The 72,089-nt window shown below is 45.4% G+C and overlaps 3 protein-coding genes and 2 pseudogenes across 3 annotated transcripts; 2 read left to right on the top strand and 3 right to left on the bottom strand.

Moving 5' to 3' along the window:
* The first annotated feature begins 12,573 nt into the window (after window positions 1–12,573).
* LOC125531609 (protein ACCELERATED CELL DEATH 6) lies at window positions 12,574–17,621 on the top strand. Its single transcript, XM_048695947.2, is given in 4 exon segments — window positions 12,574–13,703; window positions 15,971–16,321; window positions 16,324–16,550; window positions 16,648–17,621. Coding segments are annotated over 4 exon segments (1,575 nt in total). The 5' UTR covers window positions 12,574–13,375; the 3' UTR covers window positions 17,317–17,621.
* A 1,366-nt stretch (window positions 17,622–18,987) lies between these two features.
* LOC125531608 (uncharacterized) lies at window positions 18,988–21,066 on the top strand (annotated as a pseudogene).
* Window positions 21,067–30,208: 9,142 nt separating this feature from the next.
* LOC147963227 (uncharacterized) lies at window positions 30,209–31,416 on the bottom strand (annotated as a pseudogene).
* Window positions 31,417–55,658: 24,242 nt separating this feature from the next.
* Window positions 55,659–59,181, bottom strand: LOC125528155 (uncharacterized). The gene has a single exon (XM_048692663.2). The coding sequence runs from the start codon at window positions 59,099–59,101 to the stop codon at window positions 57,944–57,946; it is 1,158 nt and encodes a 385-aa protein (XP_048548620.1). The 5' UTR covers window positions 59,102–59,181; the 3' UTR covers window positions 55,659–57,943.
* Window positions 59,182–60,387: 1,206 nt separating this feature from the next.
* LOC147963226 (uncharacterized) lies at window positions 60,388–63,671 on the bottom strand. The gene has a single exon (XM_087527736.1). It carries the CDS (start codon window positions 63,591–63,593, stop codon window positions 62,430–62,432), a length of 1,164 nt encoding a protein of 387 aa, XP_087383862.1. The 5' UTR covers window positions 63,594–63,671; the 3' UTR covers window positions 60,388–62,429.
* Window positions 63,672–72,089: the final 8,418 nt, after the last annotated feature.

Genomic DNA, 72,089 nt, shown 5'->3' with positions numbered 1-72,089 from the left:
TGTTGGAAATATGCCCTAGAGGCAATAATAAATTGGTTATTATTATATTTCCTTGTTCATGATAATCGTTTATTATCCATGCTAGAATTGTATTGATAGGAAACTCAGATACATGTGTGGATACATAGACAACACCATGTCCCTAGTAAGCCTCTAGTTGACTAGCTCGTTGATCAATAGATGGTTACGGTTTCCTGACCATGGACATTGGATGTCGTTGATAACGGGATCACATCATTAGGAGAATGATGTGATGGACAAGACCCAATTCTAAGCCTAGCACAAGATCGTATAGTCCGTATGCTAAAGCTTTTCTAATGTCAAGTATCATTTCCTTAGACCATGAGATTGTGCAACTCCCGGATACCGTAGGAATACTTTGGGTATGCCAAACGTCACAACGTAACTGGGTGACTATAAAGGTGCACTACGGGTATCTCCGAAAGTGTCTGTTGGGTTGGCACGAATCGAGACTGGGATTTGTCACTCCGTGTGACGGAGAGGTATCTCTGGGCCCACTCGGTAGGACATCATCATAATGTGCACAATGTGATCAAGGAGTTGATCACGGGATGATGTGTTACGGAACGAGTAAAGAGACTTGCCGGTAACGAGATTGAACAAGGTATCGGGATACCGACGATCGAATCTCGGGCAAGTATCATACCGCTAGACAAAGGGAATTGTATACGGGATTGATCGAATCCTCGACATCGTGGTTCATCCGATGAGATCATCGTGGAACATGTGGGAACCAACATGGGTATCTAGATCCCGCTGTTGGTTATTGACCGGAGAACGTCTTGGTCATGTCTGCATGCTTCCCGAACCCGTAGGGTCTACACACTTAAGGTTCGGTGACGCTAGGGTTATAGAGATATTAGTATGCGGTAACCCGAAAGTTGTTCGGAGTCCCGGATGAGATCCCGGACGTCACGGGGAGTTCCGGAATGGTCCGGAGGTAAAGATTTATATATGAGAAGTCTTGTTTTGGTCGCCGGAAAAGTTTCGCGCATTATCGGTATTGTACCGGGAGTGCCGAAAGGGGTCCGGGGGTCCACCAAGGGGGTCCACCTGCCCCGGGGGGCCACATGGGCTGTAGGGGTGTGCGCCTTGGCCTATATGGGCCAAGGGCACCAGCCCCAAGAGGCCCATGCGCCAAGAGATAAGGGAAAGGAAGAGTCCTAAAGGGGGAAGGCACCTCCTAGGTGCCTTGGGGAGGATGGACTCCTCCCTGGCCGCACCCTTCCTTGGAGGAAGGGCCAAGGCTGCGCCACCCCCCTCTCCCTTGGCCCTATATATAGTGGGGGGAAGGGAGGGCAGCCGCACCTAAGCCCTGGCGCCTCCCTCTCCCTCCCGTGACACATCTCCCTCCTCCCGCAGCGCTTGGCGAAGCCCTGTTGGAATCCCGCTACTTCCACCACCACGCCGTCGTGCTGCTGGATCTCCATCAACCTCTTCTCCCCCCTTGCTGGATCAAGAAGGAGGAGACGTCGCTGCTCCGTACGTGTGTTGAACGCGGAGGTGCCATCCGTTCGGCGCTAGGATCATCGGTGATTTGGATCATGACGAGTACTACTCCATCAACCCCGTTCTCTTGAACGCTTCTGCGCGCGATCTACAAGGGTATGTAGATCCACTCCTCCCTCGTTGCTATATGACTCCATAGATTGATCTTGGTGACACGTAGGAAAATTTTGAATTTCTTCTACGTTACCCAACAGATTATTCCAACGTTGAATTGGTGTATCACCCCGTGTTGGGCGTTGCCACACCTTTTTAACCAATTCAGGGAAATCCTCTCTAGTGAGCCACCCCAGTTCAAATTTAAACTGATGGCGGTTCGAAGTGGGTGCTGCTTAACCAAAATCAGTAAGCAATGGAGCATGATCCGATAAGGCCTCAATTCTCTCCAAAGCCCGCACTGATGCTAATGGATATTTAAATTCCCAGTCTGTGGTGACTAGCACTCGATCAAGTTTTTCGAATTTCGGGATAGATCTATTATTGGCCCAGGTAAATTGGCGCCCCGAGAGAGAGAGAGTTCCCGCAAATCAAGACTGCCAATGACAGCATTAAAAAGAAACGGCCATCGAGTGTCGAACCTATCATTGTTTTTATCCTGCTGGTATCGCAAAATATTGAAGTCCCCCCCAAGTAGCATGGGGTGAGGATTTTCTCTGCAGGTATTGACAAGTTCTTTGAGGAAGGCCGCTTTAAATTCATCTTGAGCAGCACCATATACGGCAACCAAGCTCCAAATGAAATTATCGGACTTGTTTTTAAGGTGGAATTTAATATGATACCCCCCCTTTGAAGTTGAAAGAAGTCCCAAGTAAGTGGAGTGTATTCCTAAAAGAATACCTCCGGACCTCCCTGAAGGCGGCAGGATATGCCATTCGTAATCTTTGCCACATGAGAAATGGTCCAAATCACGCGTTGGAAAGTCACGCTTACTACACTCAGAGATTGCCACGAAGTCGAGGGCATGATCCCTAACACAATCGGAAATATGTTTGTACTTAGCCAAGTCACCAAGACCTCTGCTATTCCAAAACATTCCTTTCATGGAGAAACTTTATTACGTTTGGATACTTTGGTCTTCTTCTTAGGGCGACCCTTTTTACTACCAGAGTTAGACTTGTTCTTACGTACCGATGCAACGAGCTCACAAAGCATCGTATCACGCATGGTATCTTCAAAGTCTACCTCTGTAGTATCATTGACCAGATGAGAGAGGAGTCTGCCTTCATGGTTGGCATCGGACTCCTCATCCTCCTCATCTGATACTAGTGGATCCGCCGTCAGAAGCGTTCTAGGAGCGACCGTAAGCCGGTCGAACTCCATTTGCTTAAGAGCTTTAACTGAGAAATCAACTACTGCATCATTTCTACCAAATGAAATACCAAGGCTAGCAATATTTGAAGACATTTTGGCTTTATCAAAAGATAGAAAAGATTTGCAAGGAGACGTACCATCAAAGTCGAGGTTCCGCAATGCCGTTCTACGCATGGCCCTCTGCATGGAATCCTCATCAGTGGCAGAGGCCCCATCAGCCCCCACAACATGGCAGCCGCTACGTCTAGGCGGTGAAGTAGTAAACTCCGAAGCAACCCGCATCCCAGAGGGCCGGAAAGGTGGTGTAGACGGCTCCGGCGTAGCAGCGGGAGACCTAGAACGCTGCAGCTCATCCTCCATAACAGCGATACAAGGAGCAGCCTCCACGTCCCACGGCGGCGACACAGGGGACAGCGCCGGCCCCGGCGACGCGGCGGGAGACCGTGAAAGCTGCAGCTGATCCTCCATGACAGCGTTCGTAGGAGCAACCTCCTCGTACTGCGACGGCGGCGCAGGAGGCAGCGCCCGAAGCGTCGCCAAGGCCATGTCATGATCTGCATGCACCGCCGGGGAGAAAATCACACCCCGACGACCAGAAGACCGAGAAGAAGCCGATGTCGGTGTCGTCAGATGCTCCAAAGCAGCCTCCGACGGTGATCCCATCGCCAAGGGCGCCGCAGGCCCATCAACCCATGTCCGAATAGCTGACATGGGCGAAGCATCCGGTTGAGGTGGTGGAGGCGGTGCAGAGCTGGCAAGCGAGGGAGGGTTCTGGGGAGGCACGAGCTCCGTTGCTGCTGGCGGGTCCCCCGACAAAGGCCGCGATGCCAAGCATGGATGTGTACTGGCAGGAACGATCGTGAAAGAGGTGATTTGCATCGGAACCACTCCTCCCGAGGAAGATGATGCCGCCGTGTTAGCTGACGACGAAGACGCTTTCGGCCTCTTGCTCTTGTCATCAGCCCTTGAAGTGTCCTCTCGATCATGCTCCTTGTCCCCTTCCGTATCATCGCCATGCTCCCAAACGCGAGGCACAAAATCAGCGTCCACACGAAAATCATCATCTTCCAGAGTGTACCGGAATTCATAGCCCTTCTTCTGAACAACCACATCCGACGAGAGGGAGTTGACAGGGCTCATCTTAAAAGCATCAAGATTAAGCACGCCAACCTGAATCCTCACAATACCACGGCGGCGCAAGCAAAGGAGGTCGACGTCAAGAGTGGCGCCAATAACAGAGCCAACTGCCCAGAGACCCAAGAAATGCCGGAGAGCGTGAGGAACTCCGTGCACATGCACCCAAACTGGAATAAGCTCAAAACGATTCGGAATCTCCTCGGAATGACAAGCCTTGAACTCCAAAGTGACATTATGCGATTTGATGAAGACCGTGAAACCAGTAACTCTCAGGAGCACCTCGTCACTGGGAAAAGACATGATAAAAGCATTCTGGCCATGAGGGATAGCCTCCCACGTCCACTGTTGCTGATATTGAGCGATCTTAGCAACCTCCGCCTCCATAATGCTCGAAGAGATAGAGCCTCCCGAGATCGTAACAAGAGCCGTTGGGGAGGATTGTGGTGCGAGGTCTGCCCTGCAAACATTGTCAGGCATCTGAAAGAAGGCCATGCTCTCAGTCCCATAGCCACAAAGCATCGCCGCCGGCTTCGGCATCTTGAGAGCTGGACACCGCCGAGTAGTCATCGGATGGTTCGCCTTGTTACAGATGAAACAATACTGCTGTGTTTCACAATCTGAAGCCACATGTCCGGCCGACTGACACTTGGTACACCATAACTTGGTCATTACCGTGTTCACCCCGGGAGCAGGTGCCGCCTGAGCCACATCATGTTGTTGTTGAGCCGGTGCCATAAGAGGAGCAGCAATCACAAGAGGCCTCGAGACAAAAGCCGGAGCACCTTGTACGCCATGATAAGGCAAGGTGGGTGGAGCAGCGATGATCGGGGCGTTTCCCACACGGTTCTTAGGCCGATTTCCTTTTCCTCCTTTCGGTTTCCTAGGACGGATATTCCCTGTCTGAACTCCGGCCACCGAGTTTGCCAGACCAGCGTTAAAGGCCATTGGCTGGACAGCAGTGGGGTGGCCATGGCTCTGTTGCAAGAAAGGGCCGGCTGGTTGATATGAGTACACCGGCGCCATTTGCTGCATGTACCCCGGCGGCGCATGATACATCGGTTGCTGCTGAAAGAACTGCTGCGGCATTTGATACATCTATTGTTGCTGCTGCCCCGGTGCTGGAGTCTGTTGGGGAAGGTTCGGCATGACACTTTGAGCGGAGGAAGAAGGGATCACCGGGGGGAACACCCCAGGTGCGAAGCCAGGGGCACCACCAGACGAGGCTTGGCTCAGGGATCACCGGCCTGGATACTAGATTGTTCTATATGTACCTATTCTGAATTGATACTGGTCAAGTGTAGTCCAGGTCCATTCATTGGTCGAAGCTGCTGCTACTAGGCTAATAATATCCTCTTCACAAACAAACTTGCTGAAGCTTTAGAGATGTCCTTTACTTAACTATAGTACTCCATCGAAATCATTCTGCTCTTAAATTAGTCATGGAAGTTATTAATCTGCAGTTTGGGTCATAAAAGTGTTTATTTTCCTAGGAAGCGGCTCACAATAGATCTGTTCATTCACTGAATAAATAGCTCTGTAAGAGCCAGCCTTGTATCGGTCGCTGGATTATCCGCAAGTGCCTACCTCCAACGTGCCAGCGACCTCTGGTTTTGTTGAACAAGATGGCATTCCATTCTTGGTTCATTATGCGGATCAAAATCCAGCCGGTGAAATTAGAAACAGAGTACCATGGTGTATCATTATTTTTTGGAGACGAATCATTTCTTGTTTTCTGTTGTTTTTTCCTTATCTGTCTTGGTTGATGCGATTTTTATCACTATCTTTGTTATCTGACAATACATGGGAAAACAATGCTATAGAGTGGGACCACTTGGGTAGCACGGTTGAACCAGGCAGGCCAGACCAGGCAACTGACGATGACTCTCCTTTCCCCTTGATGTTGCCCTGGCTGTGATGTCACTTGTGTGCCATGCTCCCCCTTTGGATGTGCAACTTCACTCGTCTCCTCTATTTGCCTCCCCCAGCTCCCTCCCTCCACCGCCTTCTCTGTTGATCAGCCATTATACCTAGTTGAGGTCAAGGGCAACTTTAGGTGATAGTACGTAGGATTTTTGTTGTCCTTAGGAATTTATGTAAAAAAATATCAGATTGATTCGCACACTGTAATGCCAATAATGTTCCCCATAGTCTCATATATTAGCTATATAAGGGCATCTCCAGCCGTTGGCCCCCCCAGGACGCATAAAAATCACCCCCTGGGGGCGAGCCGGTGATGCACTCGACGCTGGGGGCGGGTTTGCGCCCAGTCGTCGCCCCCAGGCGCCGAAATTGGCCCACTTTGCAGCCCAATTTCGGCGAATAAACGGCCCATATGGGTAAGAATAGGCCCATATTCGGCATGGTTTCACCGTGTCTCGGCGTTCAATTATCAACACAATTATTTCTTATCACATATTTCATCACAGAAAAATCAAATACTTCAACAAAATACTACAACAACAAATAATTCAATACAAATTATATTGTTCAACAAATAAAAACTCGTATTTCATCACGAGGCGTCCCCCTTGAGCCTCCATAGGTGCTCAATCAGATCTTTCTGCAGTTGATGATGCACCTGTGGGTCTCGGATCTCCTGACGCATACTGAGATAGGCAGTCCAAGTTGCCGGAAGCTGGTGATCAACTTCGGCTAGAGGACCCTGCCTGTAGTATGGTTCAGTGTCAATCACTGGGTCTTCTTGCTCGCTCTCGATGATCATGTTGTGCAAGATGACACAGCAAGTCATGATCTCCCACATTTGATCTTTCGACCAGGTCTGAGCGGGGTACCGAACAACAGCGAATCGAGATTGGAGCACACCAAATGCCCGCTCGACATCCTTCCGGCAAGCCTCCTGAACTTTCGCAAATCAGGCGTTCTTGCCTCCTGGCACAGGGTTTGAGATCGTCTTCACAAATGTCGACCATCTCGGATAGATGCCGTCAGCTAGATAGTACCCCTTGTTGTATTGGTGCCCATTGATCTCGAAGTTCACCGGAGGAGAATGGCCCTCAACGAGCTTGGCAAAAACAGGAGAGCACTGCAGCACGTTGATGTCATTGTGAGTTCCTGGCATACCAAAGAAGGAGTGCCAAATACAGAGGTCCTGTGTGGCTACCGCCTCAAGCACCACACTGCAACCGCCTTTGGCGCCTTTGTACATCCCCTGCCAACCAAATGGGCAGTTCTTCCATTTCCAATGCATGCAGTCGATGCTTCCAAGCATCCCAGGAAATCCTCTTGCTGCATTCTGGGCTAGGATCCGAGCAGTGTCTTCCGCATTGGGTGTTCTCAAGTATTGTGGCCCAAACACTGCCACCACTGCCCGACAGAACTTGTAGAAACACTCTATGCTGGTGGACTCGGCCATGCGCCCATAGTCGTCGAGTGAATCACTTGGAGCTCCATATGCAAGCATCCTCATCGCTGTCGTGCACTTCTGGATGGAGGTGAATCCAAGAGCGCCAGTGCAATCCATCTTGCACTTGAAGTAGTTGTCGAACTCCCGGATGGAATTCACAATCCTGAGGAAGAGCTTTCGGCTCATCCGATAACGGCGCCGAAATGTTCTCTCGCCATGAAGTGGAGTATCGGCGAAGTAGTCGGAGTAGAGCATGCAGTAGCCTTGCAGACGATGCCGGTTCTTTGCTTTCACCCGCCCCGGTGCCGAGCCACCTCGCCGCGGCTTTTCACTGCTCGCCAGCAGCTGGGCGAGGGCAGCGAGCACCATGAGATGCTCTTCTTCCTGGACGTCGGCCGCAGCTTCCTCCTCCAGCAGCGCGGCGAGCTCTTCCTCCTCATCCGAGTCCATCGCCGAGGCAAGCAAAACGCCGAACACCTTGCGCTCGGTGGGCGTGTATCCGCCGTTAAACCGCGCCTCCGCGGCCGGAAACGTCCAGCTGCTGTGGGAGGGGCTGCTGCGGCGAAGTGCTGCTATTTTCCGGCGGGGAATGGCTATCTAGCAGAGTAGGGCGGCGGCCGTCGCCGGGATATAGCTAGTGGTGGCCGAGGGCGCGGGGGGTGCGAGGCGAGTCGGGGGAAGAAAACCTTGACTTTTCCCCTGTCGGTGTGGGCCAGGCGTGCTTTTCCCTAGCGCCGGAGCCCTCAACGGCTCCCCAGCGCGCCGGGTTCGGCCTGTGACCGCCGGGCGGAAAAAAGGTCCGAACCGGCGATTTTCGGCGTCCTGGGGGCGCGACTGGACCGTTTTTTCGGCGCCGGCGCCGAAAAAGTGGCCTGGGGGGGCCTGTTGGGGATGCGGCTGGAGATGCCCTAAGGCCGCGGATGTCTTTGTGTTCCATATCCTCGTCAGATACTTGACCATATATCTACTTATTGCACAACTTGAGAAATTGAGTAAGCAATTAACGAACCACGACTTCAATATCTCCCCTATTGGCTCTCACAAGACAAGCTGCATTGCTATGCAGACAGCACACGAGGTCTCTTCCATTGCACCGGTGCTTAGATGAGGTGCTAAGCGCATTAAAGATTTTAACAACTAAAGTCCTCGATGCATAGGTGATTAACTTGTTGTAGCTAAGCTCCCTTCATTTAGTGATTTAGCCACTAAACTCTTTCATGCATTGGTGAACTTTCTTCATTTAAGTGTTTTTCCTAGGTTAACACGTTTGGCATTGTTTCTTCCTTGGGTCATCGAAGTGCTCTCTCCTCCTTAATTGTGTTGCCACGTCATTTTTATTGCTTATGTGACATGCTTACCACCTGTACATGGTGGAGCACTCTGAGCATCCTGCAATCACCATGGTCCACATCATGTCCAACATCAAGGCAAGCATCCTGCACGTCCGCAAGCAAGGGACGTCACCCCTTGCTTGCGGACGTGCCATGCCAAACACATATTCGAGCTACACAGCAAGGTGGTGATAGCAGTGGAGTTCTATTAGTGGCCCGACATCCGCTCATACTTCAGGGTGTATGACCTTGCCAGACACGACGAGAGGATGCCATACCGATGGACGCAAGTGACGAGCTTGGGCCACCATCCCTTGTTTCTGAGCCTGGCGTGCTCTATGGCGGTTCACATGCCAGCTGCTGGCGGGCATCGCGCGCGCTGGGGTGGACATGAACTACATCTACTACCCCAAGCAATACTCGTCGCCCTTCGAAGGTGAGCACTACATGAAGTGTTTGGATCTCGGTAGTTGGGCCGTGTACTTCTGGGACAACAAGTACATGCATCACATGGGATGGATTATGTCATGGGTGTACTGTTACTGTGATGAGAGGACAGCGGTAATGGTCGCATGTGTTTTCTGCCTCCGGACTTTTAGTTTCTTGAGGTCGATGCACAGAGCCAGATTCTGTCCATGTTTCCTTAACTTTGCTAGATGGTTCATGTTTTGTTAGTTCATAGTACCAGCATTGTCGAAGAAAATTAGGAGACGTTAAATATCGCATGGAGACCATATCATAGCAGCCACCTAGCTCCCATCTCATAGATCTCTCTTCGCCTGCTGCCTGCTGCTCCTTCCATAGGCAACAATGGCCGCCGCCTCTGCCATCAAGGTCGCCGCTGCCGTGGCCGTTCGCCTCGTGCTGGTACTCAGCGCGGAGCAGCCGGCGGCGGCGGTGTTCAAGCCAACAGCGTGCGCCGACTGCGCCAAGGAGTGCGCCGCGGTGTGCGACAGGTACGCTCAGCTGGCTGTCAGCTGGTATTGCAGCACCAACCAAGTGGCTGGATTTGCTTGCGGACCGACCTGCATGGAAGACGACTGCCAGAGGCAAAAGAACACTGTCGCTCTAGAGTGCAGGACCAAATGTGTAACCGGGTGTACCGGACTCCCTAACGGCTCCTGCATGCCCAGTTGATGAGCGCCGCACCTCGCCTCCCCGCACGCCATGGATGGATGCAAGCTCTAGCCTATACGTGCCGTCGCCTTGCCTCCGAAAAATAAGTGAATGCCGGCCGGACTGTAGTTGGCACTCCATTTCAGTTATTATTCCCTTGTGTTTCTCAATTAATTTCCGCCATCGTGCGTGCAAACTGTTTGAATTTGCTAGCTTGTTCATCCATGTGCTTAATTCATATGTAGTCCAGATTTTGGTCAAAGATTTTTTGTGTCTACTCTCAATGCAATACACCTGCACAGATTTTTATCCTTTATTTTACCATCAAGTCCACAGAGAATGCCATTCTGTTCAACAGCAACCGTAAAGAATCTTGAACACCGAGCCGCAAATTCTGAGGCCCTATGCCAAATTCCGAGCAGTGGTTGTGTCCCATGGTGAGGGATGGCGAGAGAGATGAGGAAAAGGGAAAGCGGCGGGAAGAAGAAGAAATGCGAGCGGAAGGGAGGAGATAAGGTTGAGGACGAAAAGTGTTGGGTGGACCCGCATGGCATGTGTCGCGTGGGAGAGGAGGTTTACGCGAGTGGAAAATTATCCGGTTGATTTGAAACGTTTTCCAGTGAACATACCCCCTAGAATTCACGAAAAATTACCCATCGTTCACACTCGATGGATCGATCCATCCCGATTCAGAGGAACCCACTGAGAACGGACATCGGTTACCCTTTCTCCTATCCCATTCTGGCGATTAGAGTTCCTCTCGCCGCCTCCCATGCTGGTAGATACCGGTCCGCTCCTGCGCCAGGAGCTCTTCTACGGCTGCCACTGCAAATCAAGGGAGAGGGGCACCGGCTAGCAACCACCGCCGGACGCCTCCATCCTACCATCCTCCTCTCCCCTATCCGCCCGACAAGCTTCTCAACTCCGCTGCCACCCCTCATCACCGGGAACTACTCCACTGCTGTTGCTATTCAGGGTCGTGGAACACCTGCTAGCTAGCCACCACCGACGGCCCTCCTCTCATCCGTCCTTCTTCTCCACCTATCCTTGCTGCAACACCCCAGGCTACATCACTGAAGCTTTGTCCCAGCATGCATGTAGGTCGACGATTGAGGATATCCAAACCGTCAAGGGTATTTTACTCCTTACAAAGGCCAAATATACCATATATCGGAATTTTTAATGGACAAAAACCGGTTGGCAAATATGAGGCTCACCCATTACTTAGAAACATTGTTGAGCGGTCATTTGGAGTGCTCAAAGCTAAATGGCGCATCTTGAAGGGTGTACATAGTTTCAACCCTTGTAGTCAAAAATATACTAGTATTGCTTGTATGTCGTTGCACAACTATATTCATGAGACCAAGTTGCCCGATGAGGTGTTTGACAAATGTGATGAAGATGAGGATTATGTTCCTGATGAAGACTTGGGAGTACATCCACTCCAAGTAGATAGTGTTCCAGCGAGACTTGGCATCGTCGACATGAACATAGTTCGTTATAGAGTTGCTAACTCCTTGGTGAGCTCGGGTGAATTATAGAGTTATTTCATCTGCTCATGGACGGACTACTATTCTATTTTGTAACATGTCTAGAAGTGTCCTAGTAATCAAGTTGTTGGGCTTTTTCTTCTAAAAAATGCAAGTGATCTAATGTACTGATGTATAGAACAATGATGCAATATTCGGGTTCAATTGCTAGTTCATTATGTGATAAGTTGTCTGCTATTTCTATTTGTGTGCTACGTATTGATCATTTATAAAACAATGCAAATTGAATCATTGCTTAATTAAGTTTTATTAGTGCTCTAAATAAACTAGTAATGATGTTATTATCATTAAACAGCGTGGAACAAATCTCTCAACCCTTAGGTTTATTTCAGACATTTATCTCCACAACCACAACTCGTACAGCTAGTTTGCCAAATGGAAACAAAAATGACCTACAGCTTTCCCGCAGCTGCTTTCAGAAATCCGCAGCCCAACCAAACATCACCTTAGGCTACTTCCCTTCCACTGCATCGGTGCGGTATCAGCTGTGGGTAACGGGAACGAGTGGGGTGCACCAAATCCTCATTAAACTGGAAAAAAAAATCCACTCGAAATGGCTACCCTATCTAGCTATGTACAAGCCCCCGCCACAGGCTCCATATCTTGGAGTAGTCGCTGAAGCAAAGATAAGAACGAAGCCAATTTGTACAAAAGTGACAAGTTGCAATGGAGAAAGAAAATCTGTTTACATGCAATGTGTACATAATGCATGGTATCCCCTCTGTAAACTAATATAAAACCGTTTATATCACTACCCTGGCTTTGGTTTTCTTACAAATGCGTTTCTGATGGCGGCAGTACATTCCAGTAATTTCCCTTGGCACGTGAAGAAAAGCGCAAAAAGTACCGACTCTGCTGTGCTCCCAGCCTTACCAGACCAAAGAGGTATCTGATCCGAAGTGTATAGCCCGGCTCTGCTGCTCTGCCCTTTCTTTATTTCAAAGATAAAGGAAGAACCAGGTAGAGGGCGTTAATTCAGTCTTTGTTTTCAAAATCTATATACCAAATCGCCCATGGGCCGGGTGCCTTTTCTTTACCTGTGTGATGTTTTGAATGTAGCACAGATGTCTAGGTCGTGTGTTTTCAACAATGTCAGTCACCTGCACACGGGTCGGGAGTCCTTGTGTGATGAATAATTTCAACAATGTGGGACGTCTATTTCTATATATACTAATGTCAGGCCGTATATCACAGGAACACCGGGTATCTCTACACAAAAGCAAAACATAGATAACCACATCGCTGGAGAAGTATTTTGTAAGAAGATGTTTTTTTTTTTGCGAAAAGGATCATAATACGCTCTGTTCTGTTGTCTCTGTTAAGTGTATGATGTGCTCTCCGTTGGCCGTGTTATGCCTCTGTGCAGATTCTTCCACAGGTAAAATTGAGGTGATTTTTTTTGAGGTGACAAAGACTTAAAAGTAGAATGCTACAAAAGTGCAGCTCTGCTCTCCCCTTTCTTTATTAAAACAAAAAGAAGAAGAAGGTAGGGGGACAATCCCATCTTTGTTCTTTAATTAATTAGCTCCAACCGCAAGCAAAGGGGATGCTGTAGCAAAAGGCCAGCCATGGACAGTCCATGCATACCACACTAGCAACACTTCACGTGCTTTGTTCTCCTTGAAGAAACAATGCACTTTACTCCTTGTGCAACTACATAAGGGGAGGAGTTGGCTGCATAACCAGCACTCACACACTGCCCTACATTCACAACCAGCCTTCTATAACCAGAAGGGTATGTAGAGTTGGCGCCTCTTGTTACTGGTGATGGCGTCGACCACCAGGGAGGAACCTCATGCCTCACAAATTGTGGCAAGTGCTAGTCGGGTGACGAAGAATCATTTCTCAGCGAGTCCCTCCTGGACACGCGCACCATTGGAGGTGACACTGTTCTCCATGCGATCGCCACCCACAGTAATGGCGAGGACTTCTTTAATAAAGATGGCCTCGTCAACAGGAAGGCCAAAAACCTCCTCTTCGTGCAGAACACCAGGGGAGATACACCCCTGCACTGTGCTGCACGGGTGGGGAACGTCCAAATGGTGTCTCGTCTCATTGATCTGGCTAGAGAAGAGGGTGGCAATGCTAATAGAGTGAAGGATCTGCTGGAGACAGAAAACAAGAAGAAATGGACAGCCTTGCATGAGGCTGTCCGTATTGGGAACAATGATATCGTCAAGTTGTTCATGCAGGAGGATTCACAGTTGGCCAGTTTTCTGAAAGGTGGTGAGTCGCCGTTATACCTAGCCATCTTACTTGAAGAGAAAATCATCGCAGAATCACTCTATGAAATGAGTGGCGGCGACCTTTCATACTCTGGACCAAATGGACAAAATGCATTGCATGCTGCGGTTCTCCGAGACAAAGGTACCTGTGCTTCCTCGTCTACATCTTGTTTTAACCGACTATTTTTCTATCTACACTTTTTTGCGAGATAATTACTCTTTAGCATACATTTGGATTGGGATCATTTCTGTTTTCTTTTGTTTATCATTGGGACTTGTAAGAAGAATGTTTATGTCCTTAAGATCGATCATTTTATCCTTTCGACCATAACCTATGTAGCTTGACTTACACGTATTAGTGAAATTAAGGTGAACTCACTTCTACCAAGAAAAAGAGAGAAAGAAAGAGATAATCCAAATGAGGTCAAAGATGTAGTCCAGTCAGACCAACTAATTATGTCGTATGCAGAAGACAAAGTAGGTAAATACGTACATGCACGATTTAAGTTGACGACAACTTGGGTCTGGGTTACTCGTGTGTACACCGATTATTGATTAGATTCGTTTTAAACTTGGCCATCATGCCCTCTTAGCCAAAGGAGTATGTTTCAATGTTCATCGTTGATTCAATTAGAGGAAGGGGGTGCTGGCGTAGATTTGAGAAATGAAGACCCATGATGATACCAAGTAGTACTATTTTAATGATATATATTAAGTACACTATGAGAACTAAGCAATTCTATAACAGCATAGATATGTGTAGCATGGAGCCATATATGAACAAGTGTAGAACGACAGTTCAAACTTCAAAGTTAAGCTTGGTCTATCATGTATGAAAATAATTATTTTTTGCATTGTAAGGAATTGTGAGTCCATTGCATAAATATAATGTGCAGCTAAAACTTCATGTCACAATAATAGAAATGGCGATTTTTGGTACATGGTCCATTCTAGTCCAAACTGAGAGTAGCTCATGGGTGTATTAATTAATTGTGATGGACTAAGTTACCATACACATGTGGTGCCAACTGCCTTTTTTTTTGCGGGTGCCGACAGCCTTCTAACTATTAAGAGATGCAAGCCACCAAAACGTTTTAATGCCAAGTTAGCTGTCTGCTTTCTATATGTTGTAAAGCCAAGGTTCCAACTTCTAACTCGACTAAGAATTAGTAATAGGACTATGGCGCTTGTTCCAATCCATATATGGCCAACTGACCTGTTGAGCAGTGTTTCTTCTCTCTCAACACTTCAAAATTGTATTGATATTTCTCTGTCAATCACTAGCACATATGCACGTGCGTTGCAACGGGAGAGACAGGAACATTTTTTAAATTTACAAACCTTTTTGGAAAACATGAACCTTTTATAAAAACACTAATATTTTTTGAATTGGTGATTTTTTATACAGGAACATGTTTTTAACATTCAGAAAAATTTTAGACAATGAGTTTTTCAAACGCGAACACTATTTTCAATTTGTGAACATTTCAGTAAAACAAGAATATTTTTTAAATTTTGAACATTTTCTAAAATGTAACTGTTTTTTAGAAATCTCAAAAAAAATAGAAAAAAACTAAAATGTTCTGATTTTGACAACTTTTGGAGCGGGAAAAAATAAAATTTAAAAACAATAATTCAAAAAAGTATTTGTTTTAAATTTCTGAAAAGTTTTCGGAAATTTAATCAAAATTGAAATTCTGGAAATTTTGTATTGGATGATAAGTAAAATGGAAAATAATAAATATAGGAAAAAGGAAAAAAATAAAGTTCAATGAAAAAAATAAAATAAAGAGGAAAGAAAATGGAAAATAATAAGTATAGGAAAAATGGAAAATAGTCCGGCCCAGTCTTGGGCGCCCTGTGCGAAGCCCCGACTATATCACGTACTGCCCGCTAAATAGTGTTTTCCCCACTACATGGGCAGTAAATTAAGTGGGCTGGTTTTGCTGGGCCAGAGCACGCGTGGCCAGATACGAAATTCTGGGCAAAATATTATTCTTTTCTAACACATGGACGCAAAAAAAAAATTAGTACCACCTCAAATTAAAAAAAACTTTTCGGCGGTGAACGGATGAAAAAAAAATCAAAAAAACGCACCTTGTTTTATTAGTAGATATAGATATAGATATATAGATATAGATATAGATATAGAATTGCAGGCAATGCCCAGCTAAGTAAAAGGCATATAACCTAGCTTACAGGTTTAATTAATTTTCTCTCGTAATGGATAAGAGACAAGTATGTATGTAATTTCAAGAAATTTTCTCTCTTTCCTAAGGACAATAGTGTATGGAGAATGCTCACATGGCGCTAACCAGGCAGACATAGAGTTTAGAGTTGATTATTTTAGTTGTTGGTTTTTTTGGTTTCTTCATAATGATTAGTTTAACTGATAGATGACACTTGCAGGTCTTACAGAGATGTTGTTAGGATGGAACAATGCCCTCACAATACAGCAAGATGATAATGGAAGTACACCTCTTCACTTATGCATATCCGTCGTAGCTGGATCTCGCCCCATATCTGCACATAAGACCCGTATGACACGACGATCCACAAGTTTACTTTTGCTAAAAGCCAATCCAGATGCATTGTACCTAGCGGATAATGACGGATCATTCCCCATACATGTGGCTGCAGCTGCATTGGTCGATGCAACAGATGTCATCAAGGGTTTTCTTAAGGAGTCACCCAGTTGCATTGGTTTGTGTGATGCTAGGGGAAGGACATTTATTCATGTTCTGTTTGACAAAAAGCCAACATGGCAATCGATTATACTTGCGGCAAACAGTTGCCAACATGGATTTTGAATATGCAAGACAATGATGGAAACACTGCCCTGCACCTAGCTGTCCAGTCTAAGAGCCTTAGAATGCTTTGTTCTCTGCTCAATAATGGAGACGTACACTTGAATTTAACAAATGATGAAGGGGAGACTCCGCTAGATATAGCACGTCGCAATCTTCCGAAAAGATTTATTTATAATCAGGTAACGTACATAATCATTTCATATTTAAGGTCATTGGAGGTGAACAAGATCAGCTGAGATTTGTGTTGCTAAATGTTTGTTTATTTTGATTTTGCAGAAAACTGAAGAAATAATAGATATCGCACTCAGTTTTGCTGGTGCTAAATGTGGTATTAATCGTCGGGGTTACCTTAAGGAAAATGATATTGTCCAAGCAAGACAGGATGAAATAGATACAATGGAGAACGTGAAAGAGGGGACCCAAAGTCTATGTATTGGATCAGTCATAATTGCAACCATGACGTTTGGTGCAGCTTTCGCCATGCCTGGAGGTTACAGAGCTGATGATCACACTAATGGAGGCACACCAACACTTGCTGGAAGGTACACTTTTGATGCATTCATCCTGGCCAATGCACTTGCCTTCACTTTCTCGACGATGGCCACGATTTGCCTCATGATTTCTGGATCTCCGTTGTATAGTCTTAATGTCCGGGCTAATAATTTAAGCATAGCCTTCCATTGCTTGTCAGTTTCGATTACAAGCTTGGTAGCTGCCTTTGCACTTGGTACCTATATGCTGCTAGCTCCAGTTGCTCATAAGACTGCCATTGCAGTGTGTGCCATGAGTTTTCTCATATATCTCTATCAGAATGTTCAACTTGCAAAGATTTGTAGTCTGCTGATAGCACCATGCTGTAGGAGAGTGAGGATAGTGTGGACATTCCCAGTGGCAGCATTCACATTCGTGGTCTGTATTCTATTTAACATTATTGGCCCAAAGTAGTCATCTTTGTTTGACTGCAATAAGCCACACCAGTCGTAAAGTTGAACCGGCGGTACAACCACCAACACCACTAGTTTGAAGAAGGCCAAGTGGACATATTTTACATGGATCATTACCATCTTTTGTAAGTGTGTCTGTTTTCACACTGTCAATTGGAGATTTCGGATCTACCATCTTCAGGATTATGTTTCGTGACAACTTTAATGTCCTCCTGTGCTTAGACCTTTCTTTGTTCAAGAGTTAATGTTTGTGTACCAGTATAAACAAGGCTTAATGTATTTGTCTGCAACAGACTTTTGTATTGAGTGGCTGATATTTATGACTCGTCTAAGCTGATTGAAGGAGCTACGTTTTCCCTTTTTTATTATGAATTGATAAAGGGATCATGTCTCACATTACATATTAAAGAATCCTAATTGAAGATTAAATTATTCAGAATACCAAAGCCCCTATTTCTAATCAAGTTTAAGCTATCACGTTTCACCATTTGGCCGATCGGGCCTATGGAGTATGGACACATATTTCTTTGGGAGGCTGGGGGTAGAAATAGATAGCGTGTGGCTCTAGGCTTCCGTCGGTAAATTTTCTTAATGTGATACACATCGTGTTTACGTATCCTTTTTGGGCCAATTCTTTTTTCTGGTTAAGTCTTTCACGCAATGTAAACCGGGCCTACAGCTGTGCAACACGTGCATTAATTGGGGATAAGGGGTACAAAGTTTCTGGTGTCTGTGACATTTACAAAGTCATTATAGACGTCTCGTCGTCGACGGGAATGTCTCCTCCCACTGAAAGCGCATCGCCGAAAATTCTGAAATAAATCCAAAAATAATGCGAGCACCAGGACTTGAATCCTGATGGACTGGGAATACCACCGTCCCTCTAACCATCTAAGCACGGGTTGGTTCATCTTTTTGCCTTGATGTCGCTTTGTGCGTGTGCGGTGCATGTGCTTTGACTGGCCGCCGGGTTGCCTGATCCGTGGATACTTCCAGACATATTGCGGTGGGCAGAGGTCCTATGTGGGTCCCATTGTGTTATCTTTGTACAGCTGCCACGTCGTAGATTGTTTTTGTGTGTTGGTGAAGGACTAGCACGTATGCATGTTCTTGAGACTACGGTCGGTGCCGCTGTTGCCGTGTGTTAGGCCATATTTCTCCTTTAGTGATTTTGGTGATTGATCGTAATGCTTTTGTGGATTAATTGTGTGCGTTGAGCATTTTAGATAATTCTACCTCATGGCACAAGATGATTTGAACGCTCTGAAGATTTAGAAAGACGGTGTTTTCTTGCGTTTCTTTTTTCGGTGGACTTGAGTCATAGGAACACCGTACTATTAAGAGAGGATCCGCTTCGAAAAGATTTGGGCGGAATCATCACGTACACTTTCCTTACACCCTATTTCCTTCCCAATATTTGAGTTTGTTCTTCCCTTCTTGCCCAGACCCTGTCAGAGCGTCTTATTTTTTAGGTTCTGGACTAGTCTGTTCCACAGGCGGAAGTTGAGCGGCAGTTCCTAGCGGTAGTACCGCCCTTCCTTCCTCTACTACCGCGGTTTGCTGCTGTTGTACAACACCAAGTGAAAGTACCGCTGGTGGGAGCTGTAGTACCGCTCCAGCGGAACTACCGCCTCCATGACTTACTCAGTTATACGCAGCGGCTAGAACTTCCATGCCAGCGGAAGCAGCGGCGGCGCCAGGAATTAGACAAGCCCCAGGCCGACCCAGGCAGCCTTCGTTCACTGTAGCTTACTGTAGCACTATATGTATAATAATCGCTACAGTCAACGAAGCAAACAACTATCAAGCCCCAGGCAGCCGCCCGGGCTGCCTGGGACCTGTCTCCGCCACTGAGCGGAAGTACCACTCACCCGAGCGGTACTACAGCGTGTGGACGGGGTGTGGGTGCATAACGGTTGGGATTTCTTATCCCACTATATAAGGGAGTCATCTTCCCCAAGTTGACTTACCTCTTCCTCCCCCAAGCTCCATTGTTGCTCACAAGCTCATTCTTGCCCGATCTCTCTTCCTAGCAGATCAAACTTGTTGATTCTTTAGGGATTGCTTCAGAAGGCCTAGATCTACACTTCCACCAAGAGAAATTTAATTTCCCCCACTTATCCCTTGCGGATCTTGTTACTCTTGGGCGTTTGAGCATTCTAGACGGTTGAGGTTACCTGGGAGCCACATTTCATTGTGGTGAAACTTCGTGGTGTGGTTAGGAGCCTCCAATTAAGTTGTGTAGATTGCCCCAACCTTGTTTTAAAGGTTCGGTCACCGTCTTCAAGGGCACCACTAATGGAATCACGGCTTCTCGCATTGTGTGAGGGCGTGAGGAGAATACGGTGGCCCTAGTGACTTCTTGGGGAGAATTGTGCCTTCACACCGCTTCAACGGAGACGTACTTCCTCTCAAAGGGAAGGAATTTCGGTAACACATCCTCGTCTTCACCGTCTCCACTTGTGATTATCTCTTACCTTTACTTTGTGCAAACTTTACTTGTGTTGTATCCTTATCGGAGATTTACGTTCAATTTGAAGAATTATTTCAGTTATACAATCAAGACGCCATCGACAAATCTGTCGTCAGTTGCTATTGTTTGTAAGTATCATTTATGTAATTAAGTCTCTAGCTCAGCTCGTTCATTGCATGTATAATTATCTTTACTATATATATTATGCAGAAAGAAGATCCTCGAATGGCAAAGAGGACAAATCTGGACATTGGGTTCATTAACCCAAATATTATTCATGAAGCTACGGTAAAATGGAACGCCAAGGATGCGGAGAAGATTTTGCTAAGGGCGTTAATTGAAGAACAAACCAAAAAGAAATACTATTTCCTTACAACTTCTAGTAAGTGTTATACTATTTTTTACACATCATTCTGTTTCGCTTACTCGATGTTAAGTGTAATTGATGAGCTATGCGTGCGCAGGTTCCACTTTATTCTGCTAGTCATTCAGTTTGTCGCAGGAAAAGTACTTGTCATGGAATAGTTACGTAAAGACATGAAGATGTGGGCGGACCTGAGAGAAATGCTCCAGAGGTAATTTCAATCATTATCGCACTATATCGGCAACTTTCATTCATTTCCTAATATCAAGTAATTAATAAATTATTCATTTTCTTTGTCGGGCGGGGTTTGGAAAGAGTTCACCAAGCAGGTTAGGGGTGAATGGAGAGAGGAGCTGCGATTTAAACAACTCAGTGTAAGTAGTACTAGCTAGGTCCGCGCATCTCTTTGATTCTAGTTTCAATATCACTATCATGCTTGATTATTATTTTGATTGAGCTCTATTCTCGTAAAGTGCTCGAGGCAGGGATCTGTAAATAACTTATGTGGATACTATGTTTGCGAGTTCATTCGCGTGACGACCTCTGAGACGGACAGCTTGTTTGAAAAACTTGAAGTACGTAAACAATATTCACAAATTTATTTTATTACCATCAATTGTGTGTGTGTGTGTGCGCACGCGCGTGTGTGTAGCAATTCAAGAGGAATTAGATATATATTGACCCTCTTCTTTAAATTAGATTGAACGAAAGCGGGATGAACTCCTACCAAAGGCTCGCATACGAGCAATACAAGAGGAATTGGTGGGATTCTTCCTTGAAGAGATCATTACTAAAACCGGAGAATACCATCGAGAATTGGTAGTGAATGTTGGTAATTAGATATTAGGGATAGTAAGAGATGCTACATTGTATATATGCATGAACGTGCACTATACGTAGTAGCGTCGAATAGATATAGGAAAACTTGTTGTTCGACCAAGCATGGAAAAAGAGAGGTCACTTCTCTCTATATTCATGAAGATTTGTGTAATGGTTCCTTCATTGCTATATGTAGTAGTTAGCGTCGAGTTGAATGGAAAATATAAATAAAAATGAAAACCCTAAATGTAAAAGAATTGAATGGTAAACACAAAAAGAAAAGGAGGAAACACAATATGAAACCGCTAAAGCCTCCAAAACCATAAACCCCTCATTTCCAAAAAAAACCAGCGCTTGGCAGGTGCTGACGCGTGGCTGTCTTTTAGTCCCGGTCCGTGTTACCAACTGGGACTAAAGGTCCTCCTGCCTGAGCGCCCCACAGCGGCCACGTGGAGCTCCTTTAGTCCTGGATCGTAACACAATTGGGACTAAAAGTGGGGGCCTTTAGTCCCGGTTGCAAAATCGGGACTAAAGACCCTTATGAACCAGGACTAATACCCTGTTTTCTACAAGTGCAATGGTCACGGGTGACAGGTATAGCATTACCATTATGAGGATGGCGGGAATGGCCGCCGCATGTGGTTTCTGCCTCCGGACTTTTAGTTTCTCAAGGTCGATGCACATAGCCAGATTCTGTCCATGTTTCCTTCATTTTGCTAGATGGTTCATGTGTTTATTAGCGAGTTCATAGTACCAGCATTGTCCAAGGAAATTAGGAGACGTTAAATTTGGCATGGAGACCATATCATAGTTGAATTTGTGTGTGTTCACCATCAAACATACCAATTACCAAGGTTTATCAGCCATTCTCCAGTAGGAAACTGTACAAACCAAACTACTAGTTAGCACTCAAAGTCTTCTCAGGTGCTGTAATGCAAAACAAAACAAAACAAAAGAGTTCAGGCAAACCACATCTCAGCTGAACGTCCAAGAGAAACCACTACAACATCACCGATTCAGGCAAGGACATCAACGGTTCAGTGATAGATATACATAAAAAAATGCACAAACCTGTCGCCTTGTGGTAGGCAGATGTTAGAAGAGCTTAACTCTTACCTTCTTACCTCACATTTAAAAGGAGAGGGTAAGAGGGGGAATGTTTAAATTTGCCAACATGAAATTACTTTCATCTTTCACTTTTATTATTTGTCTGTTTGTACATTTGCATAAACCATAGGTAAATATTCCCTATGATGTACCCCCTCCATTCACTATTATGAGATGTTATTTTTTGACTTGGATGTATATAGAGTTATAGACGTGTTTTAGTGTATTTGTTCATTCATTTCAGTTTGTATGTAGTTCATATTAAAATATTCAACCCATCTTATGTTAGCGACGGAGGGAGTAACATTAACAACCTAAGCAGAGTAAATATTCTAACCACTGGTTGGGCATAAATCATTTCAAGCCCTTGATTGCGCAAACATGAGGAGCTTGGTCTTAACCAGCCATACTATTTGAACTAGATGGTAGGCCATATACAAAAACTGTACAACTGTACTTTTTAGTTTTGGGATCAGTAGTCCCTAGAACTTAAGGTGTCAGTAAATAGGCCATTCGAAAATACAGGATAAAAATGAAGGGAAAAAACTGATTCAAAGTAGTAGAAGCATGAATTCTTTCACAACATTTAATCTCTTCAGACAAAAATATTGCAGAAAGAAGGGACATTTTTATCTCACGGAAACTAGAGCAAGCAACAACAAACTAGATCAAAATTGCATCCTTGGATCGAACAATGTCTCATGGCCATCAACAAGTCCAAAATTGTATCCAAAATGAGGGTCGTCCAGAAATGATATTCAGTGGACTCATAATCTAATTACTAACCTCATGAAGTGTTAGCAGTTAGCGACGAGCAAACAAGCATGTGGCAGACACACTATACCAGACAACCAACATCTTGTTAGCAAGAAAATGCCCGGGTTGAAGCCCCGAAAAGATTGCCAGCTTTACCCCGCAAAAAAATGAGATTGCCAGCTGCTTATGGTGCCAAGCAAAATCATTCTGGTGCAGACTTGCAGTAAGCATTTAAATTTGTTAATTGTCTTAAGAGAAGTTATACCAAGATCAGGATTTCAGTTGGCCCTGCATGCTATAATAGGGTTCAAGCCCCTAAAAGCTTGCCAACTTACGGTGCCAACTCACATACAAAGAGTGACTTTGTATCTCACAACGTTTACATCTGCATTCCCTCTCTTTAATAACCTCCAACCAAACAAGCTAGAGAGGGAAGTACCAAATCTTTGTAACTTATTAAGAAATTATTGGTCTGCGCACATCGATGAAACACAGGTGATAGTGCAGCTCTATAAATTACAAACGATGGAGCTGGTTTGAGAAGAGCAAATGTATGAGTTTCTATTTTGGCAAGCATGGACTGAATTGAACCCGATGAACATGGCCAGCTCAGTGACCATGCTCTAGCATGGCCTTTTGATCTCTCCATGCATGTTGAAGCTAGCTAACTAGGATTGAGAGACGGGAGCAAAAACACACTCTCATGGAATTGACAACTCAGACCCTAAATACAGGTGTGACATCTAAGTGCCAAATATTTATATCTTCATTGTCGCGGTTTCTCACTAATTAATGATTATGTGTCTTCAATTTAAAATAGTTGAGATTCAAAAAAACAATAAAAGAAATAAGGTGTGCAAATGCTTCTGTATAGATTAAGTATTCTTCATAAAAATAGTCATCAGAAGGACAACATGAAAGATGAGCTCAATTTACTGTAGGACCTCCAAATCTACTAGCACGAACAAGTGAGCCACCACAACGCTAATGATGAAGAAGATGGAGGAAGAGAAAACCACGTTTAGATGTAAGACGTCAATACAGGGAAATTTATTCAGATCATGGCTGAAATTTATTTCTAATTTTTCAAATTTACAAGGAGTGATGTTTATTTTGGGGTCATTGCCCACCGATGGTGAATCATAAAAATATACTGAGAATCATGTGTGTTCCCAAAACTTCTAATTCAACTAAAAAGCCTTTTAGTACTCCCTCTATTCTCAAATCTCAAACACAAGAGGTATAACTTTTTCTCTTTTTCCTCCAAAAGCAAGGCATATAGTCATGTGGGCCAATTAGAAGCCGAGTTTAGCGGGAGAGCACTTGCATGATTGGTGGACTTGAAAGTATCTTGGTATGTGGGAAACAACATGCATGCCTTTTTTTAGAATAGAGGGGGTAATAGAAACACAATAATGCTACATCTACGTACAGAGCTACAAAGACTAGCGTAAACTACCTAAACTAAATCCTCACCCCCCCCCCCCCCCCCCTGATTTTAATGATGGTGGGCCCCTTCCTCTCCTTATCTCCAATCCTGATCCACCACATCTCTCATTACGTTATATTACGTTACTTTTTTACGTAAGTATAGCATTGTCCATAGAAACATGCCAAGGAAACACATCAGAGATATGTCAAACTCTAGCCTTGCAAACGCACGGGGTGAACCTGCTAGTTGTACGAAAAAACAGGGTCCAGAAATGATATTCAGAGGACTAATAATCTGATTACTAGCTTCATCAAGTGTTAGCAGTTAGTGACGAGCAAACCAACAGGCGACAGACACACTATACCAGACAACCAACATCTTGTTAGCATGAAAAAGCCCGGGTTGAAGCCCCTAAAAGATTGCCAGCTTTTAGTGCCAAGCAAAACCATTCTGGTGCAGACTTGCAGTAAGCATTTAAATTTGTTAATTATCTTAAGAGAAGTTACATCAGAATCAGGATTTCAGTTGGCCCTGCATGTTATAATAGGGTTCAAGCCCCTAAAAGCTTGCCAACTCACATACAGAGAGTGACATTGTATCTCACAGCGTTTACATTTGCATTCCCTCTCTATAACAAACTCGAACCAAACAAGCTACAGAGGGAAGTACCAAATCTTTGTAACTTATTAAGAAATTATTGGTCTGCGTGCATTGATGAAACGTACAGGCGATGGTGCAGCACTATAAATTACAAACGATGGGGTTGTTTTGAGAAGCTCGTGGAGAGCAAATGTATGGGTTTCTTTTTTGGGTGATGCACCATCCATGGCAAGCATGGACTGAATTGAACCCGATGAACATAGCCAGCTCAGTGGCCATGCTCTAGCATAGCCTTTTGATCTCTCCATGCATGTTGAAGCTAGCTAACTAGGATTGAGAGGCAACCGGGAGCAAACACACACTTTCATGGAAGGGATAACCTCATTCGCTAGATAGCTAATCAGCCTGATGATATAAGCAAGTTATGTCGGCTAGTCCATTCCATCATTTGCCTGTAGACATCCACATCCATTCTTTACAAGTAGCACTGCTTCTCACGTTGACCAAGGTCAACGCCACGTGTCTCTGGCAACTTCGTCTAGGTGATCCTCAACCAGCTCATTGCGATGCCTGTTTTCCGTGGTGAGTTGACCACTGGTGCAGTTGCATGTGGCGCTGGCAAATCAGTAATCACCATCTTCTCCTTCACTGGATCCTCGCAATGAAAATGTGTGATACATGTACGCAACACTTCTGTTGGTCTAGCAGGTTTCCCGTGTATCAGTTCATTGTGAATGTGCCAAGTCCTCGAATGAGTCTTGAGCAGCTTCATGCGCCCTATCTCCGACTGTGTGGGCTGCAATTTGAAATTTTAATGGGTTCTTCTTATTAGGACTTGCTTACATGTTCTTGTTGGAATTCCAGATCAAATATACACAAAACATGCATGTAACGAGATGCATGCAACCATTGCACATACGCATGTGGCGCTAATGTGCTACTATAGCTGCATTGCATGTGGCTGCAGCCGACTCAAGAAGCCATGATCATGTGCTGTACACTTGTAGTCTAGGAGTAGAGGATGGTTAATAATATAGAGAACTGCTGGCTATATATAGATGATGTTGCCACGTCATCTATAGCCAAATATATAGCCAGCAAGCGCTTTCAAAAAAAAATTATAGCCAGCAAGTATAATAGTTAGATATAATTATATACTACTTTATTGATACATGATTCATCTCACTATCTCACAAGGTCTCTAGGAGCACGTGTTGCAGCTGATTGCTAATCTGTAGTCGGCTTCTCTTCTCTCTCTATCAAGTCAGCAAAAAATATATTATTTAAAGTCGTATAGCCCGCCTACATCCCCTTATTGAAGTAAGTTTGATCGCTCCCAACTACCGTTACTTCTGCTTACTAATTACTTGATGCTCATATATATGCACATAGTTAGATTGGGTAGGTGTCATGCTCACTTTTCGTTAGCAAAGATTTAGCTGAGTTTGGGCTTCACTTGGATCTATGTGTGGTCACGTTCTGTATTCCCAGCTGGCGTCCTTTCTGTAGCTTTGTTCTTGATGCTGTTTTTTTTTCCTTTTCTTGGAGGCGATGATTGAGGTCGCTTATGGACTATGTGCGGGGGTTACACCCTTTTCTTCTATCTACAAAGTTCACATGCAGTCTCCCTGCATGGTTTTGAAAAAAAAACAGATCCTCGCAGAGATGGAGAGCTCAAAGAGGAGGGCAATTGCAGAAAGAAGGTACTCCCTCCGTTTCTTTTTAGTTCGCATATAAGGTTTGGTCAAAGTCAAGCTTTGTAAAGTTTGACTAACTTTATATTAAAAAATATAAACATTCACAATATGAAATCAATATTATCAGATGCACCATGAAACGTATTTTCATACTCTATAGTTTTAGTATTGTAGATGTTCATACTTTTTTATATAAATTTGGTCAAACTTTGTGTAGTTTGACTTTGACCAAATATTATATGCGGAGTAAAAAGAAACGGAGGGAGTAAGTAATGGATGAAGTTGTTTGAAAATCTAGCAGAGAGAAACCGAAAGTTTTTGTTTTATTATGAGTGATGCAAGGCACACACATGAACTACCTAAAATTAATCAAATGTGTTAGGAATGAACAACTGACTTTACTGAGGGCCAATGGCCAGTACATATACAGATGTGGTAAAGTGCAGAAAAGCCCCTTATACAATGAGGATGTACACAATGAACTATACACATCTAACACCCCCCCCCCTCAAACTCATGGTGGATCAACAACACTAAGTTTGGAGAGGAAAAACCCATGATGCGCTCGAGTCTGTGCCTTCGTGAAGAAATCAGCCAACTGTAACTCCGAGGGCACATAGTGAAGAGCGAGAGTCTGATCCTGCACAGCAGCACGCACAAAGTGGGCATCCACACCGATGTGCTTGGTGAGCTCATGCTTCACCGGGTCACGCGCAATACTGAGAGCACCAGTGCTGTCAGACAGTAGAGGAGTGGAGGTAGCAGCAGACACACCAAAATCCTCAAGTAACCACCATAACCAGATCACCTCAGCCGTCAACATAGCCATGGCTCGCAACTCAGCCTCTGTACTCGAGCGAGAGACTGCAGTGTGCTTCTTGGTCTTCCAGGCAATAAGAGAGCCACCAAGAAAAACACAGTAAGCAGATAGCGAGCGTCGATCAGAGGGATCACTAGCCTAGGTAGCATCAGAGTAGGCCTGGAGCTCAAGAGAGCTGGAGCGGGGAAAGAAAAGGCACTGAGAGATCGTGCCACGAAGATATCGTAGAACACGGAGGAGGTGACTATAGTGGACAGAGGTGGGGGCTGAAACAAACTGACTCAGGATGTGGACAGGATAGGAGATGTCAGGGCGCGTAACAGCCAGATAGACAAGACTGCCAACAAGGTGACGATAGCGAGTGGGATTAGGAAGAGGGTCACCATCAGAGGCACGAAGCTGAACGTTGAGCTCCATAGGAGTCACAGCTGTGCGCTCATCACCAAGAGCAGCGCGAGCAAGAAGATCCTGAATATATTTTTCTTGGGAGATGTAGAAGCCATCAGAGGTCGAGGAGATCTCAATCCCAAGAAAATAGCGAAGAGGACCAAGATCAATCATGAGGAACTAATCTCGAAGGCGAGCCTTAACAAAGGCAATGTACTCAGAGTCATCACCGGTGATGATCATGTCATCAACATAGAGAAGGAGAAGAGTCCGACCACAAGGAGACGTGTGGACAAACAACGCGGGATCATGCTGACTGGGTAAGAAACCAGCGGCAGTCACCACAGAGGCGAAGCGCTCAAACCAGGCTCGAGGGGGCTGTTTGAGATCATAGAGGGAGCGGCGAAGTCTACAGACCATACCATCAGGAGCATAGTACCCCGGTGGTGGCTGCATATAAACCTCCTCACGCAACTCGCCATTGAGAAAAGCGTTTTAAACATCAAGTTGAGAGATAGACCACTGGCGAACAGAAGCCACAGCAAGAAGAGTGCGGACAGTGGTCATGTGGGCCACATGAGCGAAAGTCTCATCGTAATCGCGCCCCTGCTCCTGCTGAAAACCACGGGCCACAAGACGAGCTTTGTAGCGCTCAAGAGAACCATCGGAGCGAGTCTTAATCTTGTAGACCCACTTGCAGGTGATGGGACGGACACCGGAAGGAAGGGGAACCAGATCCCATGTGCCAGAGCGCTCAAGAGCAGCAAGCTCTTCGGCCATCGCAAGTTGCCATTCAGGCTGAGTCATGGCAGTCCGATAGGAAGTGGGCTCAGCAATAACAGAGAGACCGTACCGATCAGGAGAGTAGCGATCAGGCGGGGGGCGAGGCCGAGCACGGAGGTTGTGAACCGGGGAAGGCGTGAGAGGTGCAACAGAGGTGGAAGGCTCGTCAGAGGAGACATCCTCAGGACGAGATTGACGAGTATAGTGGAGAGGAAACGGAGAGAGAGGATGACGGACGGGAGATGATGGTGGAGAGGTGGAGGAGTAGGAGGAAGAAGACGTGGTCGGTGGGGAATGAGAAGGAATGAGAGATGCCGGAGGAAGAGGTGACACGGGAGGCACGTAGCGGGGCGTATCGGGAAGGAGAAGGAAGGAAAGGTCGTCGACAGAGAAACTCGAGGAAGAAGGACGTGGGTAGTAAGAACGAGACTCGTCAAAAGTCACATCACGCGAGATGCGCAAGTGACGACCCACAGGATCCCAACATCGATAGCCCTTGTGCTCATCACTGTAGCCAAGAAAAACACACTCAACCGACTGAGCAGTCAGTTTGGTGCGTTCTCGGGGGGCAAGAAGAACATAACACACACATCCAAACATACGAAGAGTTGAGTAGTCAGGAGAGCGACCAGAGAGACACTCCATAGGAATACCACCCTGAAGAGCAGTCGATGGCTGAATGTTGATGAGATAGGTGGATGCGGAAACAGCCTCAGCCCAAAAATGAGGTGGAAGAGAAGCAGCAATCATGAGCGCATGAGCCATCTCAAGCAAATGACGATGCTTGCGTTCGGCAATGCCATTCTGAGCATGAGCCCCAGGACATGAAGAACTGGGCAAGAGTACCCTGTTCCGCTAGAAAACCACGCAACAGCTGAGAGATATACTCCCCAGCGGAATCAGCACGAAAAGTACGAATGGACGTGGCAAACTGAGTGTGAACCATGGCAGCAAAACATTTGTATATAGAGAGAACCTCGCTACGAGATTTCATGAAGTAGAGCCAAGTATAGCGAGAGAAATCATCAATAAACAAAACATAGTAGCGATGACCACCTTTCGAATCAAAGGGAGCAGGACCCCAGACATCAGAATGAACTAAGTCAAAAGGATGCTGAGAGACTGACTCACTAGTAGGATAAGGTAACTGAGTCTGTTTGCCAAGTCTGCAACCATTACAACGTAAGGAGACATCTCCAGATACAGACCCTAAGAGGCCCTGACGAACTAGAGAAGACAAGTAAGAGCCACAGATGTGACCAAGGCGATGATGCCACTGCTGGAAGGACGCAGACGAAGAGGCAGCAAGAGCATGGGAGCTGGCAGAAGTGATGGCAGCGGAAGGAACACAAAGCCAGCCAACCTCCCAAAGGCCCTCTGACTCACGGCGCCGAGGGCCAGCACCAACCAAAACCTTGGTGCGACGATCCTGAATGGAGCAAGAGTCGGTGTCAAGAATGACACGACAACCAGAATCAGTAAGTTGGGCAGCAGAAAAAAGATTCATAGTAAGGCGAGGAACATGAGAAACACTCGGAACAGAAAAAGATGGAGTGGAAAGAATGCCACGACTAGCAACAGGAAGAGATGTGCCATCGGCAGTAAGAACATTAACGGGCGAATCAAGAGGTCGGAGAGAGGACAACACGGAAGAATCAGAAGACATATGAAAAGAGGCTCCAGAATCCAGAACCCACGAAGATGTACCTGACTGTGTAGATGCCGGTGGTGGTGAGGAAGGGGATGCAGTCACAGCATCAGCAGTCGACGAGGAGCCTGAGGAAACAAGAAGGCGCTTGAGGCGAACAATGTCCTGGTCAGTGAGTGACGGAGTCGAGGACGACACGGGAGTCCCGCTGGAGGAGGAGCGCCTCAGATCTCGCTTCTTCTGGCGACAGTCAGATTCTGGGTGACCTGGCCGGGAGCAGTAACCATAGACGGTGTCGCGGCGCGATGTTCCCTTCTCAGCATAAGAAGGATGGCTCACCCCCCCTGAAGGAGTAGGCAGGAGCGGCGGAGCAGTGAGACGAGCAGACGCCACAGGAGCCCGGGCAGCCAATACTGACGGAACCAGAAGCAACCCAGCAGAGCGAAGGCGGGTCTCCTCAGCACGAAGCTCAGCAAGTATCTCTGAGATAGGAACACGACCACGAGCAAGTAAGTGAGCACGGCGAGGCTCAAACTCAGACCGGAGACGAGATAAGAACTCATGGACCCGCTAGAACTCCAGATCAGACCGAGTAGTCTGACAGCAACGACAGGTGCCACAAACAACTGTCCGAAGAGAGTCAAGCTGACGCCAGATGGCAGAACACTGTGAATAGAACTCATCAACAGAGGAATCACCTTGCTGGAGTGCGTGCTCCTGGCGCACGACAGATAGGTAGAGAGCATCACCAGAGGGCTGATAGCGCTGACAGAGGTAAGACCACATCGCTGCAACGGTGCCAAGTCCCATGAACTCCGAAGCAAACTGAGGGAGAACACTCACAGTGAGAACACCAGCAGCCCGAGCATCATCATTGCACCACTGAGTGTAAGTAGACAGATCATCCCGGTACACAGAGAAAGCATCAGAATAGGCGGATACCTGCTGATTATAAGCATCAACCGCAGCAGCATCCAGAGCCTTGGCAGCATCGCGGTCAGCCTGAGAAGCATCAGCAGCAAGGACCGGTGGCACGGGTGGGATTGGTGCCACGGGCGCCACCGGGCATGGTGGACAGGGGACCTCGCCAGAGAGAACACCCCACAGAAGGAGTCCACGCATATGGATGCGCATGAAGCCCACAAACTCAGCATAGTTGGTGCCATCGAAGATCGCCGAGCACCGAGGGACCGCGACATAGCCTGAAGAGGACATGAGGAAGTCACTCTGCTGCTGTTGTCTGCGTTTTTTTTGGTCAACTGGCCCTCAACCCGATCTGGATCGAGGCAAACGCCCGAACCAGCGCTCGATCGGGATCGAGCACACCCAGAGAGGCAGGAGGCTCGATCTGAAGCGAGTCACGACCAGAGGGGCGACCAGAAGGAGACCCGGTGGCCGGACCTAGGGGCGGCAGCGGCCGGACCAGGGGGCGGCGGCGGCCGGACCAGGGGGCGGCGGCGGCCGGACCAGGGGGCGGCGGGGGCCGGACCAGGGGGCGGCGGGGGCCGGACCAGGGGGCGGCGGGGGCCGGACCTGGGGGCAGCGGTGGCCGGACCTGGGGGCAGCGGGAGCAGCCGGACCCGGCGGCAACATCGACCAGGCGAGGCGGCTTCAACGCAGCAGCGGCAGCTGCCGAACGGGGCGATGGCGACGGCCGACAGAAGTGGGAATGGAGAGGAGACAAGCGGGGGAAGTAGCAGCGAGCAAGACCAGCCTCAGGCTGCAACGGGAGCGGAGGGAAGTGGCGAGCAACGACGGCGGCAGCCAGAGATCGAGCAGAGGAGCACGGAGTTGCAGCGTGCGGGGGAGCGAGGGGAACCTAAGCATCTGATACCATGTTAGGAATGAACAACTGACTTTACTGAGGGCCAATGGCCAGTACATATACAGATGTGGTAAAGTGCAGAAAAGCCCCTTATACAATGGGAATGTACACAATAAACTATACACATCTAACAAAATGATCATGGCTAGCTTATAGATCATGCACGCTGTATCCATGCATGCATGTTAGGACAAGCTAACTAGGCTTGAGAGGCAACCAATAACTAAGGCATGCTAAGACCACAAAGATATGAGGCTCGGTTTCGAAAAAAAAAACAAAGATATGAGGCCGTACACCCTCTTATCTAGCACAACACAAGTCCACCACGGCCTGTACCGCGCGGTCCGGGCTCTGCCACTCGGGACATGGTCTAATTCTTACTCGATTTTACAAGTATGTTCATACACATCTGGTGTAATTGTACTGTTTGATTTCCAGTAAATATATCATATAAACTGTACTATGTTGTAAAGTTTCTCGGACAAATTGATTGCTCAAGTGTAACCTCAGCTACAATACCGTTTTTATGGTGGCCAGGAAGGTTTTCATTGAAAATTTAAAGGAAAAAATATATTTTTCGTCCTTCAACTTTCTTAAAAGTATAGAAATGGTCCCTCAAGTTTAAAACCAGCAAATCTTAGTCTCTCAACTTTTGAAACCAGATAAATTTAGTCCCTCCTTCTGCTTAAGGTGGTTTTCATCTGACGTGTAAGCGGGTTTGACCAAAACTTGACACATACTCCCACTAGTAGAAAAAGGGCCTTTTGTCCCGGTTCTGGAACCAGGACTAAAGGGTCGTTACTAAAGGGATTATGATATATTTTCCCGATTTTCAAATTTCTGAATTATTTTAACCTCTAATCTCTAATCACCCCTCATCTAGCACAGCACAAGTCCACCACGGCCTGTACCGCGCGGTCCGGGCTCTGCCACTCGGGGCATGGTCTAATTCTCACTCGATTTTACAAGTATGTTCATACACATCTGGTGTAATTGTACTGTTTGATTTCCAGTAAATATATCATATAAACTGTACTATGTTGTAAAGTTTCTCGGACAAATTGATTGCTCAAGTGTAACCTCAGCTACAATACCGTTTTTATGGTGGCCAGGAAGGTTTTCATTGAAAATTTAAAGGGAAAATTATATTTTTCGTCCTTCAACTTTCTCGAAAGTATAGAAATGGTCCCTCAAGTTTAAAACCAGCAAATCTTAGTCTCTCAACTTTTGAAACCGGATAAATTTAGTCCCTCCTTCTCCTTAAGGTGGTTTTCATCTGACGTGTAAGCGGGTTTGACCAAAACTTGACACATACTCCCACTAGTAGAAAAAGGGCCTTTTGTCCTGGTTCTGGAACCAGGACTAAAGGGTCGTTACTAAAGGGATTATGATATATTTTCCCGATTTTCAAATTTCTAAATTATTTTAACCTCTAATCTCTAATCACCCCTCATCTAGCACAGCACAAGTCCACCACGGCCTGTACCGCGCGGTCCGGGCTCTGCCACTCGGGACATGGTCTAATTCTCACTCGATTTTACAAGTATGTTCATACACATCTGGTGTAATTGTACTGTTTGATTTCCAGTAAATATATCATATAAAATGTACTATGTTGTAAAGTTTCTCGGACAAATTGATTGCTCAAGTGTAACCTCAGCTACAATACCGTTTTTATGGTGGCCAGGAAGGTTTTCATTGAAAATTTAAAGGGAAAAATATATTTTTCGTCCTTCAACTTTCTCGAAAGTATAGAAATGGTCCCTCAAGTTTAAAACCAGCAAATCTTAGTCTCTCAACTTTTGAAACCGGATAAATTTAGTCCCTCCTTCTGCTTAAGGTGGTTTTCATCTGACGTGTAAGCGGGTTTGACCAAAACTTGACACATACTCCCACTAGTAGAAAAAGGGCCTTTTGTCCCGGTTCTGGAACCAGGACTAAAGGGTCGTTACTAAAGGGATTATGATATATTTTCCCGATTTTCAAATTTCTGAATTATTTTAACCTCTAATCTCTAATCACCCCTCATCTAGCACAGCACAAGTCCACCACGGCCTGTACCGCGCGGTCCGGGCTCTGCCACTCGGGACATGGTCTAATTCTCACTCGATTTTACAAGTATGTTCATACACATCTGGTGTAATTGTACTGTTTGATTTCCAGTAAATATATCATATAAACTGTACTATGTTGTAAAGTTTCTCGGACAAATTGATTGCTCAAGTGTAACCTCAGCTACAATACCGTTTTTATGGTGGCCAGGAAGGTTTTCATTGAAAATTTAAAGGGAAAAATATATTTTTCGTCCTTCAACTTTCTCGAAAGTATAGAAATGGTCCCTCAAGTTTAAAACCAGCAAATCTTAGTCTCTCAACTTTTGAAACCGGATAAATTTAGTCCCTCCTTCTGCTTAAGGTGGTTTTCATCTGACGTGTAAGCGGGTTTGACCAAAACTTGACACATACTCCCACTAGTAGAAAAAGGGCCTTTTGTCCCGGTTCTGGAACCAGGACTAAAGGGTCGTTACTAAAGGGATTATGATATATTTTCCCGATTTTCAAATTTTTGAATTATTTTAACCTCTAATCTCTAATCACCCCTCATCTAGCACAGCACAAGTCCACCACGGCCTGTACCGCGCGGTCCGGGCTCTGCCACTCGGGACATGGTCTAATTCTCACTCGATTTTACAAGTATGTTCATACACATCTGGTGTAATTGTACTGTTTGATTTCCAGTAAATATATCATATAAACTGTACTATGTTGTAAAGTTTCTCGGACAAATTGATTGCTCAAGTGTAACCTCAGCTACAATACCGTTTTTATGGTGGCCAGGAAGGTTTTCATTGAAAATTTAAAGGGAAAATTATATTTTTCGTCCTTCAACTTTCTCGAAAGTATAGAAATGGTCCCTCAAGTTTAAAACCAGCAAATCTTAGTCTCTCAACTTTTGAAACCGGATAATTTTAGTCCCTCCTTCTGCTTAAGGTGGTTTTCATCTGACGTGTAAGCGGGTTTGACCAAAACTTGACACATACTCCCACTAGTAGAAAAAGGGCCTTTTGTCCTGGTTCTGGAACCAGGACTAAAGGGTCGTTACTAAAGGGATTATGATATATTTTCCCGATTTTCAAATTTTTGAATTATTTTAACCTCTAATCTCTAATCACCCCTCATCACTGCTCAATTTAATCTCTAATCACCCCTCATCATTCCAAATCATCTAACTTCCCGAACGGTCACCCATCCTCCCACTCCCCCAGCCTGAGCACGCTTAACTTCCAGGTTCTATTCTCCCTCGTTTCCAAGTCTGCACCTGTTGTTTTCCTGACAATAGTAAGATGTCAATCCTATTAACCCACAGGAGTTTAGCTTGAGCATGAAGTCACACATTTCACTGTTTGAGTTTGAAACTATTGTTCTAAAAAACAATAATTATTTAGTAACACTAATATTTCTTGAATAAGTAGTTTGACCACAGTTCGACCACAGTTTGACCAGATTTGACCAAAATTATTTAGTAACACTAATATTCTTGAATAATTATTTAGTAACACTAATACTTCTTGAATAAGTAGTTTGACCATAGTTTGACCAGATTTAACGAAAATTTTAAAAAAAAATGAAATTTGAGCATAACTTTTTTTCCTTTTGGAATTTGAGGATTCTAAAATTTTGCAAACAGGCCGTAGGCTGTCAAAGTCGGATGCGGATTTTCGTGCTGAACATTTTGATATATTATACATTTTTTTCTGACATCGTATGCAAAAGTTATAGCCATTTTACATTTTCCCTACACTTTTTGCAAAACATGTTCAAATTTAAGTTTTTAAATTTTCCTAACTAGTAGATGTGGTAACATAACTACATCTCGAAGGATTTTAACTTTTGAAGTTTTTATTATTTTCTTTTGCTTTTTACAAAACTGAAAAGGCGATACACAGGGGTGTAGGATTTGAAAATTGCACCATTAGTACCGGTTCGTGGCACCAAGCGGGACTAAAGGTCCCATTTAAACCGGGAGTAATGCCTGTACGGTGCCCTTGGCGCTCGAACCGAGACTAATGCTCACATTAGTCCCGGTTCGTAATGCACCCGGTATTAATGCTCTTTTCTGGCTGAACCAAAACCCCTTTTTCTACTAGTGTCCGGGTTTGAGTGCCACGTCACTGTCTCATGGAGCACCCAACACACCAAGCAGTCAGGCATTTACACAAACATTTGTCAGGTGCAGCGAGGAACTCCGGCAGCGGGCACGACGGCGGCGCTCTGGACGGTGCAGGAGCTAGTAGGGAGTGGCTGCATGCTTTTGGGGAGCGAGCTGGGTGTCCGCATGGCTGGGAAAGCAAGCATGGGCACGCGGGATGGCTGAAGCTTTGCCGGCGATGGCTTCCAGCAACGGAGGTGACGAGTGGCGCTATGCGGGCAGCTAGATGGCACGGGGAGGAAGCCTCGGGAGAGGAGAGAGTAACCAGCGTATCACTAGAGCATGTACGCGTGACGCGTTGGTGTTCATTAATGAAGCGGGCAATATTGTAGCTCTATAAATAACGTATAATCGTCAGCTGCTCAACTACATGGGTTTTTTTTTCTTCCGAGTGATCTATCATGCAACACCGTTGAACCTGGTGAACATGAACATAGGTAGCTCATTGCATGTTGGAGGTGACTAGCTAGGATTGAGTGGCAACGGGAAGCAAAGGCACACGTTTATCAGAGAAGTCACTTCATTGGCTTGCTGGTTAATTAGTTAGATGAGCAGATTAAGTTATGTCAACTAGTCAATTTCATCATTTTTCTGCCCACTTCCATCTCCTTTATTTCATGAGGACGCCGCTTCTCAAGCCGACCAAGGCATGACTCATCTTTCTCGTCCAACTGATTGGCAATCTCATCTAAGTGATCAACAACTTGCTCGATCATGATCAGCCAACTGGACAAGGATTCTGAATGTTTGTTGCCTGCGGTGAGCTGGTTACTGGTGCAGCTGCATGTGGCGCCGGCAAATCATTAAGGACCATTTTCTCATTCACATGATCACTACGAGGAAACTGTTTGATAAATGTATGAAGGGACTTGTGATAGCTATAGACGAAGCGCTGCGAATCTGCGACTCCTCTGATGATGGAGCAGGCTTCCCATGCACTTGTTCATTGTAAACATGCCAAATTCTCCAAGAGCAATGAGCAGCTGCATGCTCTCCGTCTCCGGCAAATTCGTGACACTGGCATTGTAGATGATGCACTGACCATCAGGCGCTCTGCTCCTAACGCATGAAGACGCTCTGCGGAGAAAACATGTACGCACCGTGTACCGTGAAATTAATTTTTTAAAGGGTTTTTCTTTTTCAGTAATTCTTATGTGTTGGTTTCGTGATGATAATAGTTCCTTATAGTATATACTTTCTCAAATTCCAAATATACAAAGAAACACAGGCAACATTAGTTGTGCACACACATGTGGCGCTAATGTACTAGCTGCACTGCATGTAGGTGTAGCCGACTCAATAATAAGTCAGAAGCATGTGTTTTTGTCTTGTAGTAGTAAGTTTGGTTGCTTCCAACTACCACTGTCCACTGCTACTCTTATTTGTTACTTGGTGATCACATATATGGTCATAGTCAGATCCAGCAAAAGGCAGAGAGCTAGTTGACTCAAACCATGGACCATCGAACCCATTTCTTGTTGCGCAATGGGCGCCCTCTCGCACCATCCATGTGGGCAGGAGCGACTGTTTTGTCGGTCGAGGATTTTGCATAAGTGCAGCAAAAAGGCCTCAACCACGCACATTGCACGCTCTCTCCACCCCACACGCAACCTCCTCTTCTCGTCTCTCCTCTGCCTCGCCGCCGCCGCCAATGCCTCACCCCCTCTCCATCCCAGCAACACCTCGCTGCCGGCCTGCCTGGTCTCCCTTCCGCCCTATGCTCTCGACCGCCGTCGCTCTGCTTCATGAGTAGGTATTCTCCGTCTTGCTGCTGAGCAAGAAGAAGCACAAAGATGGGTGTACTTGGGCGACAGCTCCCGTGCTAGCTTCCTAAAAAGAGAGATTCACCATCGTGATCTCCCCACACGACGAGGGGGAGGGAGAGGAGTATGTCGTTCACCGCATTGGTGAACAGCGACGGGGCTGCCTGACGAGGACGGCGGGGTTGGCGTTGACAACTGCAGTGATAGGCCATCAGATCCGCCGCCCGCCGTTCTTCCGCTCGAGGCAGCCATCGTCCATGTGCTCCTCCTAAAGTTCATCCTCGCCACCTCAGGATGATGCCGATGAGGCCAACCTTCCCTCCACGCGCAGGTACTCCCCCGCTCCCCTCTCCCTTCCCCTATCTCTCTTTCCTGACCCTCTCTTTGTTCCATGGTGGTAGCACATTAGTGGTTCAGTAGATAGATTGGACAGTTTCTCAAGTTTGTAGAGAAGACTGCACCAAATCTTCCCCATGTTGATTCTTCCATTTGTCTTTTTTTTATTATTTATTTATCTGTATTGCCGATTAGTTTAACCATCTTTCTTCATGATGAAATTAGTAACTCTCTTTCCAAGTTCCGAGTTGAGTACTACCAATGGTATGATGACGATAATGAGCACATAGCTGGACATAAGGATAATCGTCGTGACCTAGGAGTATTTCACTTGGATAATAATAGCAGGGAAGACCTTCCAACTGGCCTGCTCCTGTGTGGATTACAACCAATCTTATAATGATGAAACTGTCGTTGAATAAGTAGATCGGGTACAAGAAGGCTTATTAGGGTGCTCACCTAAGCGAGCTGGCGGGCAAAGACTATGTGCAGGAGGAGGACAAGGTTGCTTTCGACGGCACGAAGACAAAATGGTGGCATCGATGTACTGATGAGTAAGGCGGTTGCGTGAAGGCATCATGCTGTCAAGCTATCGTTCATCGATGTACCGATGAGTAAGGCGGTTCCATGAACATGCATGTCTGTTTCATATATGTAGGACTCTGGCACTTTGTTATGTGTTGTGACTGACGTATTTGCGATTGCGTGTCTTTTGTGGCTTGTGAGAGATGCTAGAAAAAATAAGATCTTCTTTATTCTTGTTTTGTTGTGATTTTTTCTTTGTGGACTTCCGATGATCACTAGAACATTGGCAAGCTGCTGATTTGACCTGTTGTGCTGTCGTTTACAGCGGATGTGCGGTTGTTCCTACTCCGCCCTTCTCTCAGTATTATTCATTTATTCGGTTAATTGACTTGCCATGTTGGATCTCTATGACTGCTAACAGCGAGACATCAAGAAGCCAAGAAAAAGGTTTAGATTCAGTTTCAAGAGTATGCAGGGCGACAAGAAGGCAAGAAAAGGAAGTTAATCTTCATATTCGATATTCAGGGCATATATATTCTTCAAGCTCCATGGCGCATGGTCTGCTGATTGTTTGGGGATTAGAAGTGTACGAGGAAAATCATGTTGGATTTCATTCACAGATCGATTCCATCGAATTATCACGAAAAATGCAGAATATCAAGTGAGATTCTAAACTGACAATTCAACAGCGAGTATGATTCTAAAATGCTGGTGTTTTCAGTAATTTACAGGTAGATGTTATTTCATCATATTCGTCTATTCAGTTGGTGCTGAATGGCTTTAGGTTTCAGGCTTGTTGGTGTATTTTACTGTCGTATATACAACAGGAGTCGACTCATTTAGTGTTTGGTTGAGTCTTACTTATTTCTTTACAATGAAATGTTGCTCTGGCTGATAATCTTGTGTCTAGCCGCGTGGGGGAAACAAGGCAGAGCAACATTTCACTAATCACATATTGGATTTTGTGTAATTAGTGAACTGTTATAACCATAATCACATACTGTATTATTTACCTTAGAGATTATGGTTAAATAATCCATCGAATATATGATTATGGTTATAACAGTTCACTAATCACATATTGGATTATTACCTTAGCGATTATGATTATAGTAGTTCACTAATCATATATTGGATTTTCATAAAATTGTGATTAGTGGTTCTGTTTTGGATCTTGTAAGTTATAACAGTTCACTAATCACATAATGCATAAGCATAATCTCTAAGGTAAATCCAGTATATGTTCTAGAAGAAAAAACAGTATATGCTATTCCTTTTAAGAGTGAACATCAGTTTTATGAAAGATAGGTTTCCTTAATAGGTCTCATTTCTTGCGAAGAATTATTTGCTTGTGGAATCTGTCAATTATTAAGAAAATGTCATTGTTGCAGAGTTCAGGAACCAAGTTCCTTCAAATGAACCTTATCATGTCATACTCGGTGATTCCAAGGATAAATTGTATTATACGCGCAGATGTTCTCGCCATATATTGACAACTGGAGTTTCAGGAAACCTGAGGAGTCAGCTGTACTAATGTCAAGATGGTGAGCTCTTATCATCAGATATGACTTCTTTGTGGATGCTGATGCCATTATTTGTCTAATTTTCCTCCCATGTTTCAGTTTCTCGAGCGTCTCGAGCTACGCTACAGATCTTTGTGTGCTTGCGGTGACAAACGTATAGCTGATGGAAGCCTTTTTGAATTCTTGCGACAAGTATCAATATGCTTTCAAAGGTAGATCCCAAGACCAGAACAAACACTGTCGGGCGATGTTAAATGTACCCTTCTTTTTGTTTTCATAATACCTTCTTGCATAGATGTTCCTGGGCAACAAGTGATGGCAGAGAGTAAGGTAATGTTGCATGAATAGAAACACAATACCTCTATAACCCGGGATAGTAACTTCGGTATGCTTATCTAAATCGAATTGCTTGTTCTGTTTACTCCCATATTATTGTTCCGTGTGTAAAACGCCATTCTTTTCCTGCGCAACATGATTTTTATTTGGAAGGAGGGGCCATGGTATTGGCTGATGGTGAAATAGTTTGTATTGATGAATTTTGACAAAATGAGGCCAGAAGATAGGTTAAATTTAACTAATTCTTTCTCAAACATAGAATAAAACATCGTGTGCATATATATTTTGTAGCCTCTTATAATCATTTTCATCTTTCTTGCCATTGCACCCAACAAATTGATGGATGATCTTGCAAACCCCGTCAAGTATATTTGTAGTTAAACTGTGAATTTGAAAACAGAAAAATGTATACATTTGTTGATGTTAAATTTATCGGTCCTTTTGTTTTGATAATCACCTCCTACAATTGATAGTAGAGAATACATGATGGGCGATGGCCTTCATTGTTACAAGTAGTTTTCCTACCCCTCCTTAGTTTCTTGGATGTATATTAGTTTCTGTTTGCCCCTTTGTTTTTAGGGGAAGTTTTCTCACTGCCACAGCTTGTTTGTTCTAGCAGGATAATGTATTTGTTATGGGAAACACGGATGAGTAGTTACATGATATATTATTAATATTAAACTGTTTTGTTCTCTGAAACTAACTTGGCATTTCAGGACATGGTGAGCCTTCATTGAGCACACTGGCATCGGAAGCGCCGGCAGCAATGACATGAGGTAAGCAACCTTACCAGTGTTGTGTTGTTCATTTAGACATGCGTCCATGCAACAATGAAGTTCTGATCTTTCTATGCACCTTGTGCCATAATTTGTCAACTTGGATATGGATTGGTACCAAGACAGAAGGACCAAAAGTGCCTTTCTATTTCTGTTGACCAGACCTATGAATGTGCATAATTCGGGATTGGTTCCATATTCCAGTTGGCCAAAATTATGTCAGCCTTTCTATTTCTGATGGATACATTGCTACTGGGTCAGAAACAAATGAGGTATGCATGTAGTTCATCGTCGATGGTGTCATTACGTCCATAACTCCTTTATTTTCTCTGCGTCTGTACAAAAATAAAAAGGTTAAATACTCCACCTTATAACTTCGATGCTTGTCGGTAACCATATGATTGTTTTCTGACCGAGCAAGATTAGATTCTCATGTGTACCTTTATATGCTCAATTTGTATTCTGCAAGTCAAATCTAATTCCTGCCAATTTTACTTGCAATGTTCATTACTCACCTTTCACAGCTCGGTTGAAATTTTTTGTTCCATTTAGCCTTCTTTTTCCATCTAACTTTATTGATTATCTTGGTTGCCAACAAACAGTTTACATCCAACAAACGGTTTACAATCTAATGTTTAAATATCATTATCTCCTGCATCAACATGTTCCATTCCATTATTTTACAAAACTGAATCAAAAGAAGGTGCTGACACTAACAACAAGCATGTCCCTGCTGACGAGTTTCAATACATCGTTGTTGCATCAATATCATAGAGTCATGACATTTCATATTCATCCACTGTGTTGTATGCCTTTCTTTGATTTTAAAATTAAAGTTCTATTGTTGATGCATCCATCAACACAGAATTCTATTATCCATTTGTCTTCCCACCAGTGGCCTCATAAGAACTAGCATCTTTTATCTGATACATGATTCGTAGAGCGATGATGAGGAGCCTCAAGATTACATCATCCGCGGTAGGTGCATCCCTAATTCGTAATGTATCCACCGCTCATACATCACTTGTCGAATCTTGGTTGTACTATACATTGTGGCACCGCCTGCTTCCTCTCTGGCGGTGGCGGTGAGTCTGTAATGGGCAAGGATGGTGGTCTTATATGGTGGCTGGATGCAAGGTGGAGCTGGAAAAAGTATTTGAAAAATTAGTGGTTGCTTATTCCATTGTAAACCTGAAGGAAATATGCCCTAGAGGCAATAATAAAGTTATTATTTATTTCCTTATATCATGATAAAAGTTTATTATTCATGCTAGAATTGTATTAACCGGAAACATAATACATGTGTGAATACATAGACAAACAGAGTGTCACTAGTATGCCTCTACTTGACTAGCTCGTTAATTAAAGATGGTTATGTTTCCTAACCATGGACAAAGAGTTGTCATTTGATTAACGAGATCACATCATTAGTTGAATGATCTGATTGACATGACCCATTTCATTAGCTTAGCACCCGATCGTTTAGTATGTTGATATTGCTTTCTTCATGACTTATACATGTTCCTATGACTATGAGATTATGCAACTCCCGTGTGCCGGAGGAACACTTTGTGTGCTACCAAACGTCACAACGTAACTGGGTGATTATAAAGGTGCTCTACAGGTGTCTCCAAAGGTACATGTTGGGTTGGCGTATTTCGAGATTGGGATTTGTCACTCCGATCGTCGGAGAGGTATCTCTGGGCCCTCTCGGTAATGCACATCACTTAAGCCTTGCAAGCATTGCAACTAATGAGTTAGTTGCGGGATGATGTATTACGGAACGAGTAAAGAGACTTGCCCGTAACGAGATTGAACTAGGTATTGGATACCGACGATCGAATCTCGGGCAAGTAACATACCGATGACAAAGGGAACAGCGTATGTTGTTATGCGGTCTGACCGATAAAAGATCTTCGTAGAATATGTAGGAACCAATATGGGCATCTAGGTCCCGCTATTGGTTATTGACCGGAGACGTGTCTCGGTCATGTCTACATTGTTCTCGAACCCGTAGGGTCCGCACGCTTAAGGTTTCGATGACAGTTATATTATGAGTTTATGCGTTTTGATGTACCAAAGGTTGTTCGGAGTCCCGGATGTGATCACGGACATGATGAGGAGTCTCGAAATGGTCGAGACATAAAGATTGATATATTGGAAGCCTATGTTTGGATATCGGAAGTGTTCCGGGTGAAATCAGGATTTTACCGGAGTACCGGGAGGTTACCGGAACCCCCCGGGAGGTATATGGGCCTTAGTGGGCCTTAGTGGAAGAGAGAAGAGGTGGCCAGAGATGGGCCGCGCGCCCCTCCCCCCCTTGGTCCGAATAGGACAAGGAGAGGGCCCCCCCTTCCTCCTCTCTCTCCTCTTTCCCCCCTCCACGAATCCTATTCCAACTAGGAAAGGGGGGGAGTCCTACTCCCGGAGGGAGTAGGACTCCTCCTGGCGCGCCTCCTCTTGACAGGCCGGCCCCCCCTTTGAGCCTTTATGTACGGAGGCAGGGGCACCCTCTAGAGAAAAGTTGATCCACGTGATCATATTCTTAGCCGTGTGTGGTGCCCCCTTTCACCATAGTCCTCGATAATATTGTAGCAGTGCTTAGGCGAAGCCCTGCGACATTAGTACATCAAGATCGTCACCACGCCGTCGTGCTGACGGAACTCTTCCCCGACACTTTGCTGGATCGGAGTCCGGGGATCGTCATCGAGTTGAACGTGTGCTAGAACTCGGAGGTGCCGTAGTTTCGGTGCTTGATCGGTCGGGCCGTGAAGACGTACGACTACATCAACCTAACGCTTCCGTTGTCGATCTACAAGGGTACGTAGATCACACTCTCCCCTCTCGTTGCTATGCATCACCATGATCTTGCGTGTGCGTAGGAAATTTTTTGAAATTACTACGTTCCCCAACAAAACCAACTAAAATTTGTGTTCTGCATAGGGGTTAAAATAGTTGGCTACAGAGTTATGAACTTTGTAGCCAACAATGTTTATCTTTTAATGTAAATCTGCAAAAGAAGGAATATATACAAACATAATCATTTAATGGTTTCCAACTTGATGAAAGCAAAATGGCTGAGAAGGGTTTATTTACATCTTAATGTTTTCCACACAATTTCCCATGCCTACCTATGATCTGATGAACTACACCTTTGCTTTTGGAGACTGCTAAACTTTGATTTGAACTGTGTTAATTTAAACCTATTAGTACCTATGAAGCTACTATAAGCTTCCTCTACTTTATGAATAGACATTGCTTGTTGATATTTCTGGACACCACTTGTTGATATTTCTGGCATATAATTGATGAAATTTACATAAATGTGTTTGTTCTTATAGGTTTGCACCAGAATCAAGGATCAGTTCAATGGGGATTGGATTGATGAAGACGCTTGTTTGAACACATGTGATCCTCTTAATAGCAAGTTTGTAATAAATTCTGGAACTCCTTGAGAGGTTGAAGTCAACAAAGATAGCATATACACCTGTTTGTAAATCACTTTTGTTGTATATAAGTGCCATCAAGGATAAACTTAGACCCACAAATATGCGTAAGCTAGATAAGTGCGCACATGAACGCACAGGAGGCGTGCCAATGGCACGCCCCAGCCACTAGTATATATACAACATTATGACCTTCTTTGCAATAACGTGCGTGGCTCTATCACATCATGGTTATGGATTGGGGACTTGGGAGGCACCATGGGTTCAAGGTATGCATGCAGACAATGTAAGACTAGACAAATATTTGCGTGTTGGCACTATCTTTCGTCGGAAATATAGAAGCTGATTGTCCGCTTGATGGTTACAATGCTGGTCGGCCTACATAAAATTCGCTTGTGCCTTGTATGGTTATACTATCGGTCGTCTACACTACAATCGTTTCCACGTACGCAACAGTAATGTATATATACACTAGAGTTCAATGATAATCTCCAACGTTGCCATGCTTCTCTTGGGTAGATTACAAATGCATATATACACCCAAGAATACCATTATAGAATTTGTGGATTCTAAATATAGAAAAATTTAAAAACAGTATCATAAGCATGTAACAACCTTGGAGGCATTGGAGATGGAAGGAAGTCTTCCTGACTTCCCCGCAAAAAAAGGGGATGGATGAATGTCTACTTTGGGAGTTGGGAGGCGGTACCCAACATGTTGCTCGCCATGGTTAAGCTCCTTGGAGAGAGTACAGATTAGTAAACACGGAAGAAGTTGGGTTGTCTTGCAAAAAATATGACAACCATAGAGGCAAAACAGAAGAGTTGAATTGAGTACGATAAGCTAGACTAGTGATGCAAATAGCTCGTTTGCCTTGATTTAACGGTACTTAATGTCTACCAAGCTAGAATTCATGTGGGAGTAGCTTAGAAGACATGTTCTAATAGCCAATATCTACTTCTGACATCTCTCAATCCTATCGGTAAAACTCTTAATTTTAGTTATCCTCTTTCTCTCTTATACATCACTAGAAGCAGTCTCATGTATGGATGGTGCTATGTTGGTGTCGTGATAAGGGAAAGTTACCAAAGCTACCTCCTCTTATAATATGAGCTTCCGACTTCTGAGTAAGTGCAACATGCACATGGAAATATAAAAAAAATCTTGGTGTTAATTGAAAGCTAGATTTTTTTTCTCTATTTGTTAAACATATAGTATATCATAAGTTCAGTTGTTTGTATCATTAAGGAACTTTGTACCCAAGAGATGTTTTATGACTACATTTTGAGATAGTAAAAGCGGCCTTTATCGGAAAAAGGAGATGTTTTATGACTAGATGGTATTGTTTGCGGGAATTTATGGACAATAGTTGTTGCAATCTGATTATACGCAAAACTTCGTAAGTATAAAGATTGCAGCATTGGGTCATAGCTGAAGAAGCCAAGTGTGACGCCCCCGATTCAATCGTACACTAATCATACATGCAAACGTGTACGATTAAGATCAGGGACTCACGGGAAGATATCAAAACACAACTCTACAAATAAAATAAGTCATACAAGCATCATATTACAAGCCAAGGGCCTCGAGGGCTCGAATACAAGAGCTCGATTATAGACAAGTCAGCGGAAGCAACAATATCTGAGTACAGACATAAGTAAATAAGTTTGCCTTAAGAAGGCTAGCACAAACTGGGATACAGATCGAAAGAGGCGCAAGCCTCCTGCCTGGGATCCTCCTAAACTACTCCTGGTCGTCGTCAGCGGCCTGCACGTAGTAGTAGGCACCTCCCGAGTAGTAGCAGTCGTCATCGACAGTGGCGTCTAGCTCCTGGACTCCAACGTCTGGTCGCAGCAATCGAGTATAGGAAGGGGGAAAAGGGGGAGCAAGGCAACCGTGAGTACTCATCCAAAATACTCGCAGGCAAGGAGCTACACTACATATGTATGCATTGGTATTAAATGGAAAAGGGGTAACATATGTGGACCGAACTGCAGAATGCCAGAATAAGAGGGGGATAGCTAGTCCTATCGAAGACTACGCTTCTGGTAACCTCCATCTTGCAGCAGAAGAAGAGAGTAGATGGTAAGTTCACCGAGTAACATCGCATAGCATAATCCTACCCGGCGCCTCCCCTCGTCGCCCTGTGAGAGAGCGATCACCGGTTATATCTGGCACTTTGAAGGGTGTGTTTTATTAAGTATCCGGTTCTAGTTGTCATAAGGTCAAGGTACAACTCCAAGTCGTCCTGTTACCGAAGATCACGGCTATTCGAATAGATTAACTTTCCTGCAGAGGTGCACCACATTTCCCAACACGCTCGATCCTCTTTGTCCGGACACACTTTCCTGGGTCATGCCCGGCCTCGGAAGATCAATACGTCGCAGCCCTACCTAGGCACAACATAGAGGTCAGCACGCCGGTCTAAATCCTATGGCGCAGGGGTCTGGGCCCATCACCCATTGCACATCTGCACGTTGCGTACGCGGCCGGTGAGCAGACCTAGCCTCCCTTATACAAGAGCAGGTGTTCCAGTCCAACCCGGCGCGCGCCGCTCAGTCGCTGATGTCACAAAGGCTTCGGCTGATACCACGACGTCGAGTGCCGATAACTGTTCCCGCGTAGTTGGTTAGTGCGTATAGGCCAGTAGCCAGACTCAGATCAAATACCCAGATCTCGTTAAGCGTGTTATTTTGAAGTAACCGCGAGCGCTGACCAGGGCCAGGCCCACCTCTCACCTAGGTGGTCTCAACCTGCCCTGTCGCTCCGGCTCAAAGTAACAGTCGGGGGCCGTCGGGAACCTAGGCCCACCACTACCTGGGTGGAACCACCTGCCCCTTCAACCCCAACATCAGAATCACTTGCGGGTACTCAACGAGCCGACCCGACTTTAGTCACCACATGTATAGTATGTATATATGTATAAGTATATACCCGTGATCACCTCCCGAGTGATCACGACCCGATAGTATAGCATGGCAGACGGACAAGAATGTAGGGCCACTGATGAAATACTAGCATCCTATACTAAGCATTTAGGATTGCAGGTAAAGGTAACAACAGTAGTAGCAAGGACAGGCTATGCATCAGAATAGGATTAACGGAAAGCAGTAACATGCTACACTACTCTAATGCAAGCAGTAGAGAGAAGAATAGGCGATATCTGGTGATCAAAGGGGGGCTTGCCTGGTTGCTCTGGCAAGAGAGAGGGGTCGTCAACACCGTAGTCGTACTGGGTAGCAGCGGCGTCGGTCTCGATGTCTAGCGAGAGAAGAGGGGGGAGAAACAGTAAATATTAAGCAAACAGATGCATAGCGATGCATGACATGACAAGTATCAGTGCTAGGGGTGCCCTAATGCTGTATGAGGTGGTACCGGTGAAGGGGGGAGGGGCATCCGGGAAAATATCCCCGGTGTTTCGCGTCTTCGGACAGATGAACCGGAGGAGAAAAGTTGCGTGTTCACTATGCTAGGGATGCGTGACGGACGAACAGGTTGTGTATCCGAATTCGTCTCGTCGTTCAGAGCAACTTTCATATATAAAAAAATTTCATCCGAGTTACGATTTATTTTATATTATTTTTCAAAGTTTTAATAGATATTTTCAAATTCTGGAATTATTATTAATTCGAAATTAATAGTAAATGCTATGTGCACACATTGAAGTGTACACAGCAGGGTCCACAGAGGCTCACTTGTGGGGCATGTTGACTATGTTGACCCAGTCAACATCTGACTGGTCAAAGGGTGAATAGTGCAGTGGGTATGTCATGGAGAGTAGTTGTATTCCAATTTTTTTTGCGAATGTATTTCGATTTTTTTTACTGTTAACTAAATGGGACCCGCATGTCAATGGGCCATTAGGATAGCCTAACCGCTAATTAATCTAACTAACGTTAATTAGCACTATTAACTGGGAACTGGGCCGGCCCTAACATACACGTACGCACATAAACAACACACACATACCACGCACACACTTGGCCATGGCCATTAGCAGTAGTATCCAGCGGTAGCATGCACTAGCGACAGAGGAGCGATAGCAGCAGCCGCACGCAGTAGCAGCCGGAACATCAAGCAGCAGCGAGCCAGCGACCAGCGGGAGCGCCAGTAGGCAACAGGGAGCAGCAGCAGCTAGGTAGTGCAGTGGTGGCAGCAACAAGCAGTAGGCAGTAATGGCATGAGCAACAGCAGCGCAAGCGTCCAGGAGCAACAGCCGCGGGCGCGCTGAGGCAAGACGCGGGAGGCAGCGGCGCTAGGCGGGGCAAGGGCGCGGCGACCGGCCGACGCGCGGGCAGGCGCGCTGGTGGACGCGGCCGTGGCGTGGCACACGGGGCAAGGCGAAGCCAGGGGAGCCCAGGGCGCAGGCCGGGCGCAGCGAGCGCGGGCGCGATAGTAGCGGCGCCAAACGATGATAAAGTAGACGGGAACAAAGGGGAATCGGACGAGGGCCTCACAGCGGTCCTCGATGACGTGCTCGGGAGGCCGGGGGAGCGCTGAGGGAGGAGATCCGGGACGAGGAAGCGGCGACCGGACGCAGGGAAGACGCCCGATGACGAGCGCTCGGGGCCTCCTAGCTTGAGCCGATGCTAGTAGTCGAAGCAGGGGAAGGTGGCGCAGCTCCAGGACGCCTTGTCGCGACGAGGGGAGGTCGGCGGCCGCGGGATCGACGAGGTGGCGGCGGTTGTGTCTCGGGCGCGAGCGAATCTGAGAGGGGGAGGAACGAGCGAGGGGAATGGTGCACTAGGGTTAGCAAAGTGGTCGCAGGGGGGGTCTTGTGGGTCGCCGGGGATGTGGCGGATCGCGGATGGCTGGCACGTGGCCATGGTCGTGGGATGGACGCCACGGTTGCCCTGCCTCCCACTGTAGCGAGAGGTTAGGGATGAGGGGGGTTAAGTGGGCTGGCAAGGTGTAGTGGGCCAAAGCCCAGTGGGACAGGGGTGGGCTGTTTCTCTTTTCTTTCTTTTTTCTTTTTTGTTTTCTTTGCAACATTTTCTTTTTATTTATTTTTCTTTTCTGTTATCATTTATTTCCTAATTATCTTAGTTTTAATAAAATACCAAAGTGGCACCTAAATTGATGTTACAACTTATGTCACAACCACAAAAGGTTTCATCCCAAAATAATTTAGTTAGTAATTTTCAAAATATAAAAGGCATTTAATTAATGGTTTTAGATACTGATTTAATTAGTTTAGTGCATTTAAAATTTTTATAAAGAGTTGGTTCCTCCACCAGTATATCTTACGAATTATTTGCCATAATAAGAACATTTTAGTTTTTAATTTTGAAAACTTTAATTGTTTGACTTTATTTAAATTTGAATTTTGAACGGGATTTGAACCAACGAGGGATTAGCAACAATAACGGAGGTGACGTGGCATCATTAGCAGAGTTTTTCTGTAGTCTAATTATCCGGGCGTCACACCAAGACCCATGTCCTATTGCAGTAAAGTTTGATTGCTCCCAACTACTATTGTTGTTCCTTACTGCAGTACTAGATGATGCTCATCAGCTAATCTATATATAATAGTCAGATCGAGTTAGGTGTGATTTGAATCGGATGGTAGATATCTCCGGTACTTCATTACATCCAGCGATCGAGTCCAAGTGTTACTTCTTATCTTACTTATACTAACGTGAGGGACTTTTACTTTGTAAGTTCTTCGTGAATAATTAATAATATGGTTGCATGCATCACCCAGATGCAGAGGTCGGGGGTACACCTTCCTTTTCTAAAAAAAACTAGAGCGAGAGACACTCTTCTTTGCAATGGTGCGTGTGGGTCAATCACATCATGGTCACTGAGTTGGGGTTTGGGAGGCACTAGGGATTAAGGGGATGCATGCAGCCGAGATATGTCTTGACAAATGTTAGCCACTATGCTTTGTCAGAAATATAGAAGTTGCTTCTGACCGTGACCTTGAACAAACGACACGACATAGGTGTGCGGACGAGCTCAACGGTGGTATGCCGGCAGCAGCTTGAGTTTAAGCTGCAGTGTGTGGCTGTACAATGCTAGATTCGTTCAGGACAAGATACAAGTTACATGATGTGAAACACATCATAGCTTGTGTTCATATGGAACTTAGGTTGGTGAATCATCAATAATTGTGGATCTAATAAGGTCATGTGATCGTTAAGATCGAGTGACGTTCCTTTCTTGCTTCTTGATGATTTCTAATGACCGAAACTTCATACTAGGTGTAGAAATGAAGTATGTCGACGGGGGGAGGGGGGTGAATGGGAGTTTTAATAATTCTTCAGAAACTTCAAAACTCTCGGAACCCAACAACGGAGCGAGTGCAAACCACCGAACAAGAATCAAACACAAGCATTGAAAGGGATTACATGTTTGAAGCTAATCATGAGTAGTGCAAATGTAAACATAGGGTAGCAGAGGTAACCAGTGATGCTTGATGGCGACACGATATTTGATAGACCAGTTCGCCCTTCTGCAAAAGAACTACGTCTCGTAGGAGGGGTTGTGATTTAACACAGAAGATAAACTCTCTCCGCCCTATTGTCCTTGACAATTGATTTTTTAACCAATGTCGATTACTCGTGGTAGATGCTCAAGGTGATCTCCAAACCTTTACAGACTTCTTCTTCGAGAACCACAATTAGTCTTGGTCTCTGAAGAGATTGACACCTAACCGTCTAGAGAGTCGACATCTCTCAAGAGTAATAGGTGAAGCGTACTGGACTTAGATTCACTTGATGCTAAACCACTATCTAATTTTTTGGCTCTTGGAGTTTTTTTCTTGATGGATTTTAAACTCAAATCACTCAGGAGAGAGGGGTGCTCAACTATCTTTCCGGAATCAAACGGAGCAACCACCGGACCAAGCCGGTGTGAGTTGCCTATTTATAGCCGCAGCCTTCCCTGGTGGGAAAAGGCCATTTTAAACACATGGTCCAGCCAATGGTCAACCGACTCGTTCTCAACGGTCGGATTTTGAGAGCAATGGTAACATTGCTTAAGGAACAAGTAATGCTAACTCTTCAGCCAGAGACAAATCTCTCGCAGCGAAGAAGATCACAATCTCTTGCTGACAAGTATTTGTGTGGAACACAAAAAGATTTCTCTGTCAACTCACATAGGATTGGGTTTAGCATTTAAATTTGTTAATTGTCTTAAGAAAAGTTACATCAAAACCAGGATTTCAGTTGGCCCTGCATGCTATAATATGGTTGACGCCCCTAAAATCTTGCGAACTTACGGTGCCAACTCACATACAAAGAGTGACTTTGTATCTCACAACGTTTACATCTGCATTCCCTCTCTTTAATAACCTCCAACGAAACAAGCAAGAGAGGAAAGTACCAAATCTTTGTAACTTATCAAGAAATTATTGGACTGCGTGCATTGATGAAACACAGGCGATAGTGCGGCTCTATAAATTACAAACAACGGAGTTGGTTTGAGAAGAGCAAATGTATGAGTTTCTTTTTGGCAAGCATGGACTGAATTGAACCCGATGAACATAGCCAGCTCAGTGACCATGCTCTAGAATGGCCTTTTGATCTCTCCATGCATGTTGAAGCTAGCTTACTCTAGAATGGCCTTTTGATCTCTCCATGCATGCTCTAGGATTAAGAGGCAACCGGGAGCAAACACACACTTTCATGGAAGGGATAACCTCATTCGCTAGATAGCTAATCAGCCTGATGATATGAGCAAGTTATGTCGGCTAGTCCATTCCATCATTTGGGTGTAGACAACGGCATCATTTCTTTACAAGTACCACTGCTTCACGTTGACCAAGGTCAAACCACGTGTCTCTGGCAACTTCATCCAGGTGATCCTCAACCAGCTCCTTGCGATGCCTGTTCCCTGCAGCGAGTTGACTACTAGTGCAGTTGCATGTGGTGCTGGCAAATCTTCTCCTTCACTGGATCCTCGCAATGAAAATGTCTGATACATGTACGCAACAATTCTGTTGGTCTAGCAGGTTTCCCATGTGTCAGTTCATTGTAAACGTGCCAAGTCCTCCAACAAGTCTTCACTTCGCCAAATTCTTTTGAGTCCCGGCCCGGTGTTTCCCCACTAACCAATTACGTTACCACTGAACAAACTTGGTTGACGAACATGGTTTATGCGCCGCTAATCTAGCGGCTTGTCGAGCATTTGACAAACTCACACCATCCATTTCAAATGGGATTTGTCCCGTGGACACACGAGCAATCCAACCCGTCGGATTTCCTTTTCCTCTTCCCATTCGAACTTCTGCGGGTTTCCCCATAATAGGAAGATCTGCGAGAACTCTTACCCATATTTTACAATTTCTTCGGAATTGAGCAGCTTCATGCGCCCCATCTTCGACCGTGTGGACTGGAATTTGAAATTTTAATGGGTTCTTCTTATTAGGACTTGCTTACATCACTAGTAGAAAAAGGGTCATTTGTCCCGGTTCATAAGGCCCATCTGTCCCGATTACGGAACCGGGACTAAAGGGTCGTTACTAATGCCCTTGGCCTTTAGTCCCGGTTCTTATACGAACCGGGACAGATGAGCCTCCACGTGACCACTATGGCGAGCCCAGGCAGGAGGGCCTTTAGTCCCGGTTGGTGGCACCTACCGGGACTAATAGGCATCCACGCGTCAGCTGTTCAGGGGCTAGGGTTTTTTTTTTCCTGAAAGCGGGGGTGGATTTGGGGGTTTTGTATGGTTAATTAAGGTGTTTCATATATTGTTTTAGATAGCTAATTAATTAATAAAGAGAAGTGTCCTCTCTTATCTCCGTGCTTGGTCGACGCTACGTACTATACGTATAGAGAGGCCCTCGACACACTACCTAGTAAGAAAATGAAGGAAACCATTAAGTACAGAAGTTTGTCATGCATACCGAGAGAAGTGATCGACCTCTCCTTCTCCGAAAGATTGGTCGAACAACAAGTTTTTGTATATCTATCCGACGCTACCGGGTACATATATGCAATATAAGATCTCTTACAATATAATGCCCTAATTAAATATGAACTCAAGGTCCACATGGTATTCTCCGGCTTTATTGATGACGTGGTCAAGAAAGAATCCCGCTAATTCCTCTTAATTGCTTTCATGCGATCTTCTGGTAGGAGTTCATTCCGCATCTCCCTCGTCTAATTTGAAGAAGGGAGTTAATACGTATATATGAATGAAACTCAACAGAAATGATGGTGTAATAAAATGAAATTGTGAATATTATTGCTTACGCACATCAAATTGTCTTTTAGAGTAGCCCCGCTTATCTTTGCAAGTCGCGTTGTAGATGAACTCGCACACGTAGTATCCACAGAAATCATTCCCTTATTCCTGCCACAAGCACTTTACGAGAAATAGAGGTCAATCAAACTGATAATGAAGCATTTATAAATGGCATTGATGAAAGTAGCTAGAATCAACGGGATCGAGATGCGCGGAACTAGCTAGCTAGTATTACTTACTTTCGGGTATGTCCATCGCAGCTCCCCCGGCAGTCCCGAAGCTTGTGCAGTGAATACTTTCCAAACCCTGCAAGACAAAGAAAACAATTACTTGATATCAGGAAATGAATAAAAAGTTGCCGATATGGTGCGATAATGATTGATTGAACTTACTTCTCGAGCATTTTAGTCATGTCCGCAGAGGTCTATATTTCTTTTTCTTTTGACCGGAAGAAACTAGTTTGTTGATTTTAAACACAGGAATCTTTTACAACGATACAGAATCTTTTTACGTCTTCACAGATAGATCAGGGAAGATACCCACAAAATTGGAAATGTGTTTACTCTGCTTGCTTTTTAGGACTTGCTTTCCCATGGGCGCCGGCCTGTGTGTGTGAGTGTGTGTGTATGTTGGTGTGTATAGTACTTACTTTATTAGAATTCACGATCAAATATACGCGGAAATTTATACTACCTCTGTAACGAAATACTTGTAGCTGGGGAAACTACAAGTATTTTGGTACAGATGGAGTACGTAGGGAGATGCATGCCACAGTTGTGCACGCATTGATGAAGCCAGGCCCATGTGTTGTCCTACTGAAATTTGATTGCTTTCCAACTTGGACTACTTGTACTGCTGCTTACTAATTACATGAAGCTCATCACGTATATATGCATAGAGTCAGATGGTGTGGAAGATCATATACAGCAGATAACATACATCAGTCGAGTCTGACTGTCTGAAGATTACTTCTTAGCGTTCATCTACACTAACATCAAAATAGCTCTACTTTACACCCATGTTGGTGGTTTCGTCACATTCTGGCTACTGGGTTGGGGCTTGGGAGGCACCCATCTTCGTGGTTACATCACATTCAGGGTATACTGTGGTCGTTTGCTGTCACGCTGCTTCGTTGGAAATACAGAAGCTGCCCGTACCATGGATGGTCACATTGTTGGTTGGACGACGCCATGACTTAGTGATATGCATGCCAAATTATATCGATAGCCTACGGAGTCCCGACGAAGGCTGTCGATAAGCCCGGCATGTAGATTCTGCCAGGATGATACGACGCCATGACTTAGTGATAGCATGTAAGATGAAACTTTTGCAATTATTGATCGCTTGATGTACAAGACTGAAAGACTTTCCGAGCATGTTGGGTGGTTCCCCATAATCAAGTATGTAGAACAGTACAAAACTAACAAGCAAACAGAATGACCATGACCATGGGAGCTATCAGATTATCAAAAGACCAAGTATGATGTGCGTTTGAGCACACAGATATCAGTCAAAATGGCCAGCCATCTTCCAAGCGCCGCATCATGCGCAGATCAATATATTACAAAGATATATATTACACACCAGAAAAGCACCTTAGCTGTGTCATAACAGGTCCAAAACTGTTGGCTACACACCAGAAAAGCACCTTAGCTGTGTCATAATTAAAAGATATATATTACATATTTCCATGCAACATCAGTTAAAAGTGTCTTCTCACAGATCCCCTGGGTAGTAAGTAGCAACCATATAATTTGGCATGCTAGCAAGAGGTCACAAAAAAGTTAGCTGTAACGCATTGTTACAAGATATATGAGAACTTCAAGCCAAATGTAGTTCAACAAAACAAATGCAGTGTGTTGTCATCTGTAAACTATCGGTGCTGATTTTTTTTTATTTTTTTTTACGCTGTCGGTGCTGAATTTTGACAAGCTGGAATAGCTGGAACAGGATGTCCCATTAAACCACAAGGTGCAAATGTCAATGGCAAACATATGTGCAGCAGCAGAAGTGGGGAATTACTATTGAACCACATGAACTAAACCAAGCTACCAGCAAACTAGACCAAATCTACACCCTCCTCGAACTGAACCGCATGCAAACAAGTTCACTGATAGATATCAGACAGGAGGCCAGACAATGTTCTTCAGCCATTCCCCTGGTGCAGCACGCCAAGATTTGTTCCAGCCATGAACGACATCGTAACTTCTCACTTGCCACCAACTCTCTATCATTTCTCGTAAAAACCAAGTTAATATGAAAACAGCTGAATTTCTCGTTTTCCAAATGGTCCAGAACAACAAAGCTAACTCCAACAGCTATCATATACACTCTCTATTATTCAAGGCAAAGAAAACTCATGATCCCTTCGCAAATAAAGTTCACAACCAACCAGGTTCAGAAAAAACAAAAGAAGATGAATGTTGGAGTTGCTGTACCCGAAGTTGTTGCTGAAGGAATGAGAAAAAAACAAGGATTTTTGTCAACCTTAAAGACCTGTAAATGTGCTGAGTTCTAGGTAGTGTGCCATGATATATTCTTGCAGCTAAAAATGGCTAACTCTGGTTCCCATAAAGCATAGCCTGTAATGTAACACCCTAGATTGTAACATCAATCTAGGCAGATTGGGAACCACACTAAAGAGATGTAAATATTCTCACCATTTTCTAGCATAAATCATGGTACAACAAAATAGCTTTAGATACATGTAAACCCTTATTGGTGCAAACCTGAGGAGGCATATGGTTTTAACCAGCCATAGTAAACCACACAAAACAGAGGTAAATATTCTAACCATTTTCTAGCATAAATCATGATAGAAAAGCATAGCTTTAGACACATGTAAACCCTTGATTGGTGCAAATCTGAGGAGTCTTGGTTTTAACCAGCCATAGTATTTGGACTAGATGATAGGCCGTGTATACAAAATGTACAACTGTATTATTCAGTTTTGAGATCATTTGTCCCTTCAACCGAAAGAATCTGCCAATAGGCCATTATAAGAAATACAAGACAGACTAGTAAAGCATGGATTACTTTCACAACATTTAATCCCTTCAAACAAAGATATTGCAGAAAGAATGGATATTTCATCAAAACTGCATCCTCAGATTGATCAACATATTATGAACATCGACAGGTCCAAAATAGTCCCCCCCAAAAAAAGAGAGGGGGGGGGGGGGGGGGGCAGAACTCTGTCGTTCAAAGGAAATTTATGGTGACATGGACATATTAGTACTCATGAATCTAATTATTAGCTTCATCAAGCGATAGCAACAAACATATACTGCAGCAAAGAACAACATCTAGTTAGGCAACCACACTGAAACAAAGCTTGCCAGCTTACTGCACCAACCAAAATCTTTGTGGTGCAGTAAAGATTTTAGAATTTTAATTTCATTAAGAACCTTTACAACACAAAACTGGGATTTCAGCCAGCCCTCCAGGCTATAATGAAGCATTGCCAGGCGATAAGCAATGTAAGCCAGCACAGAAATTTTAATGCATTGCAGAATGGCCTGTTCTCACACTTTCCTAGTTTCAATATCTGTGTTAAATAACAGCATCAGGATGAACAAGTTCATAACAAGGCAACAAGACATGATTTCTTCTCTACCAAATGATACACTAAGATTCAGGATTCAAATCACCAGTTTAACCAACCATTAGCAACGACCATACCAGCATCTAACAGAGTGGAAGACCAACATCCAATTAGGCAAAGTACACCGAAATAGGAATTGCCAGCTTACCACACAATGAAAACTTTGTTGCACCATACAGAGTTTACCCAACTCATAGCCCATTCTTGGTTCATGTAAATCCGAATCTAGTTGGCACTTCCCCTTTGCAAGCAGCTGCATAGTCTTCGGCAAGGTGTGGTGCAGCTTCCTTGTAAGGGCATATGAACTTGTCCAAGAATTCCATCTCGGTGGCCTTGACAAATGTATAGTAGCACGTGTGACGCTTGAGCAATCCGTTTTCCGTAAGAAACTTCATAACATAGTACCGGGGCCTGAGCCGGCCCTCCAAGCTATAACTGAGCAATGATGGGTGGCGAGCAATGTACGCCGGCTCCAACCCCACCTCAGAGATAAGGAACTCAGACCTGCGCTTCAGCGTGTCCTTTGACGACACGAGCACAAATGGACCCTTGGACACAGCAATGCCAACCTCAGCGTCCGACCACCTAAACGTCTTCCTCAAGTAGTCCGTTCTGGCGGCGATCTTCTCCTCGCTGAGGAATGCAACAGACCGCAGAGCTTGCCTGAACATCCCAGACCCGCGAGGCACACCTAAAGCTTCAGCACTGGCCACCATCGCCCGGATTTGCTCCACATTGGCGGTGAGCATCCTTGGCACAGACACGGCTAGCTTGCCAATATCACAAGCACCTAGCGTGCACTCCTGCAGTAACCCGACGTTCCGCTTGACCACCCTCTCGAGGCTGCACGAGAGGAGATGATGGTTACGTTTGAACGCCCGGAGGAATTCCTCAAAGGAGCCGAAGAGGCGCAGGTAGTAGTCCACCTTGGAGACGACGGATTTGTTGCGGAGGTGGGTGTTGGCAGCGAGCGTGAGGAGCCGGGCGATGTCACAAGGGGACAGCCCGAGGCCCGTGAGCTCGACGACGATGGGGGACAGGGTCGTCTCCACGCCGGCGCAGAGGAACTTGGGATCCCGCGCGACGAGGGCGGCGACGTCGGCGCCGGAGAGGCCGAGGCCGGCGAGGAAGGCGAGGACGGCGTCGGGCTTGGCGGGGGACTTGAGGTGGGAGAGCTTTGCGGAGGCCTTGAGCGCTTGTGCTCGGGTGAGGCCGCAGGTGTCGACCAGGTACTCCTCCACGGCGAAGCCAGGGTTTGCCGGAACCGGGACCGTGGTGGAGAGGAGGCGGTGGAGAGGAGGGATGGAAGACGCGGAGGGGGGAGAGATGAGTCGGGCGACGATGCAGCAGCTGCGGAGGCGGAGCATGGCGGCCGCGCCGGCACCGGCGGCGAGGGGGTTGGGGTCTTGGGGCGGCGGCGGCGGCGGCGGCGGCGAGGGGATTGGAGAATAGAAGACTCCACAGGCTTTTGCTGCGTGGCCAAGTGGGCTTTAGCCTTGTCACTCTTCTTGCGCTTCCAAAGAAGCCCAACTTGCGAGTGAAGCCCAGCTTTCGGCGCCAACTTCTGATGTGAGAATATTGGCGCACCAACTTTTGAGATTACTGCTAAAAAAACCAACTTTTGAGATTTGCACTGAAAATAATTGGAAAAAAATAGATTTTTTTTTTGAAATATATATATGTCAACGAACATTTTTTCTTGGTATTGAACACAAATTCATCGAGTGTGCACTATGCCTACCAGTCAGCAGCTCTTCTATGCCGGCTACCAAACAGTAAACATTCAGAAGATCAGGGCGAGGAGAAGGCGGCGGGAAGATTTGATCAACACGCTCCCGGGCCGGTGGCTTCCCCAATGGCTTGCAAGCACAAACATGTGAGTTTGTATCTCTCAAAATGTTGCCTTGACTAAGGTTCAGGCTACAACATATAGATGAGAACGTAAACCAAAGCGTAATTCAATTCAGAACAAAGCAGATGCAGAATTGTCATCCATATGTGCTGAATTTTGACATAGAAAATGCACAACTGCATTATTCAGTTTTGAGATCACTTGTCCCTAGAACTAAATGTATCAGCCAATAGGCCATTAAAAATACAGGAGGAAAAAAAATCTGATACAGACTAGTAAAGCATGAATTACTTTCAAAGCAGTTAATCGCTTCAAAAAAAGATACTGCAGAAAGAACCAAGATTTTCAGCTCACAAGAATGAGAACAAGCAACCAACAAACTGGATCAAAACTGAATCCTCGGATTGAAAAACATATATAGTACCCCATAAAAAAGAAGGCGGTAGTGGCTGTTGTTAATCTTCATTTCATGGTACGGTTTGCAGTTCTCTCTTCGTAATAGTAGCGTGCTCATCTCAAGTATTCTACTAGTAACTACTCTGAATCATGTACACTTATGCTCTGAATCGTGTTTAAATGGCATACATGAACGTTGGCGCCTACAAAAGGATATTTGTATGAGTATTGAGTGGTTTGAGACAGGAAGAAATGAAAATCTCCCTAGGTTGAATTGAATTCTTAAGAGTTTGTTTCGTACTCCCTCCGTCCCAAAATAAGTGTCTCAACTTTAGTACAACTTGTACTAAAGTTAGTACAAAGTTGAGACACTTACTTTGGGACGGAGGGAGTACTAGACAGAGTGCTCAGGAGTTGAAAAGTTGTGAAGTCACAGTCACATAAAAAGGGCATAAAAAACAATACAGACATAGAGTTACACAAAAGAAATCAGCACTTGGTCAAAGGGATATTTACTAATCATGGGGATGTGCGGGTGCATGCCCACAGATTCCAAAAATCCTGCAGATAATGAGAATGCTAATATAGCAAGGGAGATTGGTCTTGCAAGATAACCACAGTGGCCTGTGACAGGAAATGTAAATGATTGTCTACAACCGGTCTCTAAAATCTTAATAGCTCAACTGCATCATTACCTAGCGAATCAATGGACCGCTACCTAATTAAAGCTCTCAAGCACTGTAGTTGATCAATCAGCAACCATATAAAACATGGAATTTTGCATAGGACAAGCCGTAAGATATGATTTTGCTGTCATCTCATAAGCTAGAAAATACAATAAGAAAGTATGGAGTTCAGAAGCACATTCATGCCTAAATGAAAAGAGGAGTTTAAAAGCCAACGAAACATGGAAGCAAAGCATAATGTGCACAAAAATTGTTAAACATGCAGATAGATTCAGCATCTGGTATCGGGGCGGTAAAATTCTGGGTAGCAGAAAATTCATGTTGTCCAGTATCACATCTTGCATTAATAAGTTTTGGTATAAAGGTCGGCAGTACAAAATTGATATAGTTGTGAAAATATACTTCTACAACACAGAGAAACAGATGCCATCTAGTGCAAGCAAGCTCTGTTAATGCCTAACTCTGGTTTGCATAAATCATAGGTAAACATTCCCTACGATGTAACCAGTTACAGACTAAACAGAGGTAAATATTCTAACCATTTGCTGGGCATAAATCATGACAAGCCCTGATTAAGCAAACCTGAGATGGTAGACTTATATAAAACTCTACAACTGCAGTGTTCAGAGATCAATTGTCACTAAAACTGAAAGTGTCAGTCAGTAGGCCACTCAGAAATTACAGGAGCACAATAAAGGAAAAAACTGCTACAAGGTAGTAAAGCAAGAATTACTTTCACATCATTTAATACCTTCAAAGAAAGATACAGCATAAAGAAGATATTCAGCTCACACAAACTAGAGCAAGCAACTAGATCAAAACTGCATCCTTGGATTGATCAATGTGTTGTGGCCATCAGCAAGTCCAATTTGTTCCCAAAAAAAGGGTCCAGAACAGACAGTCAGAAAAAAAATATGATGACACGGACATATGAGGACTCATGGAAATAATTACTTGCATGCGACAGACATACCATACCGGACAACCAACATCTTGTAGGCAAGAACACTGAAACAAAGCTTGCCAGCTTACAGTGCCAAGCAAAACCTTTATGGTGCAGTAAGCATTTAAATTTGTTAATTGCCGTAAGAAACTTTACAGCAAAAAAAAGATTTCAGCGCGCCCTCCAGGCTATAAAAGAACATGGCTTGGCCATAAGCAATGCACAAGCCTGTTCCAACCCCAATCAGAGATGAGGAACTCAAACCTTCGCTGAAGCGATTCTTTGGACGCCCTCAACAAAATCAGAACCTTAGACACAGGAATACTCACCCTCGGCATCAGTCAACCTGAATGCCTTCTTCAGGTACTCCATTTTGGCAGTGATATTTTTCCCGCCAAGGAATGCGACAATGCACAGGGTGTGTCTGAACATCCCAGAGTCACGGGGCACACCAATGCCATCGGTGCAAGCCAACATCGCCCAGAATGCATTAAATTTCAAAATAGAAATTTTAATGCAATGCAGAATGGCATGCTCTCACTTAGTTCCAAGTTATAAATAAAATGGCATGAGGATGAACAAGTTCACAACCAAGTCATGGTTTCTGCTCTACTAAATGATAACACTAACATATCAGGATTGAAATTATCAGTTTTATATCATCAAGCGTTGGCAATGACCATACCAGCATCTAACAGAGCAGACAACCAACATCCAGTTAGGCAAAGTATACCAAAATAGGAATTACCAGCTTCCTGCACAATGAAAACTATGTTGCACCGTACACGGTTTACCAATTTTCATAGCCCATTCTTGGTTCATGTAAATCTGAATCTAGCCGGCACTTCCCCTTTGCAAGCAGCCGCGTAGTCTTCAGCGAGGTGTGGTGCGGCTTCCTTGTGTGGGCAGATGAACTTTTCCATGAAAACCTTCTCAGTCTTAACCAGTGTTGTATAGTAGCCCCGCCCGTGCTCTAGCAATCCATTTTCCTTGAGAAATTTGACAACATAGTAGCGGGGCCTGAGCCGGCCCTCCAGGCTGTAGGTGAGCATAGCCGGGCAATGAGCAATGTAGGCCGGCTGCAACCCCACCTCAGAGATAAGGAAGTCGGACCTGCGCTTCAGCATGTCCTTTGACCTCGCCAGTATAAACGGCCCCTTGGACACAGCAATGCCAACCTCGGCATCCGACCACCTAAACGTCTTCTTCAAGTAGTCCACTTTGGCAGCGATCTTGTCCTCGCTGATGTATGAGACGGCATGCAGCGCTTGCCTGAACATTCCAGAGCCACGGGGCACACCTATACCTTCGGCGCACGCAACCATCGCCAGGACGCGCCCTGGTTTGGCGCTAAGCATCCATGGCTCACGGATGAAGAGCTTGGCAATATCACAAGCACCTAGCCCGCACTCTGCTTGGAGCTTGACATTGGGCTTGACCACCCTCTCGAGGTCAGAGCCGAGGATGCAGGAGCCGTGCTTGAGCGGCTGGAGCAGGTTCTGGATGGAGCCGAAGAGCGGCAGGTAGTACTCTAGCTTGGAGACGACGGATGTGTGGCGGAAGTTGCCGGGGGCGAGCGAGACGAGGCGCGCAATCTCAGCATTTGACAGGCCGAGGCCGGTGAGCCCAGCGACGATGGGGGACAGGGTTGTCTCCACTTTGGCGCAGAGGATCTGTGGGTCCCTAGCGACGACGGCCGCGACATCAGCGCCGGAGAGGCCTAGGCCGGCGAGGAAGGCGAGGACAGCGTCGGGCTTGGCGGGGGACTTAAGGTGGGAGAGCTTGGCGGAGGCCTTGAGTGCCTGCGCACGGGTGAGGCCGCAGGTGGAGACGAGGTACTCCTCGACGGCGAAGCTAGGGTTCGGGGAAATGGCGGACGCGGCGGCTGAGAGGAGGCGCTGGAAAGGGAGGAGTATGGAGGTGGAAGGATGGGGAGCGGCGGAGAGGAGATGGGAGAGGACGCGCTGCCGGAGGTGGAGCATGACGCCGACGGCGGGGCGGGGCGGCGGCGGCGGCGGCGTTGGATGTGGGATGCGGCGTGTGTCTCCTCCGATGGTGTGGTGTGTGGTGGGGGTTCTCTAATTAACTTAGGCTGAGCCACTAAGTAATCATCCAATCCCTGCCATCCAAATAACATCCAACGGCCACCAGAACATGTTTCATCTCATAAATAACAAAGGAATTCTTATCTTTTTTAATAAAAAAGTCTACAGGTCAAAAAAAGTTCTTATCTTCTAAAAAAAAGTATTGTTGTATTGTAAAATGATGGGATGCTACAGCGGCGATTTTTATGGAGTGTGTGGATATAGCTACAACAATAAGGAGGGTCCCGTTTAAGCATTGTTTTCGTTATTTTAATCAATTTGTGCATGTGTTAGCAAACTATAGTTATTGTAATAACTCTTTTTAGTTAGATAATGAGCCCCATGGCTGTCAAGTTAGCAAGCTCATGGACAATATAACTATCATATGATATAAATAAAGCTAGCCATGACGGCTTTTCTTTAAAAAGACGAGTTATCTAGTTAGCATGGACACCACCACAACATTATCATCATCACCCCCTCGATGACACATCAGTCACAGGTAGCCAACAATGAAAATGACATAGTTGTGGCACTAAATCGCTGTTGGCATGAGACATACAATGAAAAGGAAGCTCTGAATTCGGTAGAAGAATGTGATCCACCACTCGGCACTTTCGTGGTTCTCGTATAAGGGCCAGTGGCGGAGCTTGCACCAAATAGCTGGGCAGGCCAGGCTATAAGGATTGCTACTGGTTGGTTTTTTGTGACCCATGGGCTGGTTATAATGGTAGGAGAAGCTCCAAAGCTGGGCAGACCATGGCCCATTTGGACTTGGCTAAGCTCCGTGAGTGATAAGGGCCACATGTGGAATCCGGACGCTCTGTCCTGGCAACAAAATGGCAAAAAGTGAAGGGGCTCATGGATGATTCGTAAGGGGGAGGGTGATGCAACGCGTGCCACCATTGGGGTCCTAGATGGATCTATGGTTTCTCTCGGAGACTAATGGACAAGGGATAGAGTGTCACAGCTCCAACGAACAATACCTTCACCGAGGTGAGTGCCAACCCCGTAGAAGTTTGAAATTTTTGGGGTAAGAGCCAAAACAATACCACCCCCATCCCAATATTAATAAATCAGCATAGTCCTAGAACAGAAATGAAACCTACCGCGCTACAACAGGTTTTACACATAGTTTCACCAGCGCTTTGACGACAGATGGTGTTCATGGATCATGCAATTGGTTCGATCCGGAAGGACGGCGATTAATATTAATGGCGAGGTGGGACCATTCTTTACGTCCTCTACAGGAGTGAAGCAAGGGAACCCGATCTCCCCCTCCTCTTCAACCTCGCCGTTGATGCTTTGGCTGGCATCTTCGATAAAGCTAGGAGATGTGGCCACCTGTCGGGGGTAGTTGGCCACCTGATCCCGGGGGGAGGAGTCACCCACCTCCAATATGCAGATGACACCATGATCATGGTGGAAGGGTCAGACCTTGACATCGTGGATCTTAAGTTCCTCCTCCTCTGCTTCGAGGCTATGTCGGGTCTAAAGATCAATTTTGATAAGAGCGAGGTGGTAGTCCTAGGGTTCTTCGCGGTAGAGCAACTACGCATTGCGGATAACCTAAACTGCAGGTTGGCCACGTTCCCCATCACTTACTTGGGGATGCCAATGGCTGATACGAAGATTCCGATGAGTGCATTTGACCCGATGCTAGGACGTGTGGCATGCCGGGCTGAGCCGTGGCGCAGACGGTTTACCTCTAAGGCGAGTAAATTGGCCCTTATTAGTTCTAACCTTGCGAGCCTCCCCATGTATGTGACGGGTATGTATATCTTACCGGAGGGCGTACACGGCTCGTTCTATAAGGAGATCCCTAGGTTCTTCTAGTAGGCAGCCCAAGGACCAGGGAGGCCTATGACCAGGGAGGCCTATGACCAGGGAGGCCTATATACGAATGTCGCACTCATGATGAGAAGTATCACATGGTCAAGTGGGCGGACATCTGCATGCCCAAGGACCAGGGAGGCCTATGAATGTCGCACTCATGCTGAGATGGGTGTGGAGGATCATGTGAGGCGATGGGGGCTTGTGGCTTCAGATCATCCAAGCAAAATACCTAAGGGGAGAACCCCTGTTGGCATGCTCCCGCTCTGGAGGATCCCAGTTCTGGCGATCCATCCAAAGGATCAAGGAGGACATTCGTGCAAGAATCTCCTTCTCTATAGGTAATGGGAATGGGACCCAATTCTGGCTGGACCCATGGATGGGTACCGAGCCCCTCAGGATTGGATTCCCTGTCCTGTTCTCGATCTGCACGGGCCCGTTACTCCTCGTCTCCGCGGCTGCACGCTCTGGGCACTGGGATATACGGTTCCGCCGGACGTTTGGGCAGACGGAGAATATTAAGTGGTCTAGGCTACGTGCAGCCCTACCGCTGGTATTGTCGGATTATTCGGACACCGTGTCCTGGCGGCTATCACCGTCGGGAGAGTTCTCCGTCAACTCCACACACCAGGCACTATGTCGGTCCCCCACCATTCCTTGGATTTCTCCATTGTGGGAAGCCCCCTTTGCCCTTGAAGATCAAGATCTTTGTTTGACAACTCCTTAGAGATTGCCTCCCTTCAGGGACCGAGGTGCATAAGCGGCAAGGCCCGGGGGATGGCATGTGCCCCTTATGCACGGTGCCCGAGTATGGGACTTACACCCTATTCTCATGTACCGCGGCTCGGGTCCTATGGACGTTCGTCCGTGAGGCACTAGGGCCTGACTGGGAGGCCCCGGACCTCGCAGACTTTCCTCCAAACCAGGGCTACCCAACCTGGGCGGCAGCGTCGCTTATTTTGGCTTATTTTTGCGGCCTTGTCGTGGACGCTTTGGACAACGCGTAATAAAATGGTGATTGAGCGGGTGTTTCCGAGGCGAGCGTCTGACTCCTTCAAATTACTTGCTTTTCTACAGCACTGGCACCCGCTTATTAGGCAGCGCGACCGCGCTCGTCTTGGCCTCATGCTGGATGCGCTCCTGACTACAGCACGTCGTCTATCGTCTTCGTAGGGCCGCTTGTCGGTAGTCACTAGGTGGTTTTCTTCTTCTCATTTCTCTTACGTTTCTTGGGCATGATTGTGCTGCTGCCCCAGCCCCTGTTATGTTGCGGATTTGGATGTTGGTTGTACGGATCTTTGCTTTATTTATAAAGCGGGGCAAAAGCCTATTTCGAGATGCGAATGAGCTACGGTATTTCCCAATACGGTAGTATGTTCATCGCAGTTAGTTTGTAGCGGATCTATCAGGGATGTAATGTAACTCAAGAAGTGTTGCTTATCGTTTGCAAGTTGTTAAATTAATTCGAGGCGCCGGCTTTTGTTTGCTCCTTGTGCTCATCATATCCATGGGTGTTGTGTCAGGCTGGAGCATGGAGTGTGCAGCCTTGCTTGTTTGTGCGACGGCCCGATAAGCCGACCGTGGGTATCAGATCCCCTGGGAGTGGATTGTCTCAGTCGGAATTATTATGCTCTTAAATTAAGCAAGGATATTGATCTGCAAGTTTGGGGCAGAAAAATGCTTATTTTCCTAGGTAGATCGTTCACTGAATAATCTGCAACTGAACAAGTGCTCCGTCGATTATGCGGATTAAAATCCAGCCGGTGAAATTAGCAACAGAGTGCCATGGTGTATTATTATTCTTTTGAGTGAACCCCTTCTTATTTTCAGCCAGTTTAGTGCAAGGAAGAATAATTGATCTGTACGTCCACACTATTTGATTATCAAATGATAATGTGCGAGAAAGCTGTCGTTGACAAGGTCAACCCAGCTCCGATAGGGGAGTGGCGACTGCGGGCACGTCAACGGCTCGTTCTGTCACCGGCAATGGTTGTTCGTTGGTCTTGGAATCTCGATATAATTTATATTCTGTTTGAGATGCTTTGTACTTTCGATGCACTTTGATAATAGATCTGAATCATTTTGCAAAAAAGAAGGAAAACTAACACACGGATATATATTACTACAAAAAAGGTTAATACATGGGACCATCAAAGCGTAGAGTTCCACTTTCTCAATTCATTGACATCAAAACACAAGGAACATATGTGTTGTATGCGATTCCTCGACTTGGATTACGAACACCAGGTAAAGCATGTATTTTAGAGGAAATATTAACCAGATAAAACACAAGTTTATGTGAAGGGGTGTCCAAGGAAGAAATTTGTGTCCAAAGTAACAAATGTGGACCGCACAACATAAGAAGCTCAATTATATTATTTGTCGGTAACCAATACTACATTTGCAAGCATATGTGATGAAATTATTCCTCTAGCCAGAAATGAAACATAATTCTAGGCACAACAACACTGATCCTGCTTATTGCAATACGCATGAGCCGAGGGCTTAAAGCTCAGGCCGCATACGCTCTGGCAACGATCTTTGCACTTTTCCTGATGGAAGCATGGAAGATTCGCTCCATCTTCAACTGCAAGTTCAATCCATGATCCATGTAAGTCCATGATCCATGATCCATGCACGAAAAAAATATATGAACTGATGTATGTATGCATGTACGGGGAAATAGTGACGATTTTGGTTAACTAAACAGGTGCAATGACTTCTTTATCTTTACCTACTAATAAAGCACGCATTGCTTCCGTCGGGTTCATCGTCACAATACGCTTCTTCCCGTGACTTTACGCTTTCAGTTTGAATTTAAAACATATTCAAGGTGGTACTAAAAGGAGGATTGTTTCTCCATTTTTTTGGTTTGCGGTGGGACCAAATGTTTTTTCGTCCGTCATGGGATTAATATTTTTCGTCGGTCACAAATCTGCCCAGTTGGGCTCGAACCAGCGACCAGCTGCTACTATGTCCGCGCGCCTAGCCACTATGCCAGGCTGCCTTCAATGGAAGTTCCACAGCGCGGGTTTTAGAAAAGAGAGAGAGTGGCAAAGCAAACATAAAAAATGATAACAAAAAATTGTGCGTGAGTGGGACCAATCGCATGACCTCCCGTGAGTTAACAACGTCCCTAGCCACTGTAGTTCTTCTATTTTTTTTGTCTAAAAATTGCAGCAAAATATTTAAACTTTTTTAAGTTTGCAAACATCTTTTGAAAAGAAGTGAACAAATTTTCAAATTCCAAACAATTTTTGAATTTCTGGACAAATTTGAAAACAGGATTTTTTTGAAAAAATGAACTAATTTAAAAAATATAAACATTTTATAAGATTCTGAGCATTTCTTGAGAAAAGAAAAAGAAACCTTGAGTGAGCAAATTGGACTAGCTCGTACTTCTCTCTATTACATTCATCCATCATTATTAAGCCAGGTGCAATGAGTACGTCCGTTATTTTTGGGTTGTTCGATAAAAATGCTTAATTTAATCTCTCCAGAGACTGCACATTCACAACCTAGATTTAGGGTCAATACATATATATGATTATAAGTTCAAATATAGTGGGGACTGCCCTTAGGGAAATTGAGTGTGTCAGTTAAAACTACTTAATGAGTTGATATGTCGTGCTTGCACATCCAATGTTCCCTAAATTTAAGTATATATCAATTTTCTTTCCCGTTGCAACGCACGGGCATATGTGCTAGTGAATACGAATGAAAGTAACCGATCAAGACTCGAGAGGACAACAAAAAATTGGCAACACATGAATAAAACAAGAAGAGATGTTATTACTTGTGCGAGCATAGCAGGACGATGACGATAGGGTGGAAGCCATGATTATAAGAACCAGAAAAATTGGTGAGGTCACGGGGCTCTGTACCAACTTTCAGAAAAGTTCGGTGGTGCCAATTCGGTGCAACAACCTCAACCTTGGACACATTCTTGGAAATATGCCAGCTACCCGCGCAACCTTCCCGGTGAAATACTTAGGGCTGCCACTCTCGGTATGGCAACTTAAGAAGGTGGACTTCCAATATCTCGAGGATAAGGCGGCTGGCAAATTGGCCACTTGGGAGGGCCAGAACATCACGACGATTGGCCGCACGGCTCTGGTCAAGTCAGTCCTATGCTCCCAAGCGGTGTACTCCATTACACCTCTTATTGTACCACCAAGCACGCTCCATAATCTAACCAAGATTGAAAGAGTTTTTCTCTGGTCTGGAGGGGACAAGACGACAGGCGCCAAATGCAAGGTCAATTGGGATACAGTCTGTAGGCCGAAGGAGTATGGTGGTCTTGGGGTTCTTAACTCTGACAAGTTTTCTCGTGCTCTTCGGTTACGATGGCCTTGGTATGAGTGGAAGGAACCCCACAGATTATGGGTAGGATTTGGCAACCCTTGCACAGAGGATGATCTCAACTTCTTTTATGCTTCGACTTCCATCACCATGGGGGACGGCGCCAAAACGCCTTTTTGGGACTCCCCTTGGCTTTTCGGGCGTAAACCCAAGGATATTGCACCGCTAATTTTTGAAGCTTCGAGGAGAAAGAATTGGAAAGTGTGGGAGGCTCTCAAAGGCGATGCATGGATATTCAAAATCAACTTCAACATCGTCATCTCTGTTGATCACATCCGGGAATTTTTTACTCTATGGATGCTTGTGAATGACTTTCACCTTGACGAACAACTTGAAGATGACATTGTTTGGAAGCACTCAAACGATGGGACCTACACGGCGGCCACCGCGTACAATGCCCAGTTCCTTGGATTATGTCTCTCCCCTATGGATCGCATGGTTTGGAAAGTCTGAGCTCCCCTGAAGGTAAATTTTTTCGCATGGTTGGTCCTCCAAGATAGGATCTGGACTGCCGATCGTCTGGAGAGGCGGGGTTGGGCAAATTGTGGCCTCTGTCCTCTTTGCAAAAGGGAACAAGAAACTGGTGCACATCTCTTTTTCAAGTGCCGCTACACGCTTAGGCTATGGAGGTCAATCATCGCCGAGCTCGGCCTTGCTCACATGGACACCTCTGTCTGGCACCTTGCTGACTCTGTCCACGAATGGTGGGACAAGCAAACTGACAACCGTGTCCCCAGTTGAAGCGCCTCGGCCTCCCTCACCATGCTTGTCTCTTGGATCATTTGGAACAAGCGCAACGCCCGGGTGTTCCGGCACAAGTGCGCACCGCCGCCTATCCTTCTTAACATCATCATGGACGAGGCAAAGCTTTGGGTTACTGCGGGTGCTAAACGACTAGGGTCTATCATCTTGCGTGAGTAATCGTCATGCTGTGTATGTGGATGTTATTGTAAAACTCTAATCTCTATTCCTCTCTTATTTAATAGATGAGGCAAATCTTTTGCCCCTGTTTCGAAAAAAAAAGAACCAGAAAAATCACAGCCTTCCTGGTAGCGTTGCTCTTGGTTGCCATGACAAAGAGATCGACAAGGAATCGCTTCTTTCTTCCTTGTGTGCTTAGGGATGTCATAAGCTTTGGCCCTGCATAGTTTATATAGAGGGGCAGAAATCAAATCTTTGGCGTTGAATTAATGTATCATCTTGTGGATATACACCTGATGTTTCTGCAGGAATTAATGTATTAATAGATATTTAAGGACATTTATGTAAAGACAGCAGATATACCTCCTTTTGATATATTTTTAGCTGGAATTGATTGGTTTCCAAAGATGTAGCATCCTCCTTTTCTTGGCAACGGCCTCTTGGACGCGAGTTCAAGGAAATCCTCAGCATTTTGAGGCATGCTTGGTATTAGTTTTTCATGCAAAACTGTATCCTAACATTTTTATTGTTTACTAGTATAATAGAAGGTCAAGTTTGTTTCCAAAAAAATTAGAATTTATTAACTTTTTTTGCAATTACTAAATCAATTTTTTATATCTGGTGCATATACACCCGAGAGCCAAACGTCCGCTTTCGAGGCTAGTCACTCTAGTTAAGTGCAAACACATGGCAGAAAAAACCTTAGAAACTTAAACCTAGGGCAACCCAGTCCCTTTCACACAAAAGAAAAGCCAAACCCACTAGCTAGTACATGCGAGAGACTTGCCTGCGGGCTCCACTTGAGCATAAAGTAGTACATGGCCATGCGTCAGGCCGGGCCTAACAAAGTCCGAAGCAGAAAACCTAGGCCCGAGCCCAGCCCAGCCTGATCGTCGGGCCTAGAATTTAGGCCCAAGCCCGGACTGTCAGTGGAAAAGCCCGCCGACCCTCAAGCCTTGGGGCAGGCCTCTTCGTGAAATCACAAATATGGCAGGCCTAGGCCCAGCCCGGCCCGACCTTCGGGCTCAAAACCTAGGCCTAGGCCCGGCCTGCAGGTAAGACCAAGTCGGGTCGGGTCGGGCTTTTTCGGGCCGGGTCGGGTCAAGCCGGGTATCCCATGGCCATGTATAGTCCACGGCTTCCGTGTTTCCTATTTGGCGCGCAGGGCGCGCCCATGCGACGTAGCGCGTACCCCTCCAGCCTTTGATCCTCCTATGGGCCAGACCATCAATCCCCTCCGATTTTGGTAATGTTCTAGACCTTCCCTGAACCGATTTT

This window comes from Triticum urartu, chromosome 6A, assembly GCF_056163025.1.
Source record: "Triticum urartu cultivar PI428250 chromosome 6A, HENAU_Tu73, whole genome shotgun sequence".
Lineage (NCBI taxonomy): Eukaryota > Viridiplantae > Streptophyta > Magnoliopsida > Poales > Poaceae > Triticum > Triticum urartu.
Note: the sequence above shows the minus strand (reverse complement) of the source record. Positions and strands in the feature narration are given on the sequence as shown.

Bases quoted from the DNA above. Each gene is read 5' to 3' on its own strand.
- LOC125528155 (XM_048692663.2), bottom strand. From the start codon at position 59,101: ATGCTCCGCCTCCGCAGCTGCTGCATCGTCGCCCGACTCATCTCTCCC.
- LOC147963226 (XM_087527736.1), bottom strand. From the start codon at position 63,593: ATGCTCCACCTCCGGCAGCGCGTCCTCTCCCATCTCCTCTCCGCCGCT.